Genomic DNA, 60,948 nt, shown 5'->3' with positions numbered 1-60,948 from the left:
ACATTTTGTACAGTATGGTGATTGACGCTGCTTGTCTAAAAAGTAAGGTCTTCTTGGAAAATTGGAAACTGGACTCAAATGAAGTATCTGAAGTACCAGCACAGTAGATACAGTGGCAGAGTAGACATATTTTATGTGTAAAGCCAGATCCTAGCGGATGCAATTAGTTGTATATTCCCCACTGTAACTGATATAAGGGGTTTTGTAAGAGCACTGAGTACTTGGGTCCTGGCACTGTCCTACTGAAAGATGTCTCTCAGTGGTGAGCAAGCCCTCTCTGTGCAGGAAAACTCCCTCTTCCCTGTAGGCATATCACATGTAGTCTCCATATGAGACCAGAGAGTGTATTTTTGAAATACACTCCTTTACAAAGGTTTGTGGGACTGTGTGAAACACAGCACCCAGAGAAGCATTCCTGAGCATTCTGTTATGCTGACAGGTATTGAGGTTTGTGACTCACTCCTACCCTGCTTTCAGAGTTAGTGGTGCTGAGCTTTGAAAAAACATATTTCTCAAAGCTGGAGATAGGCTATAGAGCAAGATGCTTCTATTGATACAATTAGGTAACAGAAATAAGTTCAAGGCATAGATTTCTAGGTTAAAGGAATCTGGTATTCCTGCTGATGAAAAAGAAGAAACTAGTCTTCCGATACCACCCACCTCAGCAAAGCTGGTTTTCTTTTTATCAAAAGCACTAGAAAACCAGGAAAATAAGAATGCATTTGAATACCCGTGAACTTGTCTGGTACATCACTCTAGAAACAAAATTTCCATTTATATATGGAATTTTTAAAAAAGAAATCTGTTGAAACTGATCTAATGCTGATATGATGAAATCCAGAAGGAAGAGGCTTTTACTGTGATTGTCAGAAATCAGTTTCCTATTTTTCAGTTTGGAACATACAAAATGAGTTGAGCATGCTTTATATTTCCCAGAACTAGCAACAGTTCTGTCTTGGAAAGTTTTAGAGGGAGGAGCTGAGAGGTGCTGTGGGAGGGACTAAAATTCATATTAAAGTTTTGGCACGAGGGGAAGAATTGTCAGAGTAGAAGGTTTCTTCTGAGGTTTTGCTTTTTGTATATTTTTTTCCAATTTAGGATGATAAGTATTTATGTTCAGATTCTTCTAGTAATTCTTTTTTGGAATGCTGATTGTCAGATTATTCCTAGGATTGAAGAGTGTGGACTTTCATGTTCTCAGGTAATCTCTTGCTTGTTGCAATTTGCTGTCTATTAATATAGTAGTTATATGCTGCCAATATAATTGTAGGAAAAGCAAGAAAGCAAAAAGGGAAAAATATTTCAGCTGTCCTGAACATTAACTTTATATTCTTGTCATTCTGAATTAGAATATCCAAAGTGGCAAAAATTACTCTGAAATGGTGTAGGAAAATGCATCTTTACACTGTTTGCAACTGCTGCTGTTAGTTTAAAATCTGTCTTTTGTATTTGAAAAAAAAAAGATTTTGTCCATATTCATTACTTTTCCAGAGTCAGTTTTTACAACAGCAGTGGTGCCACAGAGATGTGAGAGGGAGGAACGAGAGGTTTCAGAAATTGCTAATTATTTTAGGAATATATGAAACACTGACTTTGCTGTGCATAAATGAATTAAGCATGAGAAAGAGTAGAACATGTTTTTCATTTTGTGGGTTGAATGTAACTTCAGTATTAAATTTAACGACTTCTGTATGTGCATGAAAGGAGTGTGAGCCATACCATGTCTTTAATAGCTTTGGATTTTGTATGATTCCAAATATCCCCGCAAAGGGGCAGTGTGGAGATATCTTGCTCTTCTAAGCATTCTGAAATTGCAAGCGTAGATAGAGTACCTGGAAAGATTAAAAAAAAAAAAAAAAAAAGAAAAGAAAAAAGATTAAATAATAGACAATCTGACTTTCAGTCTTAGTGGAGGTGCTGGCTACAAAGAAGTGAAATTGATAGTATGAAAGAATTTGGCTGTCTGTATAAACTTCTGCTTGAAGACGTCAGTATTTAGGTGAAGCAGTGACACATTTTTAAAGATTGTTTAAATGTGGTGGTATTACCCAGATATTAAGTTAGTTCATGTTAAAGCAATTTGTTCTGTATTTAATATGTACACCCTAGAAAACAATAGGAATAAATATGCTTATAAAATACTAGATTGAGCAAAAAAATGCCCTCTCTATATTTAAATATTCATGTACTATAGTTGATGTTCCTGTATTCAAGTTCTGTAGTCTCTGTCTACTTAGATGTTTTTAGAATAATAAAATGTAGCCAAAATAGATTAATCTCTAGATGTATGTAAATACTTTCCAAGAATTTTTATGTACTTATGTTCATGAATGCAAATACACATGTATTTAAAATAATTTATGCTCCTTGGTCCGCTGCAATGACTGTTTAAAACAGAAATTGTTTACCATTCTAATTTATCTCTCCAAAGAGTGCAGGACTATCAGACTCAGCTTGTAAAAATCAGTAGCAACCTTTTGTGATGAGTTTCAGTCTAGGGGATAGGATTTACCTCTGGGGATCTTAAAGGGTGTCTTTCTGTCAAACCTTAGGTATGTATGTTATGAAATCTGATTCACTAATTGCCTTTAGACACAACTCAGGTTTGACAGACTGTATCCCTTTTTTTACCTTCAAGAGTGTGTCTTACACCTTTTCCAATACTGAAGATTGATTAACTGAGAAAAACTTATTTATTTATTTATTTATTTATTTATTTGCTTACTTACTTACTTACTTACTTATTTATTTATGGGGGAAACACATTGTTTCCAGTATAGCAGAATGAATCAATCCATCATTTGTGATATTACAGACAGGATTCAGTTTATGTTCTGTATGTGATGTTTCTTCTAGTTGTATTTAGTAGAATCTTGAATGCATTAATGATTTTTTAAGAAAAAAATGTTTTCCTCAGAGGGAACAATAATGATCTCAACGGGATAAATGACTGCCAGCATAGCATTTTCAATCTAGTGCAAAGTATTACTAGCTACACGAACTTTAGAATCTCATGACTAGCTTGTTAGAGGAAACATCTTCTTCCTATTCCTTTGAGAGTAACTTCAATTTCTCTGCATTACTGACCATGATTTGTGGGCTCAATCTGGCTCATGAGTTATTCTAAAAGGGAGCAGTCCATCTTCCCCATGATGTGTAACTCATAGGGGCACTAGTCAGGGGTTACAGTTTGCCTTTGTCTGTGTGAAGTATGTGTGTGTTCCCATCTGCTATAGCACATCAGATCACAAAGTAGAGAAATAATGACTTGTTTCTAGCAATATCCTTAATGTGATAATGAGATACTGTATTTTTAAAACTATCAGAGATTTCTGCAGCTGCTGTTGTCACAAGTGAATATGACAGAAAATTGGGGTTTTTTCTTATGAAGTTTTCCCAGAAGTTTGTACAGTAAATTTCTCTTTAGCATTCAAACTTGAGGCTTTGTGGTTCTTCATAAGGCAACAGGGATATGAAATTTTGATGATATGCATTTTTCTGCATTTTTCAAACTATGGGTATTGCCAGAAGTTTTTTAGCAGGTTTAATAACTGAAACTGTTGAGTTTGATCAGTAGACTAGATCTTAGCGTGGCTGTATCTACTAGATATTTGTGAACAGTTTTGACCTCCATGGGCACTCCTTATCAGAGTAAAGCACTGATTGTATTTAGAAGGGAAAAAGTGACATAACTATTTTGAGGCATGTGACTTGCAAAAGATCTTCATTGAACTTATCACGTTATGAATCATTCTTAGTTTAGCATGGATATTCACCAAGATATCCTTGAATTTCCTTGTGTAAGACAATATTCATGTTTCATTATGGTAACACAAACTGTGCATCTGTTCAGTACAGGAAAGGAAAAAAAAGGAACATTGGATGTTTGTCAGTATTACATGAAACTTTAAACAGCATGAAAAATATACAATTGTGCATTGAATGGCAAACAAACTAAGCTTTTATTATGTGTAGTGATTTATTTCTCCCTCTTTATTTTAATAACTTGGCTTTAGAGCTCACATGATATTCTAGTATTCAAAGATTAAATGCTGTGGGCATGATCTCCTTATCCCACCCAATAGGAAACATAGTTATCAACCAAGTTTTCCTGTAAAAGCATAGGGGAATCCCAGTCTGCAATTGAAATTGGGTTTGTGCCCTACTCATTTTACAATCCACATTGTTTGAAGGCTGTACACAAAGAAATAGGCTTATGCCAAATTTGATTCAACAGCTGGTAAAGATCAAGAGCATTATATTTAAAAAACACTCCCCAGAACATTATGAAATATTATTTGTACTGTTTGCCATTTAATTCAGTAATGTTTCCAAAGTCTATGGATAAAGAAGGAAACACTTAACTGAATCTGGGATTTCCCTCTAATTATAAAGGTTATTGGCAGCAAATCCTTGATGTAACTGCTGCTTGTTACTGCTATTCATAATCAAAATACGTGGTATTTCTTTACTGGATGTTTATACCATGGATCAGTCCATTTTTGCTGAATACTACACACTGCAAAACCAGTGATATAGTATGGCCTTTAGTCCACAAAGTCAGCTGACAAATTCATTTTTTTTTTCATTATTAAGCAATTCATATTTTAAAAGTGATCTCGAGCCTCTAGAAAATAGACATTGATGTAAGTGACATAATTCAGTTGTCCTCTAAAATCTGATTGATACATAATTTTAGGCATGGGAAATGTCTGCAGAGACTGATCAGAGGCCTGGCTTCCTCAGGGTGAGGGAGAGAGATACACCATGAAATCCCATCATAGGAATACAATTCAACACAGATGTTTTTGGGTATGCATTGATATATCTGATGGCAGAAGGAGATGCATAAAAATATAAAACATATCCTTTGCTGAGGTGCAGTACAATCCATGAAAGCATGCCCTAGACAGAAAGCCTGGGGTATACCTCTCTGCCTGTCATTGTATCACTTGAGTGGCCCTTTTCTAGTAATTTCATTTCTCTGGTTTTCACAAGTACAAAAGAGTTCTGGCCTTCTTGTATGGTGTGTCTTAATTATATGTTTTCATTAACTGCTTTGAATATTATAATTATGAGTTAAGTACTCATTAGTTAAAACAGTCATACTTAAGGGGCTCAGTCATATTGAGTCATTGTATTAGAGTGATATTAACCCATTTGCTTAGATATTCTTGCTTGCCTTCTCTGCTGGTACTTGGAGGAGCTGCAATTTAGCACGTTTGGGTGGCTTACCTCTTTGAGTCAAAAATAGCTCGGCACTGATATAAGACAGCTTCCTGGTGTCCTATGCCACTTGGTTTGGGTGGTGTCACATTTTCTCTCCCCCTGAGAAGGAAACAACCAGTGCCAGGTACAACAGGGACTTACTGCAGTGTTCCTCAGTGTCACACTTCCTATAAGAGAGGTGGGGATGGAGAAAGCTCTGCAATTCAGAACTTGTAAAAAATGCAACGGTAGCTTTTGGGCTTTTTCCCTTCTCTATTCCTCAGGAATTCCAGAAAAAGGTTGCAAGGTGTTGAAAGAGATTAGCCACTGGAATAGCAAGCACAGAATACAAGCAGTCACAAAAGTTGGAGACAGAGACTTAACAGGTGTTGGAACTGGACCTGACAAAGTATCTTGGAACTGAAACACAAGGCAGTGCTAGAAGCTTCACCATGAGACATCAGCATCAGTTATGTGCAATCAGTACCCACAGCAGGAGACACATATTTAAAAAACCCAAAAAGGGATATATAAGCAAGCTCAGCAGAAGATGGGAGCAGCTGGCCTTTATCATTGGCAGTGAATTTTAGCTTACAAATCTCTCTCAGCCCTAATCTTAGGGATCTGATATATCCTTCAGCTCTATTTGGACCCGAAACTAAGTAGTGGGTATTGAGACTTGGAAGCAGGTGCTTTCCACAGCCATCTGACTGCTTTGCAGTTGGAAAACTTCTTGTAATTTGATCAAATCTGGCCAGGACAGGTTTTCTAGGAGTGGTAATAACTTTAATGAGACCACGTGGTGTGACCTAGCTGGAATTCCTGCAGTAAGGTCTAGGAATAGTTTAAATTGTACTTTTGTGGAGCTGGAAGTGCTGTTACATTGTCATGTCTGTTTATACTATTCCATTCTTTCTCTCCTGCCAGAACGCCTGTGCATAGAGAACCAAGGATGATAAAAAATGAGAAGGACCAAAAGAAGTTTAAAAGACTTCTTTCTAAGGATAGGTTTGGATAGTCTCCTGGCTTTTTGGCTCCGCATTGAAATTCTAGGCTTTGCTGGTGGATGGATGGATGTATGGATGGATAGATAAATCTGGACCTAAGAAAGGAGTTTTCTCCTATCTCTGCCTAAAAATAGTTTGGTTTCTGGGAGCTGTAAGTTTCTGTGTGCTGTGTTGTGGCTTTGTGGTTGTTCAAACCAGGATCCCACATTTGAAATTCTATGAGTTTTGTTACCATTATCCCTAGGATAATAGCAAGAGATCCCTAGGTTTTATATACCAACCTGTTACAGATGTTTTCGTAGTAGTTTTCATACTGTCAGAAAAATACATTCCCTTGTAATTTTTTTCCTGATTTTGTTAACATTTATTGGCTGTTTTTTGAAAACCAGGAAATAATTTCCATCTTAAAAATACAAACCAAAACGTATACCCCAAAACTGCAGTGTGTTGCTGAGAAAATTCCAGACCAACTCTGAACTACTTTTCTGGCAATGATCATGGAACCAGTAAATTCACGTATACTCAGTTGTGATACAGACACATCACAGCACTACCCCTGTATTCATAACCATAGGAATTCACTGGGGCAGAAGTTTCTGAGGTCATGAATAAACTGGAAAATCACAATATCTAATGAAGCTGAGCACTAGGATAGATTACCTGTGGAATTAATAGAGATTTCCACACACACACTAAGAAAATATACCCAAGATATGTCTAATGTAGCTCACATATCTCAGATAAAGGTAATTCTTCCTAAGGCAGAAGAGTAGGTGACATCTTGAGTTTTTTCCTAGACAGGTATCTCTGCTTTCATTCATTAATCCTCTTTTCTTTTGTGGGATTTACAGATGGTCCTTCAATTAATATTTGACTTAATCCTTTGGAACAGTCAACAGAGCCAAAGACCTGTTTTGCTCTATGGCATGTCCTGTCCTTCCAGCATGCAAAATATAGGACTCATCATGAAAACTGTATGGGACATGCAATCTCATTCAGGAAGTGTCTATGCAAAAATGAAGAGAGTTTTAATTTTAATTTGCAAATTACCTGTGGGTCTTTCTTTTGCAAGGAAGTGTTTCAACATAGTTGCTTTGAGTAACTGTGGTAAATTTCAATAATTTCTGGAAAACTGTCTTGCTATTGCCTCTACTTGTCTGCATATTTTCAGAGAGTATGAATCACATAAACAACACTGTACAGTACTAGATGTGCATTCATCGTCTTTTCTTGGAAAAACTTTGAGGAAATTGAATTTATTGCAGTTAAGATGTTTCACTGTATCCAGTTTTATTTTTCTCTTTCATCCCTACATATGCAAACTTCCTTTTTCTTTATCCCACTTCCTCATCTCCCTGACCTGCTGTTCTTTTTTCTGACTGCAATGATTTTTCTCCATTGATTTTTGAATTTTGATATCTTTGTTTTAATTTTTTATAATTGCAGTTATAATTGTAGTGTGATGCTGTTCTTTGGAGTTCCCCCCCCCCCCCCTCATTTCCAACGTATTATATTTATATATGATACAATAGAATAGTTTTAATGAATGGTCAGATCTGTGTTACCATTTGGTCTGGCTTTGTAGCTTATTTTCTCTTCCACTTAGAGGTCAAAAGTCACATACAATTTTTAAGCAAATGTATGGCATAGGTGGTTTTCAATAAGTGCTATCAATAAAAATGAGGCATAGCGTGAAGCACCATATGAAAGGAGTGAACAGTGATGAATTTATTTAGCTGTTGTAAAATTAGTAGGATCCTGCTCCTTTGGAACCCCTTCTCTTGGACCTCTGGGTCCTTTAAATGCCCTGTGCTACATTTAGCAGCTACAGTACAAGGAGGATACTTTATATAAAGGTAAATTATCTGACTATTTCACAGTTTGTTCCCCCTTCCCCAAACCCCCACAAAATTATAATTAAAAGTAAAAATTTTGAGAAATAGACATATGTAATGACATCTCAAATAATTAATCTGCATTGGAAATGATTTATTTCTCTTTAAATTTTCCAAGTTCATATATAGCTGAATTCTTTATCAATTATCTCAAACTGCAAATGTTTCAGCTACAAGACACATGATAGATATTTTCAGTAGGCTTTTTCTCTACACAGCAAATTTTGAATTTTTATAATTTCTCTTGTACTCACACAGCTAGTTCTTTCAGGGAAAGGTGTTTTTGGCTTTTGTTGCTCTTGATAGGAGAGCAAAGGCATGTATGTAAGGATTCTGGTATAGAGTTTCTGAAGTAGGATTCAGACTTTCCATAATAATACAAATATGAACAGCCAGGAAATAGTCCTCTCTCAAAAATTTTCAAGAATACAGCTACAAAAAAACTTTTTTATCTACTAAGGTTTCCCTCATTTTGTTGTGGCTAGAATATTTCAGTAACTCAAGCAAGCACTATTAGAGCCAATCAGGCATGTTTAGCATTGTCTTTAATAGGCGCAGTTCCTTAGTTGATACCGTGGCACCAGGCAGGAATGCAGAAGCCTCCAGGACAGTCATCTGAGACTACCATGGCTTCTGCCATGTCCTGTGGGATCATCTGTATGGCCTTACATCCTTACACAAAATAATCTAAGGCTAGAATAAAACCAAAGTCAACATTGAAAATTACTTCTCATCTGGAGGAGCTATAATGAAGGGTAGTTCCAGGACTATTTAGATTTGAAATTTTCTTCTGTTTAAGGAGAAGAGGGAGAAACATCATTTTAAGCAGAGTGACAAAACCTGGAAACATGTGCTCCTGGTTTGAAGGGAGCCTCAACCCTGAAATGTGGCCTCCAAAGTCTTGAAACTATTATAAAATCTTTTTTTGCCAAGTGTGCTGCATTATTATAAATTATAGTATGAGTTTGTGATCCATGATGGCAGGGATAGCAAGTTCTTTTTTGGTTTTAAGTGCCTACACCTCCAGCACTTCAGGGTAATGTCTACAACATTCACCCCTTTGGTGATGCTGCTGTGTCCCTGTAGTTCCAGGTTATTAAATACAGATTCAGTGGAGATCATGAGAAAGTATTAGAGACTTGTCAGGGCACTGTGAGAAACCTGCATGCTCAGCATGGTGCTGCATCAGGAAAGGCAAGGGAAAAAGTTAAACAGCCAGTGAGTCTGATCTCCACTCTCTAGAGCCCACAACCCTAAGTTATGAGTGAGAGTTTGATGCTCTCTTTGTGGAATGGCTGCTGAGAGCTACTCTTCCAGTTTCAGTTTCTGGTTTGTTTTCTGATCACTGCTTAGAATGAAATGTAAGTAGGAAACAGTTCTCCCGTGTGAATGTTGAAAGCACTCAACAAAGGCAACTTAAAATTTTTCACTGTGTCTTCCCTGTCCTTCTCTCAGACCAGCATTCTTCCATTTCCTCTGTACACCCTGACTGCTCTGACAGGAGGCCAGGGAAACCTTCTCATTTACCAGGCAGTGTGGCAAAAAAATCTCAAAACTGCTTCAGTTTAAGGAGGATGTTGAACCTGGTGGTCCCTTGAGATAAGTACTTGAAAGCTGGAGTATAAAAGCTGGAAAATGTCCATATTCTGCTTTCCCCTTCTAATATTTCGTTTGAAAGAGGCTTGAGCTTTGTTAGTTTTTCTGTTACTATTAAATCTCCAGCCACCTGCTATGCTGGGTGACGTGGATGTGGATGTGTTTCACTATGAGTGTCTTCTATCCCTGACATGAGCTAGAGGTCATTCCAGTCTCGTTCTGGTCACAAACTAAACACCAGATTGTGTGCATACAGGGATATTTCAGACCAGAAAAGGAGGTGTCTAATGAGCTTAGGTGCCCTTAGTGTTGTGTGGCAATTGATTGGGTATTATGGATCATGGTGCTGAGCTGAGGTTACCAGTTTGCTTAAATTTTATTTCAGGTACCTAAGCCCTCTTTCAGATTTGGCTGACTTAATCCTTTTGAAAATGGCTGAAAACTTTGGCTTTATTTCACTACTCACTAATGCAAACTCCTCACAGAGAAATTGCCTTACTTGGGAATGATGTGACCCTTTTCTCATGGGAAAATTTAATGTTTGCATAGGTGTATTGGGTTTATGAAGTTTTGGTAGCTGGGCTGGGGTGGCTTCTGTGAGAAGCTGCCAGCCAGCTCCAAGACAGACCCACCACTGGCCAAGGTCGAGACCATCAGTGATGTGGTAGCACCTCTGCAATATCAGCTTTCTCTATCCCCTGATGAAGCTGGCGGATGCCTTAAGGAGGTTGTGACCCTGTGGGAAGCCTGTGGTGGAGCAGGCTCCTGGCAGGAGCTGTGGCTCGTGGAGAGTGGAGCCACACTGGAGCAGGTTCGCTGGCAGGATTTCTGACCCTGTGGGGGACCTGCAGTGGGGCAGTCTGTTCCTGAAGGACTGCACCTTGTGGAAGAGACCCACACTGGAAAAGTTCATGAAGAACTTCAGCCCATGGGAAGGACTCATCTTGGAGAAGTTCATGGAGGTCTGTCTCCTTGCTGGAGCAGGGGAAGGAGCAAGGGTATGAGTCCTCTCCCTGAGAAGAAAGGAGCAGCAATGATGACATGACATTTGATGAACTGACTGCAGCCCCTCTTCCTCGTTCCCCTGCACTGCTGAGGGGGAGGAGCTGGACAAATCAGGAGTGAAGCTGAGTCTGTAAAGAAGGGAGGGAAGGGTGGAAGGTGTTTCAAGGTTTGTTTTTTATTTTCTCTTAAGCTTACTCTGATTTTAATTGGGGATCAATTAAACTAATTTCCCCAAGCTGAGTCTATTTTGCCTGTGATGGCAACTGCTGGGGGATCTCTCCCTGTCCTTATCTCGAACCAGGAGCCTTTGGTGACATCTTTTCTTCCCTGTCCAGGGCTGGAGAGGAGCGACAGAGTGTCTGTGGTGGGCACCTGGCATCCAGCCAGGGGTAACCCACCACAACAGGCGGAATAATCCATCCCTGCTTGCATCAGATTCAAAGCTCACTCAAATCAATGGAATGTGTCTCACCCAACCATAGCCTTCCACAATCTCGAATGTGAGCAGCGTGGCATTTTCATTTACATTTCACAGTGTACAGCTGAGCACTGCGTATTGCTCCTGGGACCGACTCTAGACATATAGCAGAAGAATAGTTGCCTAGAGCAAAACAGTGAGGGCTTTGCTGTGTATGCCAGAACACTGGGAAACAAGGCCTGCAGTATATCTCCTCTTTTTGCTGAGCAATAGTGTTAGGATGTATGAGAAGACAGTAACTGGAATAGAAAAGTATCTTCAGGCAAAAATAAAACATATTCCCAAATGATATAATTGCCATCTCCAGTTGCAGGAGGAGCAGTTCTGTCCTGGAAAGTATCTTCTCATAATCTTCACTTGAATTTTTTCTTAAATTTTCTTTTCTTTTCTTTCTTTCTTCTCTGTTCTTTCTTTTCTATGGCAATCTTACTGCCCACTGATTCCAGTCACCTCTGAGACTGCTAGTCCCAGTTCTGTCAGTGTTGCTGAGGGATCTTTTTTCTTGTAGCCTGTTTTGTGCTACAAAGATCATTATAACACCCTAACCTCAAACCACAGGATATCCAAGGTTGTCTGGAGGGCTTGTGGTATCTGTGTCCTCCGGTTTTTCAAGAAATGACCAAAATAATTGCTGACTTGATCTGGTGCTGGTGACAGTACTGCTTCCAGCAGCAGGCTGGACTTGGTGACCTTCAGAGACCCCTTCCATCCTACATTTCTGTGATTCCATTTTATCATCCCCTGCATGAGATCCCCAGAAAGTAATTGAAACAATAAATGCTGTGCCGGCGTGTCCCTGTCTCATTGTTATACTAGAAGTGCTGATTTGGTAGATTAGTTCTCCTTTCATGTAGCTAAGTGGTCTGAAATTTTTGACACTCTGTGTATGGGATGGTGCTGATTTATACCAGCTGAGGGTATGGCAGTCAAAGTACATTTTAATTTTATTGTGTTGATTGTATGCTTTCTGTTTTGTTAACAATTTGTATTAATATTGTAGGAAACATGACATCAAAATGATTGACAAAATTTTTTGGGGGCGGGGGTTGGTGTTTTTTTTTTTTTTTTTTTTTCCCCCCTTCATTTCTAAAAGAAAGAAGTTAATGCATACTGTTGCTTCAAGCAAATTCTGCTTCTAGTCCTGGAGTTGAAGCACACAATAGAACAGACAGCTTTTATTTCAGGCAGTCATAGTTCCATAGCTCCCTTTGGTCCAATAAATTTTAAAGCTAGTGGTTTATATGTGGGTCCTTTTTTGTATCTCAACATTACTTTTAAATAAAATTAATTTAAAAAAATTAGAAGTGGGGAATATTCTTCCCAGCTGAGAGACCTCAAAGCAATATTGTTTTGTCTGCCTATTCACTTACAGGATAAATGTATGTCACAGCCAAAAGTTCTGAGAAATTACTGTGCTTCTAACTCCTCCAGTTCTGCTCTGGAAGGGAGTCAGCCATGTAGCCAACACAAGGGCCAGAAGATACTATATGCCATGTGCAGTACTGATAACATATGGAACAGTGCAGTTAAAATATAGGAATGGGATTCCTCTGCATCAGTACAGCGCAGGAGGAAATGCATATTGCCTGGAAAACAGAAATCTGTCTTGTACCTGACTAGCAGCAGGTAAACAGAAGGATGGAAATCTAAGGGGGCTGCAGATCTTAGTCACGTGCTCCTGCACTCCTGAAGCACTGCTAAGCTGTGATGGGGGTGTTGGAGCAGGTTGTGGAAGACAGGGTCTGTACCTTTGCATTTACGTGTGAAATGGAAGGTGCTACAGTGACAACTGGTAACAGTCGCTCCTTGAGATGCCTGGGAAATCTTACTGGAGAGTGAATCATAACCTTCAGTAAACACAGTCAGTCTTCCCTGTTTGTTCATGGCTGTTTCACTGATGAGCTCAGAGCACATCAACAGAGCATTAATACAGCCAGATGTTACCTTACTCTGCTGGAGTTAAGCCAGCTCTCATCCAAAAAGTGCATGACCTCATTAGCACTGTACTGAGCCTGAGCTTGATATCCCACTTCTGAGTAGCAATTATTCTTTCAGATTCAACACTGCACTAATGAGATAGGATGCTTTTTGTTCCTCTTGGAACACACAGGGAAAAGACCTGGAGCTGGATAATGTTTAGGCATGACTCAGATGTTTTGTTTTTATCATTCTGTAAAACAATCCAGCAGCATCCAGGTGTTTTCGTAGTTTGAAGTAGTCCAAAATAATGTTTTGCCATAAGTTTGGGTGTCTGTTTCTCTTCTGCATGGATAACAGTCCAAATGTTTCCATCTATTACTGCTTAAGTAATCCCACTGCATGCTGCTCACATGTATCAGATCACCACATTGCCTGTAAAAGCTGGAGAACAACCTCGTGGTTTGCCAAAAATTGAAAACTGTCATTAGTAAAATAGTTTTACCTTGGCAGTGAGAATAATTACATGTGATGTCAAAACAAATACAGATGCTCCTTTAGAGAAAAGGTCTTTTGAGGGCACAGTATCAGCAGTACTAACTATGAATTTTTAACAGTTCTAAATTTTTATACTAAGTGTATTAATCATTGCAATTTGATAAATATAACCACGCTTTTATTCACTTGCCAAGTGTGGTTTGGAGGTCTATTATTTTTGCTTTTCATCCACTTTCAATAACAAGCATTTTTATATAAATTCTTGACCATGATATAGTTAAGTCTTCTTTCAGTGGGACATTGTGTTATCACTGTGCTTTCTTTTACTGTAAAGAATTCTGTTTCCTTACATTTGGTGCGATAAATACAGCAGTGAGCTTTCTAAGAACATAATGAGAAAAGTTCTGTGAGGTTCCAGTCCCCCACAGCATGATGTGTAAATTGCAAAGGCATTATGGCCTTTACCTATGAAAATAGCTCTGGAAAAAGCTAAAACATACTCAGTTGTTTTCCTCCATGAAATATTCCCTAGAGAGTTTCTGGGGTTGATTGTCTCTGTGAAAGGAATTTCAGGGATTTGTTGATGGTCTGTGGAGCTTTTGATACAGAGAGATCTCTGAATCCTCTCTGTTTCCATCCAAAGTTCTTAAATGGTGGAGATGAATATAACTTTGACTGTGGCTGTCCACTGCTCAAAGTGCTTTTCCTTATGGAGGTGACTGAGATCACACTGGCATGCCAGGTTTTCTACTAGGGGCCACGAGGAATCATTGAGGACTCTAATGGACCAGCATCTCTGGGCTCCTCCCTCTGTGAACTGAATGGGTGAACAGCTGAAGAAAGGAAATGTGTTGTTGGGTTGTTTACACAGACAGAGGTAGGCAGCTCCCCCTCTGTGGTGAAGGATATGGCCTGGCTGTGGTGTTCCCAAGTGAGACAAAGATTAATACGATGTTTTCACAGCTATGGATGGTTCTGGTCACTCCATTTGGACAGATACATTAAAGTAGAAGAAGCTGCTGAGAAGGGTGATGGTGAGAAGAAACATCTGGTTTATTAGAGAGGAGTAAGAGTTTGGCTTTTACAGTCTCACAAAAAAACCTGAGAAAAGGTATATTACTGGTTGCAGATAAATAAAAAGTAAATTCCAGGTTGGAAAGCATCTATTTAAGTGAAAAGATAATGAGCACAATCAGAAGTCAGTAGAAGCTAACCATTATTGTTTTCATGTAAGAAATTAAAAGGTTTGGTGCTGGTAGACAACAGGTCTTCTGGAATAGCCTTGACTCTCACAGCAGTGCACAAAGCCTGACTGATTTTAAAATGATGCTTCACCAGTTTTTGAAAGGGATTAGATTACATGGTACCTATGGTTACCAGGGGACTATACCCAGTGATCTGGGACATCCTTTCTATTTGTGTGCAGAATAAGATGATTTTTTTTTTTTTTCAGAGCATCTCCTCTCAATTGGAAATCAAAAAAGAACATATTCAGATTAATCATCTTTATTGGCCTTTTTGCTACAATTTGAACATCAATTGTTGAAAACCCACCCTTCTCCTGTGTTGTAAAGTACATAGAATCCCATGCTTGCTTTTAATGGTGGCTAAAGAATAGAAACTGTTGGAATAGAGGGAAACGTCAGAATATGGTCGTGTTCCTTTCTCTCTGCCTTCTCTGACAAGTGAACCTAAAATAGAAATGTAGCTAAGAGCTTTGCCAGTGAGCATCACTGAAAAAGGAGAGGAAACTCTTCATTCTACATTCACTGAGTAATGTAGGTATCTTAATGAATGAATGTTAAATGTCTGACAACCTGATCCCAACTAAAGAATACATTTTAAAGAAATTTCAGGCTTTTTACTATTCCTTACAGAATTGTGGAAGAGCTGCCACCTTCTATAAACAAGGTACAACAGAACAAACAGGTAGACTGTGAACCCAAACTTTCCTCAGACTCTTTCCAGCATGACAGAACATCCAGGGAAGAATTTCCACAATTCTGCACTTGATTTAGTGCCTGAAGATATGAGAGGAAATGGGAAGCAGATTTGATCTTTGTTTCTTTTTCTTGGCAATTTTAATTCATGAAAACACTCTCTGTGCCCCCAGTCCAAGTCTTCCTCTGCTGATCTCACTCTCTTCTCTACAATTGTTAGAACAATGGGATATTACAATTGTCTTAGATTGAGGAGGAGTTGCTGTGCTAGCTAAAATGTTGGCACCACATCTTCTATTCAGAATACTGCATACTGGTGGTGTCTGTTCAGATAACCTCTAGCTACAGTTGAGTAACACCACAAATGGGGAAAACCCCAGAGAAATAGGAAAATCCCTAACTGTTTGTGCATTGTGTAAGTATATTTCGCTTAGGCTCTTTGCCAGAGAAGATATGAATCAAAGATTCTCTCTGTATAGGAGTAAAATGTACTATCATGTTCAAGATCTTATTTTTGCATAAAAGATGCCCTCGGCATTTGTGAAAGGGGAAGAAAATTTCCATTCGGGTTTTAGTGCGTTTTGTTTTTCTATTGCACTCATCACTGAAAATTCCTGAAAAAAAAAGACATAGAAAGTGGGAGAGGAACTTGGTTATTTCATTTGAGTTTTTCTTTCAGACAAATGGTCTCTTTGGACTGTTTTGCAAAATGATTGTAAAAGAAAATACCACCCCCACCCACTTGGTATTGTACAATAAAAAGAAATACTTCTTAAAAAAAATAAGAAATCGGGCTGTAACCAAATGTTGCTGTAACTGGCAAGTGTCTGTACAAATACTTGATTATTTATGTAAATATTCCCAACAACTCCTCACCCAGAACACAACCAAATGCCCAAGGATGACAAAACATCTCCCTACTACAACAAAAATCACAAAAGGATATTTCTTTCTTTCCTGTGGAAAAGACAAGAAAATAAATGTAAGAGTTCAGATGATAGGATTCCTCTATCCGATAGTGAAACCCAGTAATTAATTAAGATAGACTAAAAGGTATAAGAGGATTTCTTTATCATGCCACAGCCCACAGAAGTGGGCGTTTTGGTTTTTCCCTGGCAATACATGTAATTATTTTACATCTGGTTTTCATTTTTCAGGTGTCATAACAAGGGGATGGCCTTCTCTAATAAAAAAGCTGAATCCTCTGATTTTTGTGAGATTTTTTTGGTTGTTTAATTCAGTGTGATCTTGATTTTTTTTAATGTATTTTTTGCACTAAGCTTGTAACCAGAAAGAATGGTTAGAGAAGTTAAAGATGCTGTTCTAAGAAATTTTGACTGGCAATTGGGAACTCTGTCAAGCCACCTAACCGACATATTTTCAACAGTCTGGCTGCAAAATGGGAAGTTAAAATATGGAAGTAATGTGCTGAATGATCAGCCTCATGAGAGATAAATTTCTTGCAGTAAGTAATGACTGAGAAGTTGATCCAGCAGACAGGTTTTCTCAACAAAAAGTGAGCTCCCTAACGCACTCACTTGATTTTTCTCAGTCATTTTGTACATTTGGCTATTCTACTTCCTAAGGCCATAGAGAATCTCAAGTAAAGTGACTCAGTTCAAGTTTTCTTGCAGTATACTTCTGCAGGATTTAATAAGAAATAATTCAAAATTAGGACTTTGAAACAGCAGTTAAAATCTGGTAATTTTATATGAGCTGGCATGTTCCACTTCTATTGGCTTAACGTCGCACTGAATAATTCAGAAAACTATAGGGTTCTTTTTATTGATGAAAGTGTGGTGGGAGCATCACCAAACTACCAATGAAGCTTATTTTGCAGGGAAGAGGACAGAAATAATTAATAAATAACAAGTATTTCTATTTTACAGCAGAAATTATGTCTTATCTGTTACCATTTTCAGTTTTTCATTGAAATAGAAGTATCCCAGTTTTAGAACAGTTATGTAAAGAAGTTTGAATCTTATGTAAAGATTCTGTACTTTATAGAATCATAAAATGGTTTGGGCTGGAAGGGAACTTTAAAGGTCATCTAGTCCCCTGCAGTGAGCAGGGATAGCTCCGACGGGATCAGGGTGCTCAGAGCCCCATCCAACCTGGCCTTGAATGTTTCCACCACTCTCACTGTAAAACATTTTCTTACTTACATCCGATCTAAATCTACTCTCTTTCAATTTAAAACCATTGCCCCTTGTCTGGTTTAAACAGGCCCTAATTTGAGTGTCAATGTATCATGCTGTAGAAGAAGCCAAAACACTATATTTAACAATGTCACAAATAATTTTTCTAATCTTCAGCCTATGACAGTATCTGACCACATCTGTCTTATTATAAACTGTGGTTTAAAATACTGTCTTTTCTGCACTTGTGCTTTTTATTTTTTTTTTGAGTCATAGTAACAAATTACCTGTAGTAAAAGATGACAACTTACATCCAAAAGTGATTGTTAAAAAATAGAATTGCCCAAAAGACAGAAGAATGGGAACTGATACAGGTTAGACAGTGGTCACTGGTTGTCTAAAGGCCTCCTTTAAGAAGGAGCTTATTTACCTCAGATGAAAAGCTGTCACGAAGAGCAGGACTGGTCAGGTACCCCAGGCAGCTGCCACAGGGGGGGTGAACATGCTGCCATTTCTCACCTGAAGCTATAATATGGTTTTGCTCTACAGATTTGTTTCGGAGGAGCACACAGTTCCTTGTGGATGAAAGCCTCCTGGAAAACCAAGCAATAGTTATTTTACGATGTGCTAGTGCTTGCCCAGGCTTCCCTCTGTGTTTCAATTCAAGAACTTCTAAATGTCCACCAGAAGTCCTTTGCTGGCTCTGAAACTCACAGATTGTTGGCTTGTTGACAAGATCCTAAAAAGTTTTGAAAGGGCTGAGAGCTGCCATTCCGTTTGAGAGCAGAGGAGACAAGGCAATGTCTGCTACTTTTGTGGGTGTGATAAAAGTATCTCTGTCAACAGGACGTTGCTTTTAAAGGAAAGAAAATGGGAACATATATTCTGAATGCAAAAGAATCCTGGTATAAGAACTATGCCAAAAACTTGAATGCTAGAACAGCAGTAAACAGTATTTGCTGGCTAAGGAATAGCCTTTCTTTAGAATGTCACGCATAGCAGTCAAAGTAAGATTTGTTATTTCTGTCCTCTACAAAATTTTAGTGTGTGGTTAAATGTTTATTTTACTGGGAAAATGGATGTAGTCTGTCTGAAAGATTGCTGGAAGCTTGTTAAAATCTCAATGCCAGGTTCACTTTGCCTCCTACAAAGTCACTTTCCCTTGAACACAATAAGTACTGTGGCTCAGTAATTTAATTTTCAGTCTTCTAAGCCAGATGTCAGAAATAAAAAGTCTTATTTCTACACTTCATTTGCAATTGCCATAATGCTTTCTTTCTAGGGGGATCTTCTAAAAAGACATATAATATTCAGTAATGTTCTAGATATCTTCCATTGTAAAATCGTTGGGTTTCTTTGCCCTGGTGTTTACCATTAAACTCCTTTGCAGAGTTTAATGAAGTAATGCATAAATTCTTGGTCAATAGGAATGGCAGTACCTGATAAAATTATGTCTTTATTTGATGGAACTCTTACACTTGTTAGAACAATTACACACCTCAGTAGAAATACATGAAAATGAGGATAATGCTGATCTTGTGTCCCCATATGTATACTGTCATATGCAGCACTGATGTGCTTTTTAACTTTGTCGGAAAATCTCTTTTTTTTAACCTTGAAAATTATTTCTGTTTTGGACTATTAATATGTTTACCTGTTTAAGCTATGTTTACTTATGTACAATGATTGAGCAGTATTTATTTTTATTATTACCTCAGCTCTTAAAATATTTTGCTTCTGTTTGCAGGGGGTCCATTGTCAAAGCAAACCTTCTGGTGAGTACACATCATTCACATTTTTATTGTGTTTGTTTTTAAAGATAATTTGTTAAAAATATTAAATCCACTATCCTAGTGACGTCCAGTCACTGTCATGACAGGGTATTTACCACCAGTTCTTCCATAAAAAACGTTGGAAATTGGTAGGTTTTGATAAATAATAGGTTAATAATGACAATTGCTTTACAATTTTCCTCACAATAGTGAAGGAAAGAGTTTGCTAAGTCATTTTACCTGTTTTTATTGCTTCTACTCATTACTGATATTACCTATAGTAATAATACAGGGGCTTGAATTACCTGAACTCTGAAGCCTCCATCAGTCACTCCTCCAGTGCACACATTCTATGCAGGGAAGTATGAAGCAGCTGCCTCGCAAACAGCCCCCCTGAGAGGACAGTCACAGTCCCCCTGAGAGGACAGTCACAGTCCCCCTGAGAGGACAGTCACAGTCCCCCTGAGAGGACATAGTCCCCCCCTGAGAGGACAGCCATAACACCCCTGAGAGGACAGTCATAACACCCCTGAGAGGACAGTCACCGTCCCCCCTGAGAGGACAGTCATAACCCCCCCTGAGAGGACAGCCATAACACCCCTGAGAGGTCACAGTCCCTCCTGAGAGGACAGTCATAACCCCTCTGAGAGGACAGCCATAACCCCCCCTGAGAGGACAGCCATAACACCCCTGAGAGGTCACAGTCCCTCCTGAGAGGACAGTCATAACCCCTCTGAGAGGACAGCCATAACACCCCTGAGAGGACAGTCACCATCCCCCCTGAGAGGACAGTCACCGTCCCCCCTGAGAGGACATAGTCCCCCCCTGAGAGGACAGTCATAACCCCCCTGAGAGGACAGTCCTAGCTGGAGGCTCAGCTCTGAGTGCTGCTGGTCTCCACAGTGCCATTCCTGAATCCACGTGGCAGTGGGTACATAGACAGGGAGAAGATGAGATGTTGAGCTCAAGCGTGTGAGATGCTGATGGTGTGGCATGGGACGTGCGCTGAATGTCAGCTGGTGCGAGTCCTTACTTGGAATGCATGGCATTTATGGGATTGTGTTGAGATGGAGGGAAAGAATATGTGTATGGAAGGGATGCAGTTAAAAGTCTCACCAGAAAAAATCTCTAGTCTTCTGCCAGTTAGCAGAGTGAAACTTTGGTGGCTGGTTCAAGGGTTGTGAATGAATCTTGTTAGGATTAGGCAGCTGAGCTGGTAGTTGCACAAACTATGTGGAAGATGGAAGAAGAAACAGGGGTGTTGACCCTTGCTGTGCTAGCTGAAGCATGCCTTTACATCCTTGAGCAGTACAGGCCGAGAAAATCAAGGCTTTCAGCCTGTTCTCAAAGGGAAGAATGCCCATAATTCTGTTGGTTATGAGTTAAAATCTGTGCTGGGTATTACACAAATGCGGATCTAGATAGTGGAGACTCACGGGTACCATGAGGTGGTGATTCATTCCATCCGTTTCAGGACAAGGGGATTTGCATGCTGGGAGACAGGCAAGAGAGGCTGTCACTTTCTGTTGACTGCCAGAGTTGCTCAGATCACAGATACAGCCAGGATGAGGTTGGAAGGGATCTCTGGGAGTTGTCTGGTCCATCCCCTGATGCAGGGACATGCAGATGATGCACGTCAGATATTTCTGACGTGCTAGAATATTTCACTAGATATTTCACTCTTAACTGAGGGGCACTGAAGGGTTTGTAAACTAAAGATCCATATATTTGGAGATGATATACATGAAGCCGGTTGAAGGTTTTCAATGCTGTCTGAAAAAAACTTATCAGCTATCTTCAACACAAGTAACATGTAGGATGACAGCCTTACAGTGGTGATGAAAAAGCATTTTTTGTCTTCATCTTAATTCACTTGTGCAACAGTTGGGTGTGTGCTTCTTTGCATACTTCCTTTTCTATATTATTTAAAAAAAAATATTTGTTTTTTGAGGTAATTTTACCTCAAGACCTTAACTCTATAAAAGAGGACCTTACCTTGCAGTAGTAATTTCTTTTAGTTGCAACAAAAATTTGCAAGCATCACCTCAGTAGTATTTGGCAGTGTAGCTTTGACTCGGCCTTCTTCCTCCTGCTCTTCTAGACCGGTAGGTACGTAAGAACTACTGTAGTATTTGAAATTCACTGTAATACATCCATATATTGACATCAAAGTATCAATGATTTTGAAAAATTATATTTTCAGAGAATGTATTTGGCACAGTATATCACCATGTTGTTCAATATCCCTGAAAGTCTGAAATGTTTTCTGAACACACAACCATGAAACCCTTTTAATTTACTGTCCATTGCAATCTATTGTGAAAGAGAGGCTGTCAATCTAAAATTTAATCAACTTCTTAATTGCTGTAAGTACTTTCAAGTAGTGAATTTTGGTACTTGTTAACTGAAGTGCACCATGTGGTTACTGTAGGAGAGCATATCTACTTTGTTGATGAATTTTGTTGAATCATCCCAATGAACAGATGCAGCAGATACTGTGGTAAATCATATGCAAATAGGTTTGAAATACTACTGTAATTTATCCTCATGGAATGATGTGCCAGTGAAGCAATTCTAGTAGGCTTTAGAGATGCTCACAGATTTAACACTGTCAATATACTTAAGTAGTTTAGATTCTTACAATACTTGCAGGGAAGACATATCAGATAAAAAAACAGTTAGGAATTTCTATTGGGTGTTGTCCCAATCTTGTTATTAATAGGTTTTCTCTGCCTTTTTTTTTTAATTTTTAAATTTTTTTTTAAGCTCTTTAATTTCATCTTCTTACCTGAGGCTTCAAATTATCCATCTATTCATTTCTATTGCTTATTCATTGCTCAGCTTTGGCTTCTGTTATCTAACTACATAAGGTGGGATTTGCTGTCGTGACAGTTCTAGGTTGATTGCTGTATCATCAGATTAAAAAAAAATTATCTGCTCTGGTTGAGCTGATGGCAAAAGTACAAGGAAATGTCTACAGCCTTGGTTTCTTTATGCCTGGGCTTATATGTGCCCAGAATTAAGGAACCTTTTATTAAAGCAACAATCCCTCTCTCATGTAGGGCTAATTACAGCTATTATTCATAAACACAAAATTTAGGTAAGATTTACTCAAGAGATGGTTTGTGTAACAAGATGTATCTTTATGTCTTCTGGGGTATAGATAAAACGACGTGTGTGAAAAGGAAAATGGGGTGTGTTCCAGAAGAAAATATCTTAAGGGGGGATTAAAAGATGATATAGTATGAGTTAAAGAATTAGTCAGAAATGAGTCTCATACTGTGATGATTTATACAATAAAAATTATTTTCTGTCAGGTTGTCCTTGTATCATGTATTTACTGTAATCCAATGCAAGTATCCTCATGCAGGATATGATCCATTTAAATTATTATTAATGAGTTTTGCAGTATGTTTTGCAATTCTCAACATCTATCATAAAATTAATGGAAAAAACCCCCAAAATGTAAGCATAATTTCATTTTACTCAGTCCATTACATGTTTGTTCTCAGTTTGAAAGTAAAAACCGTGGTCAAGGAGAACAGTGTCTATGCTGACGGGACAGCAGAGTGTTTGTGCATCTGTCTGATGCCGATCCAGTGTCAGTAATGCACCCAGGATGACTTAGAATTCTCATGAGATAGTTCTAGCCCTGTGACATCTGATGTTATCATACTTCAGGCTGTAATAGCTAAGGAGAAAATTCAGCTAAGTCATGACAGTTTCCTTGCCCCCCCCCCCAAAAATGGTAAAATCATGTGGGCAATAGACCCAAACAGAATGCTTTGTAAAGAACTGTTCACTTTGAATATCTATCTATCTATCTATCTAATCTATCTATCTATCTATCTATCTATCTATCTATCTATCTATCTATCTATCTATCTATCTACCTATATATCTACATACATATGTCTACTCACATTGCCCTCCCCTTACATAATTTCAATGCAGACATGGGAATGGCTGAGGTTATAAGCTTGGATCAAGAAATTTACACCAATAACCAAAACATAAGCAGAAACAGCTACTTCCAGATACCATTGGGTATCTGTCACTCTGGTTTTTCTGAGTTTTTTAAAGCCTTTTGATTGTTCATAAAATGGAGTCAGACTTTTTAGCTACTGTACAATACTAGGAGCAGTTTCTACCTTTTCCCACACATGTAACATAAATAAATCCTTTATTTTTCATTCCCTGTCCTTTGTTTGCATATTTCTAACCTGAAAACAATTGTAACTGACAGTTGGTCTGGCCATTTGGCTAGGAGGTGAAAACTCCAGAAGCCAATACACAGCCAGACCCACAAATGTATAAAAAGTAAGAAATAAACAGGCAGAGGGGCTCTGGGCTTGGCTCAGCCTTGGGCTCTCTCGGAGAAACACTCTGCCCTGCGAAATTTCTCGTCTCCATGTGACTGCTTTGCGTATCCCGATCACAGGTATCCACAACTGCATCTTATGATGCAGTCAGGAAAATATCTTTTTGAGCAAAGAGACAGAGCTCAAACTAATCACCACTTTCCACTTTATTAGTAATAGTTATCAAGTAGTTCTGCAATATGATAAACTTCCAGTTAGTTGTGGATGGATTAATTGAACATTGTACAATAACTTTCCATCCTGAGATACCTTCAGGATTATTACAACACCCATTCTTGGAACATGGAATACAGTGTTCATATCCAGCTGCTGGGCACTGTAGTTCTGAGGGCTCATCTCTGTGGAAATGTTTATAAATTCTTCAAAAGTCTACATGCTCCAACGGCTCTTAAAGCCTTATGTGTATATTTTGAGTGATCTGTGTTTTTTCCTTGGTTTGCGTAAACTGTCTTCTCTAGTTGCCAGTATTTCTTTGGATAATTCAGAGTTGACTACTTCCAGCTGAGGTAAAGTGTCCTTGTTTCCCCATGCTTTTCCACTTGGTTCATATCAGCATATCCTGTTGCCTCCTGAATGCTGAATGACACAAAACCAGGTTAATGGAGTGGCGAATCGATGTGTTTGTCTCTTCTGACTGTACATATGTGATATGTATCCCCCAGGACTTCTTTCTCCTGATACCAGGTGTGAGGGCACTTAAGGCCTAACAGATTTAAGCAAAGGTGCCACATTTTTGTCAGCCTGTCTTCACATCCTGCAGTATCAGTATCTGATCTTTGGTAATGAGCTCCAGCTGCAACTGGACACTGGGAAAATGGGGATCTCATAAGACAGGAAGAAGTCCTGCTCAGGTTCAACACACTTTCAGCCTTTGAATTTAGAGCACTTTTCTTCATTGGAAGGATTGGAAGGATAAGTTAGATAAGCTTAGATTTTCCTCCTTCTTCATGCCTTACCTTTCCTCTGTGAGAACTGTGGATGTGTCTTCCCTCTGAGTCAATGAGCATCCACACTTGACAACAGTTCTTGTCTTGACATCGAGGGACACACCCTTTCCTGATGATTCCATTAGGAGTGCTATCCTGAATTTTATGGCAAGTACAGTATTGTGGCACTGCTGTTTCATACTTTCATACTCTTTGCCGTACTTGTTGAACTCCTCTTGGAGCATTTTGAACAGCTGTATTATATGATTTTTGGTTTTTTTCTTCTAGCCTCTCACCAGGGGAAGGACAATTGTCAATAGAGTACTATTTTTTACTTGGGTGGTTTTAAACTTTCATACTGTGTATGGAAGGGAGAAGGCTAAGAAATATTTCAAATAAATAGCATATATATAGTTACAGCTAAAAAGAGCTGTGCTGCATGTATACCACAAAGCCAAGGGACAAAACCTAATTCCTTGGCTATTTGTTCTGATGTTTTTTTGAATTATAGTCTTTGAGACTGCAAACAATGGGTGTGAGGTAGAGAAGCCCAAGGAATACACTGGGGATTAAATCCACTGTACCAATAGAAATTCATAAATAAATAAATAACTGGATTCTGTGTAGGGCAGACCGAGAAGTAGAAAGAGATGAAATATGCTAACTGATGAGGTTTGGGGCCTTAAGACTATTTTTTCCTTTTATACTAGCCTAAACTTCTACCTCTGCAAACCCATTTCCTAAGGCTTTGGAATGACTAAATGACAGGGAAACAGAAGAAGACATAGTAGCTGTGTTCTGTGCCTACTGATTACTGTGTTCTGTGCCTAGAAGGCGGCACAGAGCAGCTTTGTTGTTCTGGTTTAAAGCAGAAGGAGGAGTAAGGTACTATTCCATGACTAGGAATGCAATAGTGCCCTCTTGTGTGAAAGTTACATTTTAACAGCAATGGAGACTGCCAGAAAGTCCTAAAATTAAAGTGCTATTACAGTACTAATGCATTACTTGTATTACAATATACAGGTGATGATTTTGAAAAATGTTCATATAAACTATTAGTTTAGCCATGATCTAGCAGATCTACTTAATTAAAACCAGTATTAGTCTAGGTGTGTCTGCTAATCATAGTTGTTACAAGCATGATTGCTTCCTCTTGTGGGTTAACATTTCCCTAAGCCTAGAAATTTATTCCAACCCCCTACATTGCTAATGAAGCCAACTAGCTATGTTGGCTACGTGAAAGTCTTAGGCAAAGTATTGGCTTTGCTGGTCAGTGGTGACTTTCTTACTGATTTCAGGAGAGCTGGAACTTCCCCTGTAGTGCTTGCTCTCCCCCAGACATCCTGTGTGCAATCAGTTTTCTCTGCCCTTGTATTTGCATTTGCAGGTGACATTTTTAACAGCTTCTGCCATGATGCTCCAGCATCTTTATCTTCTGTGGTACTGAAAAGCATGAAGATCTCAACCGTGATGAAATGTGTCCAAGGAAGCCCATGCTCTCTTCATTTAAACATTAAAGGAACACTGAGTCTGGATGGTAGGAGTCAGCTTTTCTACTGAGCCCTTTTGTTCACTTTTTGTTTATGGCCATTCAGCCCAAATTTGTTCCATATTGTAATATTTGGGACCAAGCTGTTTTCACGTAATGTTATTGGAAAAATACTTTTGTATTTTACTACAAAAAAGGATGAAGTTGTGGACCTTCTCAAGTGAATGAGAACTGAGATAATGAATTGTACCTTCCAATACAACACACGTAACTTGTCCTCTGCCAGTGCCCCAAGCACACAGCTGCCCTTTTCTTTCTTGCTCTGGCATCCGTGCAGGCACACACACTAATTCTGTCTGCTCTGATAATCTGGACATGAGTGACTGCCCCTACAGAAGGAGAAACAGTTTATTCATCTGAAGTTACAGTTCTGCACTAAAATAAAATTAAAGTACATGAACTTCCTTTGCCTAGTCTATTTTTACTAACACCTTGCTATTCATGTGCTTCATATGTTACCATTTAGGTATTTCCTAGTTGCTTCACTCAGAGTTAATGGGTTTATTTTTTAAATTTGCATTTAAATGTTCATTTATAGCAATGTGTATTAAATCCTTGTTCCTATTCCTTTGTGCGAGCTATTTATATAATGTCCCTTTTTTAGCAGAGGTAAAATATGTGTGCCTTTCACTTAGAAGGAAAGCTTATGATATGGTGTATTTCATTTACATTTTTTGTTCTTCTTAAAGATGCTTAAATTAATTTTTTGCAATCTGTTTCTAACTCATTTCAGAGAATGTCCGTGGGCTGGAAATATGTTCTTTTTCACTGGACACACAGCAATCTCAGTGCACAAATGTGAGATTCACTAGGAAAAAAAGCAAGATGCTTAATGGAAAGAAGGTAAACTCCTTTTTGTGGGGGAGTAATTTTTAATTTAAATGTTTACAAGCCTTTGGAAAAAATATCTCTTGTATCTCTTTTATTTTCTTCTTATTGACTTTGTGGAAAACTACAGTGAAACATATGCTTCAGCTTAGCCAAATGAAACTCCATGACAAAATGCCCTTTTACAACATATAAATTCAATTTTCCACCATTTTTGTACTTCCTCCACTTACCTTTTGACAAGGGAACCTGTCTCTGCAGAGCCTAATTTTCATATCAGTCTTGCTAGCTTTCTTTTTGTGCCCTCCAAATTGTGTGGAAGCTTTTCTGACTCCAGTGGCTAAGAAGAACAATGCTACAGAAATTTTAAGTGCATATTACTTCAGTCAAACCATGTCAATAGAGTTTACACTCTAGAAGACAGACAGATGCCTAAGCACTTGTGCTCATCTGTCCTAAGCCCTTGTAAGGGGCATTATTTGTTAAGGGGAAGTATTTGTTATTAAAATTTGCAACTGGGGGAAAAGGGAACTACCCTTGACCAATTGTTTGAAAGGCATGAATTTTTGCAGTTACTGGTGGATAATGGTTACTAATCCTATACACAATGTGTTGCTTCATGTTCTTTGTACATGTTTCACTGATTGCACATGTGGAACAAAGTTCTCCCAAACTGCAACTGCAGTTTGCACTTGGTGCCCCTTGATGATGGAACATCCATCCCTATGGGTAATGCAGGGCCGCCAGTCAGCAACCAGTAGCTTTTAGAGTAAGTTTATAGGCAAGAATCAACAATCATATTTAATGAAATTTTCCTAGCTTCAGTTCAGTGACTGAAATGGTGACATAAGACACCTTTTACCCTCCAAATGCCTTTTACCAAACAGGAGAGTATCCAACAGGAAAACCTACATGGAATTTATTAGTTAACTGATAGCAGTGAGAGAATGACCTGCTATAACTGGACCTCAACTTTTGTTTCTTACTTTATGTCTAATAAACTGTTTTTGTAATTAATAAATTTTAGGAAGTTGCTATCAAATATTTAAACAGACATTTTTTCCATTCTACACATGTTTGTGCCTGTAGAATGCCTATAGACTGGGGCTTTTGATGTTTTTAGGCTTTTAGGATTACTTGATATCTTGTAGCTATTTGGATTTCTAAAAGTGAAAGTGATAGCAACATCCTAGATTAGAAATAATGATACTCTTTGAAATCCTTTTATTAAGTTGTATCAGCTTCTTTTGCATTCCTAATGCTATCTTATTGACTGCTTAATGCTGCTTTTAAATGTAAATATATCTGAACAAAGAATATTTCTTTCTTAAATATTTTAACCAAAGGTTTTTCCATATCTGGAAGTCATGTGTGAACTCAATACTATAAACGTTTTAAACAGGTACAGGTACAGTTCAATTGCATTGAAGTCAATGTAGCACAACACATCTATGTGACCATGAAAACTGTACCACATTACTGTGAAGTCAAGCTGAGTCAGCAATATTATGTTGAAGGTAGGATCAGATGCTTTTCAAGAAATATCTTGTAAAAACAGACAAACAAAAACAAAACCCAACCCAAACAAAAAACCCCCACCCCCACAAAAAAAAAAACAAAAAACAACCAACCAACAACCAACCAACCAAACAAACAAACCCCCCACCCTCAAAGGCAAAAGCACACCCAAATCAGGTTCTGGGATACACTGGCCTAACTGATGGTAGATCACATATGCCAGGACCAGTCTTAGTTTTTTTCAGCGGGTTTTTTTGTTAGCAAGTAAAGGTCTCAGCTTGCTATAAAACCCAGAGTTTATATCTAAAAGTATGTAGAAAACTGAATTTACACTATGCATTTGTCACAGTTGCCCTTCTTGTGATTGGCACATGCTCTTTCTCTGCCCGCAGGTTCAGCCTGCCTGCTCTCTGTGCCCCAGATGGAGCTGCTCTGCATGGGTGGCCCAGGGCTGGCTTCAGAAGCTGAGGAAAGCTTAATAAGAAAGTCTCTAGAAATTTATTCTTACTTTCATTAACAGCTGTTCTATAGCCTGTTTACATGTAACTGGAAAAGATTAGGTAGCGTTTTTCCTTGTTTTTGGGGTGAAGTGCCTGCAAATTTTTTACAAATTATGCCATGTGCATACAAAAGTAGATTCAGCACTATACAAAATTTGTGAATACAAATTGGTTGGACCAGCGCCATGGTCCAACCAAGATACAGTGCAGCCAGGGAAGGAAAAAGCAATAAATGACATGAGACCCCTTGTTTGATCCCGTGCCAGGGATTGTCCTGCCTTCCCACCTCCAGAACCCATGGATGGGTGGTTCTCGCCCTTGCCCCTTGGTACAGTGCCCTCCCTGCTATGTGGTTTGACACTTTGGTACAAGTAAGGCCTTTTTGTGCTTAAAATGTATTTTTAATTTTCTTATAAACCCTGATTCACTACTAAAGTATGTAAGTACTTTGTGAACAAAGAGGGGAGGTAACAAGATTTTTTAAAGCCCAGTTTTAAGACACATAACCAGGGTGAGTGAACAAATAAAAATAGGAAATATTTCTTGGTGGAAAAGGACTCAGTGGGGAAATTAGAGTAAAGTGCTGCTCCAATACTGTGTTATACAAGGAAGGGTGAAAGCAACACATGAAAAATTGTTTTAATGTTTTTAAGAGTTAAGTTTTAGAGATAAAAATATCAGATGTTCTGAAAGCGTTGCCTGGCTTCTAATTCTGGTAAGCTCCCTAGGAGGGAGATAGGGTGATTCTTTCTAAGGATGGAGTCAGAATAGCAAAAATACAGAGTTACTGATAACAGAAAAATGAGCCTGATAAACGACAGGAGTTGTATTTTGAGGAAAAAGTAACTGAAATTAATATTACTACTCAAATTATTGTTAGGTTCTAGGTAAAGAAGGGTGGTGCTATATCCTCAACTGCAGCCTTAACTGCTGATGAGGTTTCCCATTGGAAACCCCAGACTCGGGATAGAGTTCTTTAAGGCATATTTTGATATAATCTCTGTGTGTGGGAATAGTACTGATCTTTTTTGCCGTATTTATCTAAAAGTGCATGTAAATCTGCCTTTAAAAAGAGGGATGAGAGAGGTTTCCTGTTGGGAATCTATTGGATAATTTGGCAGTTTGTTTACACAATTATATGAATAAAGCAGCACTGAGACAAACTGTGACTTCTACTTTGCAGATTGCAGAAACAGTGATGTAGGAAAATACATTCCAGCTTGCTCAGGTGAGCTGATCTTCTATGCAACTTAGAGCTGTGAGATATTTCTGGTGACTTATACAATGACATGTTTTCATACTTAAATGGGCAGGGAGAAAAACCTGTGATTTCCACCTACCACTACTTATAATTACCATGTAGTTGATAATAATGTTCTGGAAATGCACTTCTATGTATTTCTATTGAAATGGTACACGGTAATGTTCTGGAAATATACTGCTATTGAAAATGCTACATGGGAGGTAAAGGTTTTGATAGTTTATTGGATTTCTAAACTTTTGGAAATAGATTCATGTTCTTTTAATGCACTTTGCATTGCTGGTTTTATGTTATGTCTATAGACAGACCTCATAAATAGATTGAAATTAATTTGCTGAACTGCCATACTTCTTTTGGCATGCATGAATATATGTATAAAAAAGATCCTCCTACATATTAAATTTGGCTATCATAGGTGCACATATCTTCTGTGTAAGAAAATTACAATCTTAGGATAATCAGCCCTTACAGTAGTATTAATGTGTATATTTCAAATATTTTTACATAAACTACATAGGATTTCAAGTATTAAGGTTGAGGTAAAATTGTTAAGGTGTCATGGCCTCCCAGTATTACAAGTGCTAAGCTAAATAATGTTGAATGAAAATTATATCTCATAAAAAGAACATGTGGACTATCAGGGTATAAAAGTAAAAATACTTTCTTACATTCTAGGTAAGAATCTATAGATATTGAGTTTCATCTTCATCAAGTTATGAAATATATTCTGTACCTTTTATAAATAGATAAAATGGAAATAAGAAAGTTATAAAGAAATAGATGTAATAACTTCATGCTTGATTTAATTTTTTTCAGCTGGAAAGTTAGATTATAATTTAGACAGGGCAAGGAAAATTGTAACAGTGAATGTATCCAACTTTCCCCGAGATCAAGATTATTACATTCGCCTGTGCCACAAATGGTTTACCTGTGAAGATGTTGGGGCATTTGCTGTGGTGAGTTAAGCTCACGGTGGTTTGGGGAACTGGTGGGGGGTGTCTTGCAGGTGGCAATGCTCATTAAGGTTGTAGTTACAGGAAATACTGTCTATGTCTATATCTGTATCATCTATATCACCTATATCATCTATATCTGTATCTATATCGATATCATCTATATCCATATCTATAATTTAGCTTTATTAAAAGTAATTTACTGCCCTGGACTTACGATCAACTTTTTCATTTCAGATAAAAGGAAAGGAATCTTTTAAATCCGTTTCTCTGAAATACTCTCAGCTACTCCCTTGTCTTTGCATTGAGGTAATAGTCTGGCATTTGGTATATATTTGTGTTTCTGATTAAAGAAATTTTATCAGGCTTTTGTCCTAAGAAAGGAGGAAAACCCTGAAGAAAAAAGGCTCTAGACCCAAGTTTTTGACTAATGTTTTTATTGACTTTAGGATTATGTAAAGGTAAGGAAGAGATTTTTTTAGGAAATGCTAATAAAACATGGCAATCAGAAGAAAATCGGATAAAATTTACAATAATTTATGGAACGTGTTGTGTTGTTTGACTGATTTTTTTATAAACATTCAAAAGACAGAAGACTTAATCTGACTGAGTGTCAACAGCATTTGATATAGTATTGCTTAACAAACTAAAACAGGAATTGAGGAAACTGAAAGTGAGAACAAGATTCAAGTGGTAGATATTACCTGGCTGAAGGGCTAGCTCAGCAACTCCTGTTGGAGTGGGGCCTGTGCTGGTAGGGAGGTTATTTAAGGACAACACTTAGAGTCATTCTCATATAAATGTTTTCATCAATGACATGGGCACAAAACGTGGGAATGTGTAATGGGATTTTCTGGAACACAGTTGGGATGTGTAATGAAAATGGAAGAGGGTCAGGTCATTGGAAGACACTAGAGATCTTCATATGTGACGTAATTGAAGGATGATGAAGTGTAAAGTATGCAAGTTCGTGCACTTGCTCTAATAAGAAGAATTCTTGCTGTAAGATGTGAGTCCTCATTTAGAAATAACACTGGAAGAAAAAAGATCTGGGTGAAATAGTTGACCACAGGGTGATTAACTAGCTTGCTGCCATGACGTAAACATGAGCAAAAGTCTAGAGAGTTAGTCTGTTCCAAGCTAACAGGAAAGTATGGGCAACGCATTCTTTGAAATACTGTGAGGAATTCTTGCATCCATATTCAAGAAAGATTAATTCAAAAGGAAGATGTACATAAAAAATCTGTAACGGTTGGGGGATGAAGAGACTGTTTTATAAAGGAGATTCAAATACCATGTTTTCATTAGCCTGGTAAAACACATACAAAGAGAAAATATGTTTGCCATGTAAATACAGACCAGAAGGGTCACTTATAAGGAAAAATGAGATATGTTTTAAACAAAAGCCATTCTTGCAATGAGAGTGAAGGGGAATAAACTTCATTCCATGAATATGTTCAGGTTTGTTACAGATTTTTCTGATAACCTGAGAAGTGAGATTTTGGAATGTCTTTTATACAAGGAGTAAAAGGTCCCAAACAAATTTAAAACTATCTTGATAACATAGAAAGGTACCATGTGAACCTAGTTTTCTCACTGAATTTTGGGGTTGGATTTACCTTACAGATTAAGATATGTAGATATCCAAAGATAGACATCTACATATGAATTAGATGTCCAAACTCTTAAAGTCAATGGAGATCTAATTAATGCAGTCAGTTGCTCAACTGATCAAAGGCAGGTGGCCCTTTTGGGATGTGCTGGGCTGCATTGTAGATTCCACTGGCTGCACTGGCTAGGTGGCCACTGGATTCATATGGCTTCTGTGATAGTAATTTGGGCACTTTAGTCACGCTTAGATATGTACATTGTGGGACCTAAAATAATATACCTAAATAAGCAAGCTGAACCACAAAGTCTCTTCCATGCCTAGGGATTTTTTTTTCATTCTATTCTGAAAATATGAGGCCACTGGAAAAATATTACTCCTCTCAGAGTACACACAGAATTCGGCACTAGGATTGCTGAGCAAACAGATGGGAACTCCAAATAACAGAAACATTTGCACATGGATCTAAATAAATAGGGTATAGCAGCAGCCAGGCATACATACTTGAGGATTGGGTTGTTAGTCTTCAGATTTTAAGGATGCATCCTTTAGCATTGCCCAGGCCAGGGGCTCTTATATTATGATTATTGAATATTTTGATGCCCCTAGAAACTAATGCCACTGTAAGAAACTAATTGAAAATCGAACAGGAAGACTTTCTAAATGAAATTGTACTAAATATGCAACTTAGAAATATTAAGAATATAGTATTTATTAGAGGGGATCACCTTAGCTCAATGCCCCTAATGATGAACAATAAAATGAAAATATAGTGCAAAACTTCTTTTAAAAAATTACTTCCAAACCTTTCTAACAAATATAGCATCCTTATCTTTGGTGGAAATTTTTTCTCCCACATTCTACCTGAGATGTTAAAAGCATGTGTGTTTGAAACCTCTAATGTCCACTGTTTGGTTGTAGGGTTGGCTGGCACTTCCAGATGCAAGGAGGATACAACTTTGCCCCTTTGAAAATGGCAAGTACTGTGTGATTGCTCTTTACAGGAGTGACTTTCAGCAGCTCCAGTAGTATGTCCCAATTTAAATTAATCTACAGTGAAAATCATGTATTGCAAATCTTCAAGGAAATCATCATATTGGTTTGTTTTACTGTGAGTAGATAAAAAAAACCAACTTTCAGACCAAATAGTTCACCAAGTTTATGACAATGTAAACAATAAGTAACTAAATGCACATTTTCTAAAGTGACACACAAACTGGCCAGAAGGAATAAAAGTTCAGCTTAGAAATGAGCTGAGTGCTTGAAGAGTGCAATTTGAAGATGTAAAATAACCAGCTTAAGGGAGGGAGCAGGGAGGTGAAAGAGACAGTTAACTATATATGTGCATTCCATGCTTAAGGGGAAATTATTCACACAAATATTCCAGCAATGTTAGAATTTGGTCTGAGATGACAGCTGAAAAAGAAATTGTCCTATTTACACACATATGAAAGTAAATGTTTTACCAGGCAAATAGAAAAAAGTATGGCCTAAAAAGGGTTTTATTGTGTTAAGTCCAAGATTTTGGTTTAAAGCACATGTAGAGGTACCAGACTTATTAACAGTGTTGATTCCTGTCTGGACATTTTGAATAATGTTTTCCCTCTCTCTTTGTGCACAGATACACAGGTGCTATGGGACAATATTGTTTACAACCCATCGACACAAACCCTTGCTTGGGAGCCATCCTGTCCTGTCCTTGTCATGGTTAACTTATGCAGGTTCACCAAGTCAAATGACCATTGTGAAGATATAGAAAACTCTTTCAAAAATTTTCCTGAGAAAGTAAGAACTATGTGGATTAATTCAAACTGTGAAATTGAAGGGCATCCCCAAAGGCATAATGCGAAGAACTAGATTTTGGAATAAGAGCAGTTGCAAATTCCTCTCTTCTTCTCTGATACTTAAAACTATTCATAATCAGAGTCTGTTCTTGCACACTAATCACATGATTTATTCAAAATGGTCACTGACTCATTATAAAGAAATAAAATGTGGAGATGACTGGGCAGCAAGTAATGTTTGCTAAATTCTTTGGGGTAAATAGGATCTGCTTTTTATTTATAATTCAGGTCAGATTCCCTTTAAAGTAAGGGAGACAAAGATTGTGAGGACAGCTCTTATCTGTAGATAGGCATAATAGGTTGGAGGGATTTCTCTCTGATGGTACTGCTTTCTTTTTATTGAGTCTATTGTGATTTCTTTTCACAGAGTCTATTGTGATTAGATCAGGTTTAGATATTTAACATTTAGACACTGAAAATGTAAATAAGATGAAGCTAAATCTCTTTAAATATTTCTGGAGATGTAACAGTACTTTAGTAGGGCACAACTGTTTTGTAATTAAGATCTTTCTTTAGTGCCTTCCAGCAGTTATTTTCTCAAGTTGAGAAGGCTTTTCAAACATATATGTCTTGAATAGCTTAACACTTCAATCTGAAATCTGATGATACTGAATGCTTTGGTTTTTTGAGGTTCATTAGAATTAATTTCTTCATGAAAAGTAAGTTTCAGGCTTCCCTGATTGTGGAGAGAAGGCAGTAAGCTTAAAGTAACAGATGAAAAGGCAAATAAAATCATATACAAGATACTAATTATGAAAATTTTGGATTAATACTAATTTTGATGACATGATTGGGGAGGGGGTGGGGGTGACTCAAGGCTGTCAAATGCTTTTGTGATTAGGAAGTCCTGGCCAGTCCTTTAGTGATTGTTCAGATTCATCATTTATGAGTTCCAACAAAGCTTTGATCTTGAAAAAACAGATTAATTTAATTTAATTTTAGATGTGAGTGATCCCTGTGGGTTTATTCATCTGCTGGCAACAAGTACCACTCATTGCTTGCAGGAGAGAAACAGAAAAAAAAAGGCTGGTAATGGCTGTATCTGTTACCAGAACAGAATACAACTTTATTATGGAGTATGAGTGTTTGTATTTACTGATTGCATTTAATAGTTGAACATTAATATTAATCATAGAACCATAGAGTATCCTGAACTGGAAGGGACCCAAAAGGATCCCCAACATTCATGGATAGAATGAATTCCCTTTTTTCCCTCATTAATTCTGACAAGTTTGATACTGAATTTGGTCCATTTATTGTACTGTAACCCTGAAAACCATCTCTGTAGTATGCTGGAAACTACTGCAGATTTCTCAGATAGGGCCAGCTGCCCTGTAAATCAATACAAGGACGCACAACTCTAATACTATGCACATGTGCTGACTTAGGCACAAAAGCTGCATCACTCCACTTTACCGAAACTGGGGCTTTCTCTGTCAATGACAACACTGTCTCCAGGCCTGAGTAGACTCCTACAGAACATTCTCCTGGGACACTGTTATTTTCCCAAAAGAAGTTACAGGAAGGAAGTGTTTGGCTGTGTATTGCGCTCAGTCACTTGAGCAACAGGTTAATTTAAGTAGGATCACTTACATGTGTAGCAACTGTTTATATAAAACAAGGCTTTTTGTGGTGAAGCCCTTGGTGGACAAAACCGACTTGTTAATTAAGAAAACAACATTTTGTGGATTGCTTAAGTGGATTTCTAAAATTCAGCTTATGTTTCCCTGTTCTGAAATATGGGTATGGAAAATTGTAAGATTTCTCAACTGATGGTGGAGTACTTTTGGATGTATGTTTAATTGTTCTGCTGAGTTATTCATGTGTGGCAAATAAGGGATTGAAACACGACGACTGTGTAATCATAATTTTGCACAAGCCACTATTCAATCAATTAATTTAGCTCTAATGGGTCAGGCTGACCATAAAAAATGCTACATGTTGCAGATAAAAAGAAGCAAACTATTCAGTAATCCAAAGCAGCAGCTGTTTCTAACCATTTTATGTGATTAATTTCCTGGGATGTTTATAAAGTAAACAAACCAGTTGCCTTCTCAGTAATCAAACCATGAAAATTTTCAGTAGTTGATTTTGTGAAACTAGTTAATAAAACTAGCTAATGCTGAGTGCTCTGTCTTCCAGCAGGTTAAATATTCTCGTGTGGATACTCACCCAAGACTTTGCATGAAGGTAAAGGGATTTCTTTGTAAAACACTGCCCTCCTTCTGTCTCTAAAAAAATGAGCTGCTGATCTTCTTTATGATCAATATTTTGTTTTGTAGCTCTCACGAATGGGAACTGAGAATGAAAGAAAAGTGAAAGATTAGATTAGAAGGTGATTGTTGTAGTGGTTTTGCGTTTGTTAAATTCTATTTACTAAATTTAGTGTAGTGTTCTTAGTGTTTATTTTCCTTTTTTATTTGTGGAATAGGATTCAGAGAAATAAAGCAGGCTCAAGCTTAAAAATAAATAAATAGTTTCATTAACACTCACTAAAAGAATGGAAAAGAAAAGAAGTTGGAAAAAACTCCAAACTTTAAAACACTTTTCTCTCCCTCTACAAACTGTTAATTTTCTTATGAATAACACAGATAGGCAAACTTGTGATTTTCAGTCAGTTTCATTATTTAAACATAATTTTTCATTACTTTAGGAGAGGAGTCTCTCTAGAGTCTTACGGAGACATACCCCACAAGACAAAAACAAAAACACTCTGGTGGCTCTCAATGCCACAAATCTGCAACTGCTTGGAATTTTCTGCAGATTGTGCAGTCCTACTCATTAGTAGCCTTTCCTTTTGTTACTCATGGGCTTCTCAGCATATTTGGGGTACTGTTTGAAGAGTGCTTCTTCTAGTATAAAACAAGTATTTTCTTCTATTTCTAAAATCCTCTCTATCTTAAAAGAAATAGAGACCTCTTTTTACCCTAGGAGTCGAGGGCTTTAAATCACTTTCTCTTCAAAATTATCTTCATCTCAAAGGATGAGACCTCCTTTTACTCCAGGAGTGAGGGGCTTACTCTGTTTAAGATTCTCCCTTAAATTTCAATTATATTAATCCTCAGCTTTTGACTAGAATTAGTATTCCTTTAAACAACATAAAGCTATTACAAGAAATACTTCACTTCTCTATGGTTTACACTAGAGAAGTTTGTTTAAAAATGTCTACTTCCTCAATCCCTCGTTCTAATAATCTTTATTAGTTCTTTCACTCTTGCTTTACTGACTTCATGTTGTGTCTTTTCTACGTTCACTCTGTCTCTTTCTTCTCTCTCTCAGGAAAGGATTAGGCCTTGGAAGCTTCATGTTGCCAAGAAAGGGTTCAATCTGCCCAGGCCTGCAGTGGCCATGTGCTCTCTGCCCCGGGCAGCAGCCTCTCTGCTGCTGCATCTCAGATTGGCTGGGTTTTTCCTTCTTTATTTTTTTCTTCTCTGCTTGGGAATCACTGGAGGAGGTGGGGGGAGGAAAAGTTCCATCCACCCTTCGGTGACAATTGTGGCGGCCTCGGCCCAGCCGGGCCCATGGCTGTTATCAGGGGCCCAGTGGAGATCCCTCCCTGCTCCGGGGCTCTGGGGATGTTTAGAGATAGTTGATGTTAAGCTGTAACTTCTCCTCTCCCGCCGGGAGCTGACGGTGCCCGGCCAGGCCTCAGGGACGGCTCCCCCCAAGGGGAGGGAGCAGCAGGCCCAGCCAGCCAGCAGAACGTCCCGACTCCTGTTACTTGTTCAACTGGCCAAGAAGAAAAGGACTGACTTGAACAAAATCAGGATTTATATGGGTACTTCCCAAAGTCGCATTCAACATTCTCAGTGGTCAAAGCAGATGTAATATCCAAATCTAGCCTCTGACAGGTCCCTAGCCTTTCTAGAACAATTCCAAGGTCTTGACAGGGCAACACCCCACATTCCTCCCCAAGGGCAACACTACACATTCCTCCCCAACTAAAAACCAAATTGTGCCAACCCATGACAATTATTTTGAAGTGCAACAGCAATGATAGATAGGACACAGGTCAGATCGTGTTTTTCATTTTTTCTGTTTGAGAAAACCAAGAAAAAAAATGGGTTTGGTCAATGCAAACTCTTAAGAATGTGCTGAACTTAACATATAAAGTTTTTCATAGTAAATATTTGAAAATAAAATTATCAATATAGTACATTTAATGGAGAATCTCTTATTATTCTAGTTGAGAAAAAAAGGCTAAATAAGGCTAATATAGATGTATAATTGTTTTCCTTTAGAATACTTTTAAATCAGTGGAACCAGAGATTTCTGTAAAATATGCATGATTATGAATACCTGAAGATTTAGGGGATCTAATTTAAGTCAAAAGTTGGAAGATACTATAAAGCAGGAAAGCTGTGAATTAATCTCCTGCAACTCTCTGGAATGCCCTGATCATCATTAGTTGAATATTTTGCCACAGATTTAAATGGAAAATTCAGTGTTCCTAACAGATTTCTCTGCTTTCAGTTTACAACCAAACGAGGATCTTGGATTAAATGTCCCTTTGCTCATGGAGAATTTCCAGGTAAATATAGAGTTTTAAAATTGCATCATGTTATATTGTGAGAAATATTTAAATCCCTACTTATGAGCTGTCTCTTTTAAGTGAGAAGTGTTCACAACACTGTAAATTGTAAACTATGTCAAAGTGATTTTACAGCTTGTTACTTCTATGTATCCTCAGTAGATCTAGTGTTCATCAGTATAAAAAGTAACTTGTAGGAATCAAAATAATTACTTGCATATTGTTTGATAGCACTTAAAAATACAAAAAGCTTTTATTTTAGGCATACATTTTAGGATATAATGTATGGTCCTTGTACATCTAAAAGGAAGTCTTTTCCCTTAATATCAGCCTGGAAAATGAGGACTGCTGCAGCTGCAGAACAAATACAAGTTTTCTTCACATCCCAAACCAAGGCACAGTTCTCAGTGCTTGTGTGTAACAGGACACAGATGGCTTCATGTGACTCTCTTGGGATGCACCATTCAGTCTCTGTGGTTTGTATATATTATTTCTTAAACATTGTAAGACTTTTAAACATACCTAACTTCATTCATTTATTATTCCATTTATCGTTCTGCAGCTTGAATCCATTAATAAACCATGTACATATTGCAACAATTACTGGAACATTTTAAAAGCACGTAGTTCTAAATCTGATCTCACATTGAAACAAGTAATAAATAAAGATCCTGAAGTCAAATGAGTGACATCAAAGGATGTGACTATTGAGTGGAACCTTAATATTATTTTAATGTCATTTTTGTAGTGTGGGATTTGTATTATGTATATAGCAAATGTTATTGTTGATATTTCATATATGGGTCACTGATATTGCTGACCTGGAAAATCACATGTCATGAAATGTAAGACTTGAGGCATCAATCCATGGTGAACTCTAAATGTCACAGCAGCCAAAACAAACTCAACATGTGAAAAAGGATTGCTTTCAGCCAAATTACCTCTTTGAGATAGCTGATTCTGTGGCTACACAATTTCCTCTTCCAACAGAGTGGGGAGAGAGTGGGAAAAGATTATGGGAGAGTGAAATTTCAGTTTCAGGCAGCAGCTAGTCATGAGAGCCTCATTCCTGTCTTTCAACTTAGTCTACATCCCACACATTTTCAGTGCAGCACTGTGCTTTGCCCTTTAACCCTGCCTATCAGTTACCTTGTTGGCCCAAACTTGGATCTGCTGAGAGACACATCTGGAAAGCGAAGTCAAAGAGCAAAAGAGTGGCTGTAGCATTATTTTTCAAACAGAAGAATATTAGCAGGGTAGACCCTAGTAGCTACTAGGACCACCATGCTGAAAGACATCCATCTGGTTCAGCAGACAGCTCCTCAGTAGTCTCATGTCCATGGCTAAATATGTGCTCCTGCTGTCTGCTTCATTGACCAGCTACATGAGATGGCATATGATGAATTTTGGGAAATCTGAGAAATCTAGATATTGTGATTTGAATTGTTACTCCTGACTGTTGACTTCACTCTGCTGGAGGGGGATGTGCTTTAGAACACTCAAGCATAGCTCCTACATCTGTCCTCTCTTTAAGGTATATTCCAGCTGAACTTAATTTGCCACTATACAGGGACAAAATGCAACTGTGTCTTTTTCAGCTACTTGTGAATCTTCTAGTGAGAAGGGTGCACATACCAGGGCTTAGCTGATGACCAGGCAGTTATGAGCAAGGGTTTCTTAAACATAATGGGCTGGACACTGAATGCTGAATTTGTTTTCTAATGAATCAGTTTAGATCGTTATTGCACCTCTGGTACTGAATGTAACAGAATAGCTGTTAAAAACAGAGTTTTCCAGCTCAGCTCAGTCAAAGGACATGCATAAGTGGAAGACGATAACTTGCTCCTCTAGATCCCAGAGCTGAATAATCATGGGGAAAAAACCAGCTATCCTAATTAACATGGACCAGAGAGGGCATTTGTGACAATACCAAGAGTCTGTCCTAATGGGAAAAGCTGTCTGGAAAGTGCTGTATTACTGGCAGATATGGAGGTCTGTATGGTAGAAGAGTTGTCAACACTCAGGGAATATTCAGTAGCACTTCCCTTCAACTGGTCTATTTCACATGAAATATGTGGAGTTTATACTTTCTGTTTTTAAAGGTTCCCGGTGTGAATTGCTAAGTGAAAGGGGTAATGGTGGAACATCAATAACTCACAGCTAGATATTGAAGTGTGTGTTTCATGAAAGCACTGATGCATTTTAAAATGCTGTTTTCTTCCCTGTGGTACAAAGCTGCTATGTCCTCTGCTACTGTGACAGAATGGGACCCCACATAAATTATATACAGTTCCTGTCTCAACACCATGAGCAGTAGAGACAAAGTTTTCATCAAGACCTAACTCTGTGTTCCCAGAAACCAATGTTGATCCTCTAACTACTAATTCCTCTTCAGTCATGCTTGAATAAAAATATATTCCCCCAAATTACTTTAGGAGTTTGCCACGCTAAAGAGAGTGGTGTGGGATTCATAGCTATTGGTGGAGTGACAAACATTATTTTGAGGACAAACCATAATCAATCAAATATTAAATGTCAAGCCAGTCATTTAGGACAATTTTACCCTAAGGCTCAGCTTGTTCTCTCCATACAATGGGATGGGAAGTCCAGAAGAACTAGAAGAACTGTAAAGACAGGGTCATTCCATCAGCTCATACACCAGAGAAAACAAGTGAAGATGATGGGAGGAAGCAAAGAGTGGGGGGAGAGTGTCCTCCTTATGATGTTTCATAAAATGCAGTAACATTAGCCCTCATCCTGTGCTGCCACACTGCGCTTGGCAAAACTACACCAGCTGCTTATGGTCATTGAGATCTGGGTTTATCTCTGAAAATAAATAACCTTCCATTGATTTTCTAATACAGTAGAACACGTTGCATTATTGGAAACCAAAGCAAAGAGCTGGAGAGACACAGTATGTTTTCATTGTTCCAGGGTATGGAAAATAGTGATTTTCAATTTCTTTTTTTTTTTTTTTAATTTGTTAGGGAGAGTCTGTTTCAATCACTATGTCACAGGAAATGTGTGGATCAACAATTTGCATTCAGGTATGTGTCTTGCTTTAGCCAGGTTCCCTAGTTTAGAAAATAAACTAATAAACAAATAATTAAAAAAACAAAGCAAACCAGCAGGTACTCTCACTGCTTTCTCCTCCCAACTAAATCTGATTACTGTGCAAATCAAGCTGGCAAAGACCATTATTTATAGCTTGATATGCTGCCACCATCTCTCTTTGAGATGACATTAATTAACGGAGAAGTTGCTCTCCATGATCTTGCTCCTTTGTCAGTGGCAGATAAAAGGATATCATCAGGATATTGCTATTTTTGTCTTTATATATTCCTTCATTAAAAAAAAAAAAAAAGGTCCAAGCTATCAAAAGATCCAAGTAAATAATAGAAGAATTTTCAAAAACTGACACTGACTAGAAAAGGTGAGGCATCTAGTAAACAGCACAAGAAGTGCATTGTGCCCTAGAATTAGCACTCAGGAAAGTAGAACTGAGCAAATTATTTCTGACATTTCTGCACACTGTTTCTATAGTTGAACTTATTAAGAAATTTTATTCATGGAAAATGAGCATGAAGCTGATACGTTTATGCCTCTCTGGGGTTAATGTTCTCAGCAGACACCAAGAGAAATGAGAGTGGAGCTCAAAGGTTCCAGTAGCTGCCCTGGAAAGCCCTGGGAAGAAAGAGGCAAGATGAAAGTGAAATTGGCAAGAGCCTTCTGAGTAATGAGAGTAGTAGTTCCTTCTCTAGGGAGAAACAAAATTTGGTGGGGAGACTGATAATTTCCTGCATAAATTATTTATTTTGTAAATAAGACATTATCTGTCAGACAACAACAACAAAAATTATGATTAGCTCTTTCATTTAGAGACCTAAAAGTGATTGCAACTCACTTAATATACACTAGGCCAGCAATCTCCATGTGTGTATATTTAAAATCATATTTAAAATGCAGTCACTTGAGTAAACTAATAAAACAATCACATTTTGTCAACACAAGTGCTTAGTAACAGTTCTGCTGAAAGGGGAATAAGCCTCAATTCTTTCTTTTAAAAGGGCTGGAGAACAGATGTAGATTATTCAGTTCCACTGCAGATCTGTGATACCTACTGTGGTAAGTATGCATGTTAGCAAAAAAAAGCATTGGGTGTTGATTCTGTAAAAGAATATTTCAGGTGAAGTGTGTTTTCACTGGGAAACTGATGTGGGATTCACCTGACTGAATGTACATATATGCATGAGAGCTGGTTTTGCTCAGATTCCTTTATAGACTGTGGATTCATATACCTCATGAGCTACTTTAATTAACTCTGCAAAGGCAACTTGTGTGGCTGGCTGGGCTGCTGCCTCTGCTTCCTGGGTGATTTTTCCACTTTGTGCCAGGTTCTGTGTATCACACCTATATTTACCTTGCTGTCAGAACATGAGGTAACTAGTTAAAAACACACCTTGGCAAGAGGCACACACTGCTGCCATTGCAGTAACTGCAGCACAGCCCTGCTGCCAGTTCCCCACCTCTGCAAATGGGACAGCAGCATTTCCTTCCACTTCCCAGCAAACAGAAATTTGCTTCTGGATATTATTATTATTATGATTTCAGGTACATTCAGATACTATGGAGTCATAATATTCTAAAATCTCCAAGTCCCGAAAGTAAGACATTGTAGAAATTAGTGAGTTTAGAGCAAACTAGGGCTGAGGGTTTTATGGTGAGGAGCACAGCAGTGGATTGACTAATTTAAAACTAAAAAGTCTAAAAGGAATCATGCTGAGAGAAGCCTCAATCTGAGCATTGCCAAAAACACTTCCCCAAACTCACACAACCAACCAACCAACCAACATCCCCTTCTAGTTCACTACAAATATAGTAAGTCCCATGACAGATTTTCCCTGTTGTCTAAAAACACCTGTCAGTTAACTACAGCTTTAGATTTGGAAGCCTGATAATAAAAAGAAGGGAGCTTGAATTTGTAGTCTGAATGTAGTTCCTTGTGTACTCGTTCATATAATGCCAGTTCAGGTTTCTTCACTGAAAAACTTGTAACAAACTCACTCAAGATGAATAAATTAAATAGTCAGTGTTGTGTTTCATACAGTGTGGATGCATGTTCATTTTTCATATTTACCATTTAAAAATGAAGAGTATGACAAAAGCATGTAAAATAATTAAAAGCTCTAGAGATGGCAGCCTTGGAATTTCCCTGCACCTCATAGTAGGAGAGAATGTGTCTGTGTAGTATATGGAAATAGCAGAGCATCAAAAGCTGATTAAAGAACTTTTTGGGCATAATATTTGATTAAATACAGTCACAAGTTTGTTTGTTTGTTTTGCTTTTTTTTTTTTTTTTCTTTTCTGATTAGGAATTTTGTGGAGATTCAGAAAAAAAAAAGGAGAAAATTTGCACTTATCAAGAATATCAGAACTTTAATACGTGATCACTGTGTTTGTTGTACATTAACCTCATGCTTAATGGATTCTGACATAATTGATTGTTTCAGGATAATGTGATATACATTAGTTGGTAGATAAATCCATCTCTATCTGTGGACCAGTGTTCCTTAAACCTCCCTGTAAGGAAGGAAGATGGTACAAGTCAGTGTCAGAGGTGAGACACTGAACTGGGTTGGTCTGTCTCACTGCCACACAAGCTGCTTCTGGTGTAAGATTTTTAATGTATCAGTAAGAGCAAAACTACTAAAGACTTCTGTATTCTTAAATGCATATTTTCTACAATAATGGTATTTCTTAAACACTAACCTTTTAAAATCAGGACATGATGAAAATTTCTCAGAAAGTTACCGAGAGTCATAATTGTTACACTGGGTTGCTACTGTGTTTGGGCCTAAGATGTTAAGAAAACCCATCCACATAAAAGTGAAGGCAATATTAACCTTGAGATTTGTCCATAATCTGTGACAATATGTCAAAGCAAATGACAAAGCAAATGACAAAAAATCTTGTAATGGCATAGTGAAAATATATACAGTGTACATCTTCGTAAAATAGAAATGTGCATGTTAAGTGTTACTGTTAAAGACACCAAGCACTTGGTGTGTCCAAAAGACTCAGGATGTTATTAAAAAGCAAGATTATAGTCATAAGAGCATCTATTATAAAAAAGTCAGTGTGTCTAGCCATCAGGAAGGCTGCTCTTTACCCAGGCTTCAAGAAGAGCTTTCTGGCATGTAGAATTTATTAGTCTACAATGGATTGCATTTTTCTGTAAGCAGCTGTGCTTTGGGAATTACAATGGCTTGGTCTTGTTTACTCTACAAAGGATGGAAATTGGAAAATAATGTGGTGTTTCTTTTAAAATTTGCACTTAATAGCATTGAATTGGAGACAAAACTATGTGTTCCTTTTAAATTTTCTATTTCCTTTGTCCACTTTTCTGGATTCTATTTAATAAAACCAAGCATTTTGAGACATTATTTCACCTATAAAATAAGAAACTTCTGTATTTTGTACATGAAACAATAACCCATATCACTTACTATGAGAATAAATATGTGAATCATAATGAAAACAAAATGGCAACCTGTATTTGAACTTGTTCCCTCAGGTTTTCATGGTCAGTCACACACTGATGGAAACCCAGCAAAGGCCATGACACACAGGTATCCGTCTAATGTACAGTTTAAAACATCTGTGGGAATGGATGGAGTTTTTAATCTTGAAACCATATCACTGGCCGTGCTAAAGGAACAGAAAGAAAATCTGAATGAATTTTGTATATAGCTAGAAGGAACATCAGGTTCTTAACTCTCCCACTGAAGACATTCCTTGCTTCTGTGCTATCTCTTCTCTTGCTTTCTCTTGCTTTCTCTCCTTCCTGTTTAGAATCAGAGGTGTAGCTATCTTGCTGCCAGAGTGAGGAGAAAGGGAGGCAAATAACCAGTGGAATTGGGAAGTTTGGAAAGTAACAACACAACCTTCAAGAGTCCTGAAACAAGCTCAGCTGTGTTGTGCATAATATTCACATTATTAGCACCTATCCCCTGCTTTCTCAATGATGTTTGCATGCAGATCAGATCGCTCTGTGCTCTCACTGATTTGACATGTCTGCTCAGCTGTTTCTGTGCTGCTTCTTATTGCCACAGTCCTTTACAAAACACCTCTCCTAGGCTACAGACAAATGGAGGTATAGCAGTCCATGGAGGTATAATTTGGTAGGCTGTGAAGCCTTAAAAATTGTCATCCTTTAAGGATTCCTTTCAGAGCTAACCTAGAAGAGTGGGAGCTACCTAGAACTCCAGAGAAGATAGAGGTGGTCTGAAAAAGCCTCGTTCAAAGATGGGGAAAAGATAAAGCCTTGCAAAAGCTCTGCAAGTCATGTGGTTGAGAAGATGCTAACATCCTTGTTTTGAGGCAGTTTTTGGCTTTTCCCTTGTCAGAAGATACCATTCAGAATAAAGTATCCTGGTTTTATTTGTTCATATTAGCACTGTTTGAATTGTGACAGTCAAGTACACAAGCTATAGACAAATGGTTAGATTTGTTTTTTAGAACAACCATATATAAATGCAATGAACTTTTTCACACTTTGTAGAAAATAACCTCCCAGCAGTCTTCTTTCCTCTTCTGTTTTTTCTCCTAGGATGAAGAATGTGCAGTCCTTGCATTGAATTTAATATGTTTTCAAGGTCCTCAGTATCTTCTCAACATTGTATTTTGGTGCAACTTGCAAATCTTGTCTAACTGGTCATCTCTCACTGATTATTCTCATGAGTGAAGAATTTGACAAGTTGAGCCTACTCTAATAAGACAATTCAGATTATGATTCCTTATTTCCCAGGATTTTTTAAAAAAAGTCTTAGATCACTTAGAAAATCAGGTCTACATTTCCCATCTAAAGTACTATTTTATACAAAACATGCTCTAAGTGAGTATTTTCACAGTACTTTGTAGAACAATTATTTCAGATTTTCTTGATTGTAACCTTCATTTTTAAACCATAAGGAATAGTTTTTGAGAAATGAAGAATGGAGAAAGTTTTCTCAGCTTTGATACATTATTCTTGTTTGCAATTTCCTGTCTTGATTTTCTCCTGCCATTCTGATGTTCTCACCATGACAGATCATGTTCTTTAATTATATCTAACAATTGCTTTCTGTGTTTACATTTGTGTTTGCCTTGGAGATAATATTCCTATTTGTCTGAGGTGGTACATGTCTTTGGTTTGATAGCTATTTGAAACTGTCTTGTGGAAATCTGGTCTAGAAGGAAACGGTTTAATGGAAATAATGGAAATATTTTCCCCCATTATATCAGTATTTATACTCAATTGTTCAGGATAATATTACACACTGTACTGATTAACAAATATTTGGCCGTTATTTCACTGAATAGTCCTGTCAAACATACTTCCTGTTGTGTAACATTGGAATAAAAAATGATTAATAGCATATCCTGAAACCATGTGGAATTGATCATTTGAGATCAGGAATATGGGTGAGGAGTAAGGGCCTGGAACAAGAAGTTGATCAATAAAAAAATTTAAAATTTAAAATTTGTTTGTTTTGTTTTGTTTCAAGATATTAATTGACACATTTACAGAGTATGGTATAAGAGATATGTCCACTGAATTGATGCACAAGGATTTTTGAGGTGCCATGGAGAGGTCAAGTTCTCCTTGACTCCTTTGATATAAAAGCTTTATTGTTCAGACTACACATCTATTAGATCTAGTCTCATTCCTAGCAGTGCTGCAGCTCCAAAAGCAGAGGTGGCAGGGCAGCATTCCTAAAGAGTTTAGTTACTTTGTCTGTGAAGTTGAAGCTCCAACCTATCCAAACACACTTGCTTTTCCTCTAACACTTTTCAGGCTGCGGCCAGAAACAAGACACTTGGCCGTCCAGCTGAGAGAGCAACATAACACTACTCTATTCACTTCCTTCCAGTGGAAAAATCTTTTGTGCAGGAAAGGTTGATTTGCACAGAGTGATTTTTCTTGCCATGATGTCTTAAGATCAACTTTATGAATATGTCCTCAGACTGAAAATGAATTAAAATGATACAGGTGTATCTAAGGCTAAGGCAAAACACCACTTCCAATGACAAGCTTATCTGAGATCCTGAAGCAAAACCAGCTGTACTAAGCTCTATGCTTTCAATGAGAAAGTCCTGTTTCAGCTGCATAGACACTGACTCTTTTGCAGTACATCATCTCTTGTTGGCTGCAGTGCTGAAAATACCAAAGAAAATATGACCAAGAATGGTCCTGTTTTACAGGAAAATTGGGGTGGTGGACATAGCAGACATCACTTAACCTGAAAGTAAAGTGTTCATCCAAAGGTAGTAGTCTAGGCTCCCACGATGGCCACTGTGAAAGACAGGCAGTTTTCCAGGCATATTTCATTCTGCTTGGATATTTGTTTTAAAGGGAGCCCAGGCAAGTCGACCTGAATGCTTCCCATTACTGGGAAAGCATTCCTGCTTACAGCAAATGTTTGCAAATAATCCTTAATAGTATTTCTACACTTTGACTCAGGTCTGCCTGTTTGCATTTGTATAGAGAGAAAAATGCTGGTGAGAAAATTGCTGGTAGAACATTTTCTGACTGAATCCTGAGCAGATCTTTTTCTAATGCTCTGCTTCAGGCAAACGTTGTCTCCTCTAATTACAAAATTCCTGCTCTCCCTGGGACCAGGTTTCCCACTCTTCCAGGTGGTGACTGGACCACCCCATACATCTAACACATTTGGAAGACGTTCTACTCAGGTACGCTATTTTCTAGAGAAGTTACAGCCTCTTCTGTTCTGTTTTTGTGATGTCATACCTGCAAAAGTAAAGGTGTTTAAATTTTTTCACAAGATACCTTAAACACTGGTAGGTCAGTCCTGAAAGAAGGTAGTATTAAACGTTTTCCTAATCCTAAAAGTATTCATTACACACTGCTGAAAAGAGAAATGTTTTCTTTCTCTCACCCAAAATATGCAACAATTTTGCAATATTGACCAATGCACAAGTAAACGTGTTGTAGCAACTGTCAAATGCAAAAATCCCCTATGTGTTGCTTATAGACTTGGCTAGTAGTCTAGAGCCTCCGTTCCTTTGTTGAAGAAAATTCCCTCCTTGCTTATTGTGGGCCCAGTCCAAACACCCTATTTTGAGATAACCTGCATGTATTCATTTTCCATTTAATATCTACATTCTTAGTAGATATTATCACAGAGCATCAATGTCCCAGTTCTTCTGAGATCTTAGCATGTATCAGAATATCATTGAGATATAGCAAAAACACTGATAACCTGCTTTTCAGTGATCTTTTAAAGACTTTCTGTTACTTTCTGTCTAGTGCATTGCACAAACCTGAAACAAAAATATAGAGTCTGAAATTAACACATAAATCACCACATTAAAGCAATTTTGTTCTGCTTACTTAGGGACTTATTTTCTTGCTATGCTGACATGTGGTCAGGTGTGGGAAACCAGCCTGGTGCTGCTGCAGTATTCTTTATTTGCAGTAATGCATACATTTCCTTGATATCAGCAAGTTACAGCTGAGTGCCATGCTTGAATTGCTACATCCCTCATTAGAGTAGCTGTGTATTCACCAATCTGTAACAACAGCCACAGCAGAACTAGTCCTGCTCTGCAGGCTGTGTTCCTGACCTGTCTCCTCTTTGGATTTCTGATAAACTACTTAAAGGAAATAAATGGGAAGAGAAATTAAAATTATGACTACTTTTGTAGGGTTATTTTACTGCTGATTTCACTTCCTACAAAATCAGGCCTATGTGAGCCAGCAGAAGGGAAGCAGCCCAGCTCTAGGGGAGTGCAAACAATTCTACTCATTAGGTCCTTAGCTGGCAGACTGACTGAATTGTCATACCTGACAACAGACGTCAACCTGAAGTCTAACACACCTGTGCTTAACAAACAGAAGAAAATGTACTTGCTTCAATTCAGTGTGAAAAGTTCCCCTTGCTCATATCCTGTAACAGCTGGCTTTAAAAAAACAAAAAGACTTTATCTTATATCTCATATCCCCTATAAGTTTCTTTATTGTACACAGAAATATCTTTCCTGGATTAAGAAAAAAATTTTTTCCCCTTATCCAGAAAGCCCTTTAGTGCAAACAAGTAAAGTTGCTGTGTTCAGGGAACAAGTCCAGTAGCAATGATGGGAGCTATTCCTCTCATCCCCCTGCTGGCTTCCTACCACTTCAGGCCACTGCCAGTATTGCTGACTCATTTTGCAGGAAGAGGCCCTTTCATGTGGCACTTAGTGCCATTTTTGAAAAACTTCAACTAAATGAACAAGCGTCAGTTCTAGTATTGGATTCTCAAACACTCTAGAAATTATTATTTTCTAGGAACCATCAGACAGATCAATTCTCCATCTTAAATAGATCTACATGAATTCTTATTATATAACTGGTACAGTAAAACTAGGACATCTTATCTACTAGGAACCATGATAATTTCTATAGACTACTTTTTTTAATAGATGAAATTTGTCAGATATATTTTCTATTACTGACTACATTCTAAAGAATGAAACCTAAAACCATTCTCTTTTAAAGCTACGTAAGTTCCTATCTAATTTCTAAAAGTCAGTTCTCAAAATCAGCTGTGGATGCGATTGTGCTCTCCATTGCTGTCTCCACGAGTGCTCTAAGATTTTGTACCTTTTCATGTCATAGCCAATAGAATAAAAAAACTCTTGTCTTTGAGTTGATAGGCACTATTCTCATATATTTCACAGGTTCTGGTGTCTCATCACACACTGCAGAGATTTCCAAGCTTTGCTTACATTGCTTATATGCATTCAGAAGGTGGATTTGTGCTTGGTGAACAGTTTTGTCATGAGAGATTCCCTGACAGGATGTTTTTGGAAGTAGAAAGGATGAAAAGCAAAAAGAATGACCAGAGATAGGAAGACTAGATAAAAGATGGGGAGAATGTACTTTGAGTATCTGTGGGCACAGGCAGGGAGATGCACTCAGAAGGAAATGCTGTATATGGAGCCTGCAGAGGGAAGCCCATGAAGGATGAAGAATGACATGGACCTGTAGAAACTGAGGCAGGGGTGACTGAAGATGGGGCAAGGGAGATGGACTGGAGGGGACAAAGGCTGTGAGGCAGGAGAGGGAAAGGGGAGGTGAAGTCGGCCAGCCTGGGTTTGATTCACATCCCTAACTCACAGCTACTCCTCGCTCAGAGCCTCCAGGTAAAATGGGGAAATGAGTGGAGAGTAACCACAGATGTGCTGCTCTGCACCCAGTATATATATTTTCCCTACCTGGTTGCGTCTCACCTTCATCCCTGTTATGCACTGTCTTGTCTTCTTCATGGGGCACAGTGCCACGATGAGTGAGTGGCAAACTGACCCAGAACCTCTCTGTACAACAGGGAGTCTTCTTCAGTTAGTCTATGAGCTTCCTACCTATGGCACTTCACAGTTTGTTGGGTCTTCAACAGACTCTGGAAACAGCCTGCCATTTTTATTCCTTTCTTCAATAATAACTGTCCTACCAGCAGTGAGAGAAAGCAAAGGTTCAAACAAGTGGAGAAACACCAAGATGCACAACAGCCACACACCCTTGGTAGTTCTTTCATGACCATTCATTTCCCCCCTTAAAACTTGTGAAACTTTACAGAGGTGGTTTTTTTTTTTTTTTTATTATTATTATTATTACATCAGTTTCCCTTTATTTCTTAGAAGTAAATTTTCTTTAGTTACTTAGGATTATAATGAATCTTTCAGCATTGGACTTCTGTGGCAGTCAGCTTCCTTTCAGGTGGCTCTTCCTCTCCTGTGCCCTGTTCACATTCCTTGTGAAATCCAGAATGTCTTTCTACATCTGTAGTTTTCCCTCACTAACATTTTTCTGCAAGACCCTGGCCAGCTGAGAGGCTTCACATTGGAATGTTACCAGTTCATTCTGGAATGGCATTGTTCTCTGTATGTTTCTGCAGATATCAATATCATATTAACCCCTTGAATATTCTGCTTGTTCTATTGATGTGTTCTTCTGTCTACCCAGTTCCTCATCTGTGCTCTACACAGTTTATACTAATGAATCATGAGTGTCTGAAAATTTCAGAATATTTCTATATTTCTGTCTTTGTTCTAAGATGGCTGACTGTGTAGCTGAGTAGGAAGTCACTTAACTATATTTCTGTTATTCTATATATGGCTAATCTGAAAAGATTTACTGGAAGTCAGGACAGATTAATGGATCAGCACTAATGTGGTTTTCAGATTGAAGATAACTCGCCCTGGCCAAGTCAGGGCACAGACAGCAACCTGATATCTGTCCTCACTTTATTATATAAAACAAAATCCCAGCCTTTTTTTTCTGGATATATGTTTTGTAGTGTTATTTGAGATGTGTTTCCCAAATTCACGCTTTTTGGCTTACCTAAGGTTTGAGACTGAACTGAGCCAAATGAGCTACCTCATTTGGGGTCCCCTCCTTCAGAAGCTCAAGCTGAGGCTGTGAGTTAATGATGACCAGACAACTGTCATAAATATCAAACCTGACTCAAATCCTTTGTCGCATTTCCAGACAGCTCACTTCTGTGGTGTTTTGTGACCAGTTTCTTTCTAGCTCTTCAAGGCTATGCTACAGATGACATTTATTTGTGAGCACCAAGGTGACCAGACTTTTATCTGCTTCTATGGCCAGGGAAATATTCACCAAATAACCAGTTGTTGCTGTGCTGCAGCATATATACAACCTAGGCTGCACAAGTAGACTGAGATTTATTCCATGAAAAAAACCACAAAGATAATATAAATGTACTTGTGAAAGCTGTTTGTTACTGCTTGGTGCAGAGACATGGGATATCACGGGAAATAGCTGTACAGGAAATCACAGGATATCACAGGAAATTGCTGCTGTTCTGTTACTGCCTCAGATGAAAGAGGATTCTGTGATTCCTGAATGGATGCTCTGCTGTACTCAAGCTTATCAGTGCTCTGTTTCCAGTACAAAAGAAAAGACTTTGTTTGAAGAATGTACCATGTGTTTTTCTGGTATTTTGAAAGATCCAAACACTACAAGTTAATTTTTGGATTCTTACAAGGTTCCATTCTCTTTCTCCAGAAAATACTCCAATATATTTTTCCAGTTCACAGAAATGAAGAACCATTGCACCAAGTCTTTAATGGAGATAATTTTTGTATGACGCAGCATACAGGGAAGCAGCATTTCCTTATCTATTTCTTCAGGTCTGTAAAGAAATGCCTTTTAAAAGTAATAGGCAATTTTACAGAATTCTGAAAAACTAGAGCAAAGTGGGAGTGTCACTAAAAGAATGTTCATTGTAATATAGTTCATAACCACAATTCCCTATGTCCAATCTGACACTTGTGAATTTTTGTGAAGGGTGAGTTCTGCTCATATGTGTGAAGCTTGAGACAATGAGAGACAAAGAATGAACATTGCAAGAAACTTTCTCTTGCATATCATTGGCCCTGTGAACCACTGCCTGACAGCAACAATGTCTATGCCTGCCAGAAAAAACACTGTTCCCTGCCCACTTAGTATTCTCACAAAGAAAACAGATATTGTCCTGCTCAGGAAAGCATGCCTAGGATCTGTAAGCCATCTGTAGTAATTAGTAGTAGATCCCAGTCAAATATGGACTCCATTTTTATTTTGTATTACTTTTTGCTTGGCAATATGTGCAAACTACAGAGTTTCATTTCCCAGAAGCACAAAACCTCTTAATTCTTGTATGAAGTCCAGTGATTCATTTCCAGGTAAATGGAAATCAAGTTTTTAGACTATGAGGCATAAGAAACAGCTTTTGGAATGTGGGTAATTATAGGTTTATTTCAGAGAGAACAAATCATATGCATGAGGAATCCAATCTGTTTCTCACTAGGCAAATTTTAATCGGTTTTGGATCAGAGCTTTATAAGCTTCTGTTCTTTTGCTGACGTCCTTGCTAGTTACTCTAAAGGCTAAAATTTATGTCCCCATCAATATTAGTCAGGGCAAGATGCTGTTCTGATATTTTGTGTGGTTAGCTACCATTTCATGGTGTCCTGTGACAAAGATGTTTCTCCTTCAACCATGTTGCATCTCATCATGAGTCAAGCTGCTTCCCTTTATGCCATCTCCAAATCAAGTCCATCCTGAGGGAGGATTGTGAGGCTGGAGATAGAGACACACATTCTCACTTTGCCATACAACAATATATTTTCTTTCCTGTTCATGGAGCCTGGATGGTTGATGAAAAACATAGGGTAAGGAGCTTTAAGAAGCAAAACATAGTCTGGGGAAACTAGGAAATCACAGACTATTAAATCTTTTCCTCTGTAAATCCCATCCTTCCATATCTGTTGCAGAGTGTTCTAGCTAGGAGCAGAGCTTCTCTGAACGATTCATTACCTTTTCCACATTCTATCCAGTCACCTTGGGCTTCCCTAAGTTTGTGTAAGGACATAGGAGAGTTTTTACTGTGTCAAATTAAATGTTCATCTAATTTGTACTCTGACTTCAACAGGTTCATCTGTATTTCTTAAAAACTTAATGAAGAAATTATTCCTGTGTGTTTAGTATCTCTGGAAGGGTTTTTCTTATACAAATCTACCTAAATCTTTGCTTGAACTCATGTAAATCTCGTATTTTCTATTCCTCATTTTGTTAAACTCCACAGTTTAAGCAGGAGATATGTAAAGTATCTGTCCCTGCTTTAAACCTTTCACCAGCCCCTATGACATTCACTGAGCTCTAATGTTCCCTAGTTTATGACAAAAAGAACAATAAACTGTTTCTCTGTAGTTATTTTCCCACATTCCTTATTCTTTATTGACTTCTATGTTATGTTCTCTTGATCGTTTTGACAGTTTGAAGAATTTAGGTGTATTTAGACATTCTTTATATGGCAACCACTTGAACTGTATACAGTATTCAAAATATGAAAATGTGATTTTATACAGTGGCATAGAGATGTTTTGTCCTGTTCTCTCTTCCCTGTCTAATAATGCTGATAACTACCTGCCTGTTTTTAACAAGTACTTCTAGATACTGAAATGCTGACAACATGGAACTCTTAGAAATCCAATATGTCAATCCTTAGTGCTTATGGCTAAATCAGAATATAGCAGTATATTACAAAAAATACAGCTTGATGCTTTCTTTAGACCCTGCGTCTTGTAGCCTGGACAGAAGAGACAGAGGCTTCATTAATATTCCTTCAACTAAGCAAATTCATAAGGAAAAATAGACAACTTCTCAAACTTCTCTTGCATTAGACAGTTTCTGGTAACACTTCCAAGAATGTTAAAATGCCCTGCAGACCCAGCCACAGGATGTTCTTTACTGGGATGTTTGTACAGTAAGTAGGTTGCTGTGTATGGTACATATGGTGTGGCCATGCAGTCTCTACATAGCTGGGTTTGAAGGGAAAAGAGTCCTGATCCTCTAGTCTAAATCATTTCTGTCTAGAGCAGCAGGCTGTGTCTGACAGTATCAGATGTGGAGTATAATATTTTTTTGACATATTCTACATTAGTTAAGGTTCAAGGTAGGAATGGTGATGGTTGTGGTGGTGTCAATAGTGTTTTCTGTAGCAGCAGAATTAGAATTGTTTTTTTTTCCCCCACACATGACTGTATTTATCAGCATTGAGAACCACCTACCATTTAATCATCAGCTGCTCACTGTTGCAAAACTCATTTGTAATTTTTTATATTCAGCTTGAATACCTATCTTCACTGGCAAATGTTTTATACTATTAGCTGGATATTTTACAAGCATGTTGAACAGTTGAGAAACCAACATATGCTTCCTCTGTAGCAGTAAAAATTTACATAAATATCTCTTATTTAATTGCCAAATACTTTTTCCAGTCTATCTTGTCCTCATATTTTTCTCACTAGAGACATCATTGTCTTCAGATAGATTGTTGATAGCACAGCTGGGGACAAAAGTGAAAACTATGGAATAGCATTGCACTTACTTGCAGTTAGCCATGGGGAGTGCTCCAAAGGGAAGTGGTCCAAAGGGAAGTGCGCTGCAGTGAATGATACAACTCCCTGTATTAATCTCTTAATTTATGCAAAGTAGTGTTTGCTTTGGATTAGTCTTTCTCCTTCACCTTCTCAGCTATGATTTTTATCAAGTGTTTCTTAACAGCTGCGTAGGTTTAGCACTTATTTGATTAATTGTGAAAAACTGAACACAGCTTTTAAACCATAATGACTGGTAAGGAAAGAATAGACTACTCATTGGGCCTAGGCTTAAGACTTGCTGAATTTGGGAGTGTGATGGGGAAATTTCAACCTGTGTTGAAAAGTACTTCCACAATTGCATGGTTCCTCTGAAACTGAATCACAAAATGCTCCACACAAGATCCAGGACACTTGGTTATCTGCTTGTTTGTTTTTCCTATAATTTTTTTATTCTATCTTTGGCATTCTTGACAAATCTCTGATTTTTCAGTCAGCCTATTTGGAAAACTTCCTGGATGCCATTGCTCTGTGTGTTTTTAAAGCTCACCAAGACTCCTCAGCAGCAATTCAGCTTCTCTTTCTCTTAAAAGTGACAAAGTGAAGAGGAAATGGAGGCCTTCTCTCTCTTGGTGCTCTGGATTACTGAAGGCTATGATGTGATGATTTGAAAGTTACCTTATCCAGAAGCTTAGTCAGTAGGAGGTGAAGCCGGGTGGTTGCCAATGCCAACACGTGTCTGAGCTCTGGTATTACTGCCCTGTCTTCACAATTTGGGAATTATGCAAATTACCTATTGGGTCTGAGAGAAAAGAGGAGAGGGAAGATGGACTCCCATCCAACAGTGCAATAATAAATGCAAAGCAGGGTCTTGAGCTACAGTGAGGAGAAAAACAAGGCTGGAATCTCCCTCTGGGGACTGGTGAGACAGAACTTCAGTGCAAACTTGTGATGATCAACACCGTGACACGGACGCGTCTTTGAGCTGCCTTTGCCGGTATCTGAGTAACTCATGGGAAGGAGCAGGATTCCTTGGTCAGAGCCCAAGGACTGGCCCCGGAGCACACGGCTGTGCTGGGTTATTTGCAAAGGCAGCACTGCAGCTCCGTGGCAGCGATTCTGGGGCAAGCGGGGAATTCAACATTGTGGCTCAGTGTGCTGGAAAAAGACTTCAAATCCTGGTGTCTGAACCAGACTGTAGATTGAGAGAACCAACAGTGTCCCAGAAAAACACCTCTGAAGCATTTATTTAGAAAAGAGTATATATAATAGGTAGATGAAATACTCTGCCTTCCTGTTCTAACATGCATTTCATAAAACAAACACATTCACACACAATGTTGGTTAACAGGTGAGGTAGTTAACAGGGAGCAGGCCCAGGTGTGGCTTTGTTTTGGCTGCTGATCATTCCAAAAGAGAGCTGCTCATCCTGAGATGGAAGGATTACTCTGGGGGTGACTTCCTTGCTGCTTCACAGGAAAAGCAGGGGTGGGTTCATAAAAGAAAATTAAAGCCAATTACAGATTAATCTGTTATATTCTATTGTTTCATGGTACTTGTTCCTGAGAATGATGTTCCTCATGCAAAGCAGTGGTGGCTTTGCTATGATGGCTGGGGGGCTTTGTGGCACTTTCCATAGATTTGGCTCTTCTGATTTCCCTAGTGTTACTCCATGTACAGCTTTCAAAGGAAAAATGGACACAAGGCTGTGAATTGTCACAGAAGTTTTTGCAAAGCTTGAAATCCACGGTTCCCTTTTTTTTTTTTTTTTTTTTTTCCTTACAAGGCAACCAAGCAACTTTTTCACATCCCTTTTGTTTCTCACGTCTCTTCAGACACCCGCTTCCCACCCACCTCTATCTATCCTCAGCAGTTTCCTCTTCATGATGCTTCTGTTTCAGCTTCAGGGCTCCAACAACATTTTTTCAAACTGAACATTTAACCGCAGTCAAAACAGCAAGTGCAGCTGTTTTTTACCTCACAGGTCTCTTACTCTTGATTTCTGACTAACTTTATTTATTAATATAGCAACATCAGACCTTGCAGGAGGTCCTTCCACTTTGCAAAGGCAAGAATGAGAAGCAAATTCGAGTTTGCAAATTTTTTTTCCTACAAAAATCTCAATTCCACTTAGATACAAAGGGAAAAAAAGAAGTTGAAAGGATATATATGAGAGGAATGCACATGAGAGGAATGTGGAACACATGACTAATGTAGTACCTTTTGAAACAATATATAAAAGAACATGTCTGCTGTCAAATTATCCCTCCTTATGAGGTTATGACTGAGGTATGAATTGCAGAGCCAAGTCATCAGGGACCACACGTGCACACAATAAGACATAGTTTCTAAGGAGAGGAAATTGCCTGATTGTGAAGCCTGGCTTCTTATATTACAGAGGTATCACTTATTAGTTTATATTAATATGTCTCCCATTATTGCATAAAGAATTATCTCTGTCTGTTTATAGCATCCTTGGATCCAGCCATGCAGATCCAAGACTGGCTTCCAGCTCTGCATTCTCACTAGCCCCTTTCCTCTTAGTTATCATTTAGTAAAAAAAAAAAAAAAAAAAAAAAAAAAAAACCCAAAAGAAACAAAAAACCCATAGATAATATTGTTTTACTGCATTGTGATGATACACTCTCTTTCCAACTCTGTTTTCCCAGAGATACTAAAATATTTATTTTGCCCTATGTGTTCCTTGTGCTGAAAAACTGGCTTCAGATGAAGGTTTTGTGTTTTCTTCTTATCTCAGCCATTTTACTTCAGTAATTTGTTATCTGCTTTACTTTAGTAATTTGCATCCTCCAGCTGTTTATGTGGGAAGACGTAACCTGTCATTGGGTAGGAAAAGGTATATAGTATCAGTATTTGTCTTTCAGGTGAATTTTAATTTACTGACTTGTCAGAATCGCTTCCCTTTTAGGGAAGAATCTAAAAGCTGTAATCATCTTTTCTTATCTCTTTCATTTTCTCTTTCCTCATTAATTTTTTTCTAGACCTCCCTGAAAATTGTTCCAGTTCTTAAGTTTTTTTTGTCTTAAGTCTGAATTCATGGACTGATTTTTAGCTGGATCTTCACCATCAATGGCTAGCATTTCAGTGTAAATCCTCATTCCAGATTTTTTTTTTTTTTTCAGCTTTAGCTGATTGTAGAAGAGAAAGCTTTTAGGTGAATTAATTCCAGGTACTCTTTTAAGCAGATAGTATGAACAACAGAATTATGCCAGAGAATTCAGAGCGAAAATTCATGGAAACAATGCCTGTGCCATTGCAGGGAACAGCTGATTGCGGTGTCCAGGTAATTATGTTACTTTCTTGGCTCTGATGTCTGCACACAATGTTGGGGAGCTAAGCCTCGGTACGGTAAGAAACGGCAATAACCAAGCTGACATACAACCCATTATAGAACTGGTTATCCCTTCCAGTTACAACACAGCCTCTTTGCATTTTCAGGGGATGGTAACTCAGGGAAAGTAAACCAGGTAATTCTAAAAGCACAGCCTGTTCTCAGTTTCCTATAAGGAAACTAGGCAAATATAACATAGACTGTAATCTGTGTAAATGTGTTCAAAGCTGGGAATTTCCACTTGACAAACACTTCTTGGTGCAATCATAACTGGTGCAATAAAAAAAAAAAAAAAAAAAGAATTCTGTGAAGAATAACAGTGGGAACAACAGTTTCCAGTAAGGCTATCATGATAAGACCAAGCTAGCCAGTGCTGGGAACCAATGACAGAACTGCAGAGCAACTCAGAGTGACAAAGGGAGAAACTACAACAATGCAGCAAATTCCATTACTGTCAATCATCTTTTATGTGGCTGTGTGAGGAAGTGTGACTTCCTCTTCTTTGCTGGTTATAGGCTATTTCATTTGGGAAAACCCCTTGAAATTTGCATAGATAACACCAAATTCTGGCCTTTTCAGGCTGGGATCTTTCTGGGCTCCCCAATGGACTGCTCAGGGTATGCTGATCTTTACTGATGATCTTTACTGGTTTGTTGCAGAACTGAACAAAAGTAATTTGTCATATGGTGGGCAAAGGTCAGTCTGGAAGGTCTGAATCACTAGGTTTTTTTGCCGTGCTAACCAATCATGTTCTTAGCCAGTTGCCAGCTACTCAAATTGCAAGATTAATGACATTAAATTAAAAAACACCCCAACACTAAATCTACAGATTTTATTTTTCTTAATGCTATCCCATGAAGGGAGCAAGACAAGGAACCTTCAGAGAAGGAAAAGCAATGCAGTATACCAACTCCCTGGGTATTTGGAACATCTGTAAGGAGAAGAGGAGGCTCTAAGTGTTGCATCATCTAACCTGTACCCTGCTTTTGGAAACTACCCTTTCTGTTGGGTGCTTTCTGCAGAAGGTAGGTGGAAGGCTTTGCAGTGGTTCAGCTGATGGTTACCCACTCACATTTTACACTGCTGGGATTTTGAAATGGATATTTGGGGTTTGCCAGAGGATCACACACGGAGTTCCTGCTTTTAAGCCACAGCAGTCAGAAGATGCTGTAATAGTTCCATTTTCCACAGAGTTCCAGCTGTCTCAGGGATCTGGGCATCTGAGGATACTTATGATGAACACACTCCAAGCTGTGTGGTTTATAATCACTCCTCCCCACTAGGTGTTGCAGGAATGAGCCACCATTTTCACTTTTAA

At 38.1% G+C, this 60,948-nt stretch overlaps 1 protein-coding gene across 1 annotated transcript; it reads left to right on the top strand.

The window, feature by feature from the left end:
• Nucleotides 1–1,073: 1,073 nt before the first annotated feature.
• Nucleotides 1,074–46,969, top strand: IL17REL (interleukin 17 receptor E like). The gene is made up of 16 exons (XM_058420186.1): nt 1,074–1,201; nt 19,430–19,457; nt 26,150–26,299; nt 27,045–27,154; nt 28,542–28,656; nt 30,341–30,385; nt 31,235–31,374; nt 31,609–31,680; nt 33,902–33,956; nt 34,602–34,765; nt 36,967–37,014; nt 39,298–39,355; nt 39,686–39,831; nt 42,343–42,402; nt 43,423–43,480; nt 46,965–46,969. The coding sequence occupies exons 1-16, from the start codon at nt 1,100–1,102 to the stop codon at nt 46,967–46,969; spliced, it is 1,356 nt and encodes a 451-aa protein (XP_058276169.1). The 5' UTR covers nt 1,074–1,099.
• Nucleotides 46,970–60,948: the final 13,979 nt, after the last annotated feature.

The sequence above is a fragment of the Hirundo rustica genome, chromosome 4 (assembly GCF_015227805.2).
Source record: "Hirundo rustica isolate bHirRus1 chromosome 4, bHirRus1.pri.v3, whole genome shotgun sequence".
In the NCBI taxonomy this organism is placed as follows: Eukaryota; Metazoa; Chordata; class Aves; order Passeriformes; family Hirundinidae; genus Hirundo; species Hirundo rustica.
Note: the sequence above shows the minus strand (reverse complement) of the source record. Positions and strands in the feature narration are given on the sequence as shown.

Bases quoted from the DNA above. Each gene is read 5' to 3' on its own strand.
- IL17REL (XM_058420186.1), top strand. From the start codon at position 1,100: ATGATAAGTATTTATGTTCAGATTCTTCTAGTAATTCTTTTTTGGAAT. The intron at 19,458-26,149 runs GTGAGTACACAT...TTGCATTTGCAG, and splicing joins TTGTCAAAGCAAACCTTCTG to GTGACATTTTTAACAGCTTC. The intron at 27,155-28,541 runs GTAAACTCCTTT...CGTTTTAAACAG, and splicing joins AGATGCTTAATGGAAAGAAG to GTACAGGTACAGTTCAATTG.